This window comes from Aspergillus mulundensis, assembly GCF_003369625.1.
Source record: "Aspergillus mulundensis strain DSM 5745 chromosome Unknown scaffold_5, whole genome shotgun sequence".
Classification (NCBI taxonomy): domain Eukaryota; kingdom Fungi; phylum Ascomycota; class Eurotiomycetes; order Eurotiales; family Aspergillaceae; genus Aspergillus; species Aspergillus mulundensis.
The window spans coordinates 2,097,284-2,168,093 of record NW_020797893.1 but is presented as its reverse complement, the minus strand read 5'-3'; the positions used below and the strand labels follow the sequence as shown (position 1 = coordinate 2,168,093).

The 70,810-nt window shown below is 35.5% G+C and overlaps 17 protein-coding genes across 17 annotated transcripts; 6 read left to right on the top strand and 11 right to left on the bottom strand.

Annotated features, from left to right (window-relative positions):
- Positions 1-696: 696 nt before the first annotated feature.
- On the bottom strand, positions 697-1,770 carry DSM5745_05985 (uncharacterized protein; the record flags this gene model as incomplete). Its single annotated transcript, XM_026748001.1, has 3 exons — positions 697-1,001; positions 1,071-1,455; positions 1,510-1,770. 3 exons carry the CDS (start codon positions 1,768-1,770, stop codon positions 697-699), a joined length of 951 nt encoding a protein of 316 aa, XP_026603833.1.
- Positions 1,771-19,501: 17,731 nt separating this feature from the next.
- On the top strand, positions 19,502-21,324 carry DSM5745_05984 (uncharacterized protein; the record flags this gene model as incomplete). The annotated part of the gene is made up of 2 exons (XM_026748000.1): positions 19,502-20,461; positions 20,530-21,324. 2 exons carry the CDS (start codon positions 19,502-19,504, stop codon positions 21,322-21,324), a joined length of 1,755 nt encoding a protein of 584 aa, XP_026603832.1.
- Positions 21,325-22,307: 983 nt separating this feature from the next.
- DSM5745_05983 (fungal specific transcription factor domain-containing protein) lies at positions 22,308-23,912 on the bottom strand (the record flags this gene model as incomplete). Its single annotated transcript, XM_026747999.1, has 4 exons — positions 22,308-23,348; positions 23,440-23,537; positions 23,650-23,832; positions 23,897-23,912. 4 exons carry the CDS (start codon positions 23,910-23,912, stop codon positions 22,308-22,310), a joined length of 1,338 nt encoding a protein of 445 aa, XP_026603831.1.
- A 240-nt stretch (positions 23,913-24,152) lies between these two features.
- DSM5745_05982 (uncharacterized protein) lies at positions 24,153-25,079 on the top strand (the record flags this gene model as incomplete). Its single annotated transcript, XM_026747998.1, has 1 exon — positions 24,153-25,079. One exon carries the CDS (start codon positions 24,153-24,155, stop codon positions 25,077-25,079), a length of 927 nt encoding a protein of 308 aa, XP_026603830.1.
- A 115-nt stretch (positions 25,080-25,194) lies between these two features.
- Positions 25,195-26,349, bottom strand: DSM5745_05981 (uncharacterized protein; the record flags this gene model as incomplete). Its single annotated transcript, XM_026747997.1, has 1 exon — positions 25,195-26,349. One exon carries the CDS (start codon positions 26,347-26,349, stop codon positions 25,195-25,197), a length of 1,155 nt encoding a protein of 384 aa, XP_026603829.1.
- A 796-nt stretch (positions 26,350-27,145) lies between these two features.
- On the bottom strand, positions 27,146-28,546 carry DSM5745_05980 (Zn(II)2Cys6 transcription factor domain-containing protein; the record flags this gene model as incomplete). The annotated part of the gene is made up of 1 exon (XM_026747996.1): positions 27,146-28,546. One exon carries the CDS (start codon positions 28,544-28,546, stop codon positions 27,146-27,148), a length of 1,401 nt encoding a protein of 466 aa, XP_026603828.1.
- A 286-nt stretch (positions 28,547-28,832) lies between these two features.
- Positions 28,833-30,069, bottom strand: DSM5745_05979 (uncharacterized protein; the record flags this gene model as incomplete). The annotated part of the gene is made up of 2 exons (XM_026747995.1): positions 28,833-29,891; positions 29,962-30,069. The coding sequence occupies 2 exons, from the start codon at positions 30,067-30,069 to the stop codon at positions 28,833-28,835; spliced, it is 1,167 nt and encodes a 388-aa protein (XP_026603827.1).
- An 812-nt stretch (positions 30,070-30,881) lies between these two features.
- DSM5745_05978 (uncharacterized protein) lies at positions 30,882-31,481 on the bottom strand (the record flags this gene model as incomplete). Its single annotated transcript, XM_026747994.1, has 1 exon — positions 30,882-31,481. One exon carries the CDS (start codon positions 31,479-31,481, stop codon positions 30,882-30,884), a length of 600 nt encoding a protein of 199 aa, XP_026603826.1.
- Positions 31,482-32,499: 1,018 nt separating this feature from the next.
- Positions 32,500-33,246, bottom strand: DSM5745_05977 (uncharacterized protein; the record flags this gene model as incomplete). The annotated part of the gene is made up of 1 exon (XM_026747993.1): positions 32,500-33,246. One exon carries the CDS (start codon positions 33,244-33,246, stop codon positions 32,500-32,502), a length of 747 nt encoding a protein of 248 aa, XP_026603825.1.
- A 3,259-nt stretch (positions 33,247-36,505) lies between these two features.
- Positions 36,506-37,741, bottom strand: DSM5745_05976 (uncharacterized protein; the record flags this gene model as incomplete). The annotated part of the gene is made up of 1 exon (XM_026747992.1): positions 36,506-37,741. The coding sequence occupies one exon, from the start codon at positions 37,739-37,741 to the stop codon at positions 36,506-36,508; it is 1,236 nt and encodes a 411-aa protein (XP_026603824.1).
- Positions 37,742-38,158: 417 nt separating this feature from the next.
- On the top strand, positions 38,159-39,118 carry DSM5745_05975 (uncharacterized protein; the record flags this gene model as incomplete). Its single annotated transcript, XM_026747991.1, has 1 exon — positions 38,159-39,118. One exon carries the CDS (start codon positions 38,159-38,161, stop codon positions 39,116-39,118), a length of 960 nt encoding a protein of 319 aa, XP_026603823.1.
- A 1,514-nt stretch (positions 39,119-40,632) lies between these two features.
- DSM5745_05974 (uncharacterized protein) lies at positions 40,633-41,019 on the top strand (the record flags this gene model as incomplete). The annotated part of the gene is made up of 1 exon (XM_026747990.1): positions 40,633-41,019. One exon carries the CDS (start codon positions 40,633-40,635, stop codon positions 41,017-41,019), a length of 387 nt encoding a protein of 128 aa, XP_026603822.1.
- A 978-nt stretch (positions 41,020-41,997) lies between these two features.
- On the bottom strand, positions 41,998-42,876 carry DSM5745_05973 (CVNH domain-containing protein; the record flags this gene model as incomplete). Its single annotated transcript, XM_026747989.1, has 4 exons — positions 41,998-42,389; positions 42,454-42,560; positions 42,615-42,625; positions 42,682-42,876. The coding sequence occupies 4 exons, from the start codon at positions 42,874-42,876 to the stop codon at positions 41,998-42,000; spliced, it is 705 nt and encodes a 234-aa protein (XP_026603821.1).
- A 21,714-nt stretch (positions 42,877-64,590) lies between these two features.
- DSM5745_05972 (uncharacterized protein) lies at positions 64,591-65,970 on the bottom strand (the record flags this gene model as incomplete). The annotated part of the gene is made up of 1 exon (XM_026747988.1): positions 64,591-65,970. One exon carries the CDS (start codon positions 65,968-65,970, stop codon positions 64,591-64,593), a length of 1,380 nt encoding a protein of 459 aa, XP_026603820.1.
- A 966-nt stretch (positions 65,971-66,936) lies between these two features.
- On the bottom strand, positions 66,937-67,770 carry DSM5745_05971 (uncharacterized protein; the record flags this gene model as incomplete). The annotated part of the gene is made up of 1 exon (XM_026747987.1): positions 66,937-67,770. The coding sequence occupies one exon, from the start codon at positions 67,768-67,770 to the stop codon at positions 66,937-66,939; it is 834 nt and encodes a 277-aa protein (XP_026603819.1).
- A 966-nt stretch (positions 67,771-68,736) lies between these two features.
- Positions 68,737-69,119, top strand: DSM5745_05970 (CVNH domain-containing protein; the record flags this gene model as incomplete). The annotated part of the gene is made up of 2 exons (XM_026747986.1): positions 68,737-68,869; positions 68,923-69,119. 2 exons carry the CDS (start codon positions 68,737-68,739, stop codon positions 69,117-69,119), a joined length of 330 nt encoding a protein of 109 aa, XP_026603818.1.
- A 640-nt stretch (positions 69,120-69,759) lies between these two features.
- On the top strand, positions 69,760-70,326 carry DSM5745_05969 (uncharacterized protein; the record flags this gene model as incomplete). The annotated part of the gene is made up of 1 exon (XM_026747985.1): positions 69,760-70,326. One exon carries the CDS (start codon positions 69,760-69,762, stop codon positions 70,324-70,326), a length of 567 nt encoding a protein of 188 aa, XP_026603817.1.
- Between the last annotated feature and the right edge of the window lie 484 nt (positions 70,327-70,810).

Genomic DNA, 70,810 nt, shown 5'->3' with positions numbered 1-70,810 from the left:
ATATTATAAAACTAAATATATATATTTAAAAATAAGATATATTAATTTAAATATAGTATTAGTACCATATTTTATCTTAATATAATATTATAATAATATTTATAATTAATATAATATTAGGGCTATACTAGCACTATACTAAAAACACCCCCTCCGCCGGCACGGGTGTTCCATTTTTGGGGTTGCTTCTCTAACTAAGTAATGTCTACATGAAGATCAGTTGGTTTGGGATCTTGGGCATAGATTAGCAGGTCTCTTGAATACAATCGTTGATCAATGGTATCGCATCAGTTGGACATAAAGTTACCCCGGCTGGTAGAGTAGATAGGCGCGTCGTAGTATTCTCCATGTGAGTATGATTTGTTATACCAGCTGAAGATATTTTCTCATACAGTGTATTAAGCTCCAGATGGCCTCTTCATGATAGTCTGTGGTTTTTGGCCTGTCTAGAATCCAAACTACACCCATGAACCATACCCCGTTTGCCAGGTCCAATGATTCTCAAGCGCAAGTTAGGCGCCTTCGCACAGCGCAAAGCCACCCGCACGCTACCCTAAATACCGGTAGAGCTGCGTAGGATTAGGTGGTAACTTGCCATCTGTATAGGACAAGCTTTGAACAAGTATCCCGAGATAAGGCTCTTGATTGCAGCAGCAAGGCCTCAACCAGTATTATTGAGTGGTTTAGGACATCACATCATTCCCTCCTCGATCCATTCTGTTTCCGCTGAACTAGCCCAACCAACCCCTCATCCCTCCTCCTCTCAACACCCGCCAAATCAACACCACCGACCCACCCATTAACCCTCTGCTTAACGGCATCAACGCTATCCTTATCCTCAAAGTCAAACCCCTGCGCCTCCATATCATAGACCCAGCCCTTAAGCGCCGGCCCCAAGTGATCCATGAAATGCCCGAAGTCCCCGCCTCCGCCCAGCGTATTCGTCATGATGGGCCCGGTCAATGCCCAGCGGAGCCCGAGGCCGGATGTCATTGTTTTGTCTGCGGTTGTCAGTTCACTCTCCCTGCAGATACGGGACGTAGAGGACTGGAGAGAAGGGATGTACGCACCAAGGTCCTGCGCTGAAACAACCCCCCGCCCAATAAGACTATACGCCTCCGCACACAGCGCGGCCTGTAAACGATTCGCTATGAACCCCGGCGTCTCCTGGCGGACGATGATGGGGTCTTTGTCTAGACTCTTGTAGAAGGCGTATGCGGCGTCTACGTATTCGTCGCTGGTGCCGGGGTGCGGGACAACCTCGACGAGCGGGACTAGGTGCGGTGGGTTGAATGGGTGGCCAATGAGGATCCGGCCTGGGTTATTCGTGCACTCGGTTATGAAAGTTGATGAGGGGAGGCCTGAGGATGAGGAGAGGATCGGGATGTGCGGGGGGGTTAGAGCGTCGAGGCGTGCGATGAGGGGCCGTTTGATGTCGAGGCGTTCGGGGCCGTTCTGGACTCGTCAGTCAGGGCATGTTCCTAGCAAATGCATTTCAAAAACTGATACCTCTTGTATCAAGTCCACACTTGGTAGGTACGGATCGATATCCGCGACGAATGTTACGTTCTCCAAGCAGTTCACCGCTGTGAGTGTTGATCGCGGTACGGTCGGGCATGTCTTCTGCAGATACTCGTGGAGTTTGCGCTCGGCGTCTGGGGCCGGGTCTGTCACGATCACCTTGTGTCCTTTGGTGAGGAAGAGTGCTGTCCAGCTGGATCCGATGACGCCGGTGCCGATTACGGCGATTGTTTTGCTGGGTGTGGCCATTGTAAGTTGAGTATGAAGGTGAGTCAATGATGGGTTCTCGTTTATGGCGTCTACGATATATTTAAGGGGGCTCACAGCAGTGGGACCATAGGTTATCCCACGCCTTGGTGATATATGAGAGCCAGACAATGAGCACCTACGTAAACCTGGACCTCGGGAGGACGACTACCTGTCGGTCGGAACAGCCAGCAATATACCCATTTTGGCAGTGCATACCTCGGAAGCGGATGCCTGATGGAGCCCTAAACACCATCCCGCGGCATCCCGGCAGCTCGGCCTTAGCCCGGTAAGCTCTCGGGATAATCTGTGGACCAATAGATCTACATGATTTAGACCCGGCTTGTCGGACAAGAGGTGGAGATCCCTTGGATCTCCGCGGCAAACTTAGTCGGACAACTCTAACTAACCTCCAAAAATAAAAAAAAAATTAACCTCTAACTTTAGCTAGATCTCACGGCCTAATTAGGAAATAAAATATAAAAAAAAAGGATAAATATAGCTTAAATTTTTTTATATCTAGTTATTAAACTTTTATATCCCTATTTATTTTAAATTTTAAAAAATTTTATATTTTATTTACCCCTTAATTTTTATTTTAATTTTATATAACTAATTCCTACCTAAGGTATTTATAACTTTAAAAATTATAAGCCCGGCTTATATTTTACTTTTTTAAATATTATTTATATAATTATTTTTAAAGCTATTTATTACCTAAATTTAAACTTTTAAAGTTTTTTTTATTTACTATATAATATGCTATAAAAAACCTTTAATTTTTACTTATAAATACCTAGTTTAATATTATTACCTTAAATAGCTTTAATACATGGCGCTTATAATATTAAATTACTAAATTAATAGCTATAAGCCTTATAATATAAAATTATATTAATTTTTTAATTAATAATAAAAACTTATTACCTATTTTTATTAGCCCAAGGCTAATTCTTAAAAATTACTACTTTAATATTTTTAAAAAAGGTAAACTTTAAATAAGTTATTTAATAGCTAATAAACAAGGCAGATTTTATATTATTATAAAAAAATATTTTACTTAAAAAAAAATATAAAGCTTTACTAGGTATAATAATAGCTTATATAACCTTAATTATATCTAGCTCTTACTAATAATTTTTATATAGTTAAAAATATTCACGTGTAATGCTTTAACTTTTTATAAAGTATTATATATAATTTAATATTACCTATTAAATAAAAATTAAGGTAAAATAAAAAAAGGTAGTTATTTACTAAGGCCTTTTTACTAAAAAGTAAATTAATAATTAATATAATTACTAGGTTAGTATATTTACTAAAGCTAGAAAGTTTAATATTTTTACTAGTAATTAAGATATTAATATACTTTAAAACTTTATATACACCACTATAATTATTAATAAAAAATTTAGTTAAAGGCTTTACATGGCCATTTTCTTTAAAAAAAAAGAACTTTACTAATATTATTAAAAAGTTTAGAGTATTTTATATGCTTTAGGCTGTTTATACTATATATAATAAATTTAAATAATAATTAATAAATAGCACCTTTGCCACGCTTAAAAAAAAATAACTTAATAAATAAAAAAAATAAAAATACTAAAAATAATAAGAAATCCAAGAAAAATAGTAAAAATAAAAAAAATAAATTAAAGTTAACATGCCTGGTATATAACTACTTATATTTTATTATTTTTTACTAGTATCTTAACGCTAAAAAAGCTTTAAAAAATTAGGAGCCTTAAAAAAAAACTTTACAAAAAGTAAAAAAAATATATAGGATTTAACTATTAAAAAAAAAGTACTAAGTGCTTTTAAAAAATTTAGATTTAATATTATAATATTTAAAATTAAGGCTAAAAAAAATAATTTTAAAAACCTAAAAAAAGTTATAATAATAATTACCTATTTACTATTTAATAGCTTATAATATAGCCTATATAAAAGTATTATTATTAACTTTAGATTTTTTATACATGTTACTAATAACCTTATTAAAATAATTAATATTTATAACGCCTTTAAAAATAATATTATTTTTATTAATAATATTATTAATAAAATTAAAAAGTTTAGTATACTCCGTGTTTCTTACAAGAAACTAAATAGCTTAAAAAGGCTTTTAAAGCTTAAGAATTACGCCTATGTTCCTGGCTTTTATACTATTATTATATTTTTTAATAAAGCTATATTAGTAAATTTATATTTTAATAGCTATAAAAGGACTTTTAAAAACTTAAAAAAAATAAACTTTTATATACTTAAATAATATTATAAATTATACACACTTTACTATAAGAAATTTAATATTAATAATAATAAAGAGATTAAGGCCTTTTACACTATAATAAAAATAAAAATTTAATATTTTATAACTTTAAAAATATTATTAAAAAGCCTAAAAATTTAGTATAAGTATATAAGCTATTTTAATATTAACATAGTATTTAAACTCTTAATATTTATAACTAGTATATAAATTAATCTAGTACCTTAGCTTTTTAATAAAAAGTAAAAAAAAAAACTACTTTACGCGCCATGTAAACTCTTATAATTTTTTAAGTAAATATTATAAATTAAATTAACTAAAGTAACCCAACCCTTTAAAAAAATTTATTTTAATATTTTTATTTTTAAAGTATCTTAAAATAATATAAAATATACCTTTTATTTTTTAAATAATACTACCTAAATAAGGTAAATAATATTACATGCTAAAAAAAATAATTACTAGCGTGTTATTTAATTACTTAATACTTATGCCTTTAGGTAATTTAGCCTTTATATTTAGTTTTTTTATATAAATAATAAAATATTGTAGCTCTTAAATAACTTTAAATTTATTAAAAAATAATAAGGTTTAGCCTTTAAAATTATTATTTTTAATACACCTAAATAAAACAGCGCAAGTAAGTAATTAAAAAAAATTATTTTATAAAAAGTTAAAGCATTTTTATTAGTTACTAATATACCTTAAAATTTTATATTTAAAGTTATAAAAGTATTTATTTATATATTAAATTACATGCTTATAAAAAATAAAAAAAATAAATAGTTTATACCACTTTAAAAGTTTTAAGCGCTAATAGGTAATACTTGCCTAGTAAATATAATTAATATTTTTAAGTTTAGATTACTTGCCTACTAGCAACTAAAAATCCCTAACTTTTATAAAATAAAGTTAAAAGCTGCTATTAAATATTTTTATAAATATAAAAAAGCCTATAATATTTAAAAAATTTAAAACCCTTGTGCTAAAGCCACATAATATTTAATTATTTAAGTAAAAAATATAGTATTTAATAAGGTAATGTAGTGGGGTTGCACCCCAATATTGATTCCTGTAGTACTTATAGCCTTACTACCTGCCTCCTGTACCTAGTTTATTATTTACCTTAATAAATATATTTTTTTTTATTATTATTCCTACCTATACTACGTACTGTTTAGTCCTAGGTTCCCGCTATTATTTAGTTTTTTTAGCTTTTATACTTTAGTATTATTTTTTTATATATTAATAACTAACACAGGGCATGTTTTTTTAATATTATAAAGGTAAAAAGGGCGCCCGCTAAACCCCTAAATTAAAAGTTTTTAATATTAATAGCTATACCTTAGTAACTTAAGCACCTAAAATTATTAAAAAAAGGGGTAAAAAATTATTAAGGCCTAAAGGTTAAAAAAAATTAAATAGTAAGTATAAATTAAATTTAATAAATAAGGCAGGTAGGCCGCGCACGAAGCACCCTGGTAATTTTTAGGGAAATAATAAATTAAAAAATCCTAAGAAATGCTAATTACCTAATAAATATAATAAATTAAATAATAAAATTAATAAATTTAGTATAAATATAGCTAATAAATTTAAAGTAAAGCTTCTAGGGGCTTACCTAGGTAGTTATACTAGGTACTTAATAATAAAGTAAAAATATTTTATAAGTTTTTTTTTATAATTATAAAGTTTTATTTTTTACTAAGTATTTACAAACCTAGCCCTTTAAAAAACTATTTAAAACCTTTAATATATATAAGCTTACTACCTACTTATTAACTTTTACTATTAAGTAAAAATATCCCACGCATTTAAATTTTTAAGTAAAAAAAATAGTAAAAATACTAAGTAAATACCCATGCCTATACTTAAAAATTTTAATAATATATTTTTTATGGCTAAAGGTAAGCTTAGTAATATTATTAATAAAATTTATATACCCTTTAATAACTCCCGCGGTAGCAATACCAGCACCTTTAAAAATATAAAAGGTATAATAAAAAAAAAGTATTACCTTTTATTAATTACCCTTATATTAATTCCCGGTACTTTAGGTATACTTATATTTAATAATAAAAATATAACTAGGTTTTTAAAAATATATAAGTAAGCCTGCAAAAACTAAAATATTTATAATAAATTAAAAAAAGTTACTTAAGTAGCAGGCTACTATAGTTATAATATTTTAAATATTATTAAAAACCTAAAAGGGTACGCTAAATAAAATTAAAAGGTTTTAAAAACTATTATATTAAATAAATACTAGTGCCTTAACTAGTATTAAATTAAGTAATTATACTAGTATTTTAAAAAATTTAAAAGCTAGCTATATATATAAACTAATAATTTTTATAGCTATATTATAAAATATAATATAATTTTAGCTTAAGTTATATAAATTAATAAATTAAATAACTATATTTAATATATTTAGTTAACTTAAGGCCTCCCAAGCAACCTAGCCTAATAAGTTTTTAAAAAATTTAGGTTAAAAATAAGAAGCTACCACTAGCTTAAGTATAAGGTAATTAAAAAGTATATATTAAATATCCTGGCAGCAAAAAAACTATACCTTAAGGTTAGTAAAAAGGTTATTATGTTCCTAAAAAAAAAAAGCTAAAAAAAAGGTTATATTTTAAATACTTTTAAATATATAACTAGTATTTTAGTAGTTAAAAAACCCCTGGTTTTATTTAATAAAACTATAAGCTAGTAAAAAAGGTACTTAAGTTTTATATAAAATAATTTTTAAAAAATTATAAAAGCTATTAAAATATTATAGCTAAACCTTAAAACTATAATAACCTAGTAGGCATAGCAGCCTCCCTACCCTTTAAATATATAGTAAGTACCGCCCCCCTAAGTATTTATATACTAAACTATTATATATATTCCCCCCTAAACTAAAGCTGCCCTTTAGTAATACCCGCCTTAATAATATTTATTTTAATAGTACCTGCCCTAGTAGTACCCGCCTTAATAATACTAAAAATAATAATATTTATTTAATAATATATTAGTACTTTTAGTTTAAGCACCCTTGCTTTATAATAATTATTACTATTATAGGACCTTAAAATACCGCGTAGGTACTTATATTATATAAATAATAAATATAGTAAATAAAATATATTATAAAAACCTAAATACTAATAAACTATATATTAGCAAGGTAAAAAATAAAAAACCTAAAATTAAAGGCTAGCTAAAAATATTAATAGTAAAGCGCGTGTTAAAAGCTATTAAAAACTAGTTAAAGTTAAAGTTTTTAAAAGTAAATATTAATATTATTAAAGCTTTAATTATTAAGCTTGCAGACATTAAAAACCTAGGAAAAAATATTAAAAATAGTAAAAACTTTAATTATAAGTTTAATAATTTAATTAAGGTATAACTATAGTTATTTATGGCTAATAAATAAATTAAAAAATATAAAGCTACTAATAATAAGTACCTTATTATTTAATTAACAAGATTTAGCTAGCACGTGAATAAAATAATTAAGAAGTTTAAGTTTTTAAAAAACGCGGAAAAATAGCCCCGGGTAAAAAAGGTAATAAAAGTTATAAAAGTTAAAATATAAAAAAARAAAAAAAAAAAAAAAAACCTTAGGTTATTATTTAATCCTAGCCTGTAACTAAAAATAAGCTAGTAACTAAGCTAAAAAAAAATATTAATAAACTTTATACTTAACCGCGTACTTTAGTAACCTATAACTAATATTATAATTAATAACTTTTTTAGGGTATTTAAACGCCTGTATTTTATATTTTTTTATTAACTTTTTATAAATTTAAGCCCTTTTATTATTATTACCTAGATCCCCTAAGTAACCCTAAAAAATATAGCTACTATAAACCTGTGGTTAGGACCTAAGTTAATTAATAATATGCCTTTTTAACCCGTGTAAGCAGCTTTTATAAATATTATTATAAAAGGCTTAAGGTCTAAGCTTTTACCTAGCAAGAAAAATTTTTATATATTCCTAAGTATTAAAATCCTAATTAAAATAAAAAAATAATTTATAAAGGCGCTCCTAGACACCAGCGCGGAACTTAATATTATTAGTAAATAATTATATAAAAAAATTAACTTACTTTATAGGCTAAAGCCGCGGGTAAAAGTAATAGTTATAAATTAAGCTAAAAAAAACTATATAAAAATTATAAAAAACCTCTTGGTAATTATTAAGAACCTTATATACCTAAGTATTAATTATTTTATACTAAATAACTTAAAAAAGGAATTTATCTTAGAAAGGCCTTTTTAATACTAAGCTTTATTTATAATAAATACTAAGAAAAATAGTAACATAAAGTATATAATTTATTTTATTAGTTAGGACTAACTTTTAAAAATTTATGTACCTTAAAAGCTATTACTAGCTAGGTATAAAAGGAATATTTAGCCTAGGTAAAATTTAAAAAACTAAGTAAGAATTATAATATTAGGCGGTTGCTTGCTATAAAAATTAAATTAATAATATTAAAAACCCCGGGGCAATTAATAAATAAGGTTTTTAATAAGGTAGTTAAATACCTAAGCCACGCCCAAGCACCTAAAAAATTAAAAATTAAAATAATTTTATATTTAATTAAATATAAAATTACTAGGTAAGTTAAATATTACCTAAACCCCCCCTAGCTGCCTAAAAACCTAAAAGTTAAGTTAATTTTACGCCCGGGGATTTTGTGTTTAAATAAATATAAAATTATTAAACTAATTACAGGCTATAAATTTATAATTATTAAGTTTATACCTAACCTACTTAATACATGCAAAGCGCCCGCTAATAAAATTACCTAAAAATTATTAAAATGCTTAAGTAAGCCCTTAAAATATATTTAATAAATAAAGTATAAAGCTAGGAAAATGCGCGGCACCTAGCCTTTAAATATAACTTAGCTAGTAACCCTATTTAAAAAAAAAGTTAATAAAATATAACTAGTAAATAGCGCAAAAGGGGGCAATATACTAAAAAATATAAAAAATTAATAAAAACTTTATTTTAAATAGTACTATCCCTTTTACTAGGCGCCCGAAGTAAGTACTAAGTTTAAGTTTTATTTTTAATTATAAATTACCTAATTCCCGCGGGGAACCTAACTAACACTTAAAAAAGCTATAAAATTAAAGGTTAAAAACTAGTTAATAGTATAAAAAAAGAAAATACTACTAGACATGCTATATTAAAAAGAAGGAGCGTTAAAATAAAAAACTAAAAATATTAGCCACGTGTAATTAAAAGTAGCGCCCTTATAATAACTATAAATAATAAAATATTAAGCATGGTAAGTGCCCTTAATTAAAATCCTAAAAGCAGCTTAAAAAATAGTGGTTAAAATATTTAAAAAGCGCCTAAAGGCTAGAATATTTAAGCACTCCTAGGGCCCTTATAAAAACCTATACTTTTTAATTATTAAAAAAACGCCCGGCACTTATTAATTAATAATTAATATTACTAAGCTTAATAAGGTTACTATATAAAATATAAACCTCCTGCTAAATACTAATAAATTTTTTAATAAGTTTACTGGCATGGCCATGGCATCCCTTATTAATTAAATATTTAGGTATAACTAGATTACCCTAGACCCTAGGGATAGGGATAAAACTACTATTTATATTATAATAAATCTTTTTTAATAAATAATTATTATATAAAAAGCTATAAATTTAGTTGCCTAGTTTATTAGGGTTAAAAAAAATTTTTAAAAAAATTAATACTATTAATAATAAGGATATCCTTAAATAATATTAGTGTAAAAAAACCTAAAATTAAGTATAATAATAAAAAAGCTTTGCTAAAAATCTAATAATATATATTAAAGCACTTAATAAATTTAAATTACATGCTTTACCTAGTAAAGCTTGCTGGCGCTATAATTTTAATAAAAAAATTATAGTTTTATATAAAGGGGCTTAAGATTATAAGATAGGTATATAATTATAATAAAAGGTATTTTAAAATAATAAAAGTAATTAAGGTTTTTTACTAGCCCAAGCCTTAAAATATTAAATAAGTTTATAAATTCGCGGGGCTAATAGTAGGGTTTAAAATAATTATTAATTACTACGCCCAGGAAGCTAAATCACTATACTTATTATTTTATAAAAATACCTGCTAGTAATAAAAAAAAAAATAAAAAAATACCTTTATTTACCTATAAAAAATTATTATAATATTTCCATGCGTGCTACCTATTAACTATATTATTACCTTACTAATAATTATCTTAGTAATAAACGCGAGCCTAAATAAATAGGGGGCTTATATTATATAAAAAAAAAATAAAAAATAACACGCGGTAAGATATAACTCTAGCATATAAAATAATATAAAAAAGTAATATAATACTAAAAAAAAATATTAAGGCCTTATAATAACTTTTAAAAAGCTTAGGTTTTAGCTATATAAAGTATATTTTTTTTTTGGAAACTAATGCTAATACCTTAGTAGGCTAGTTAAATAAGTTAGTATTTAATTTACCAGGCGTGTTAATAGTAAGTTAGTTAACCTAAATTTAAATATTTAACTTTATTATAAAGCACGTACTAGGTAGTAAAAATATAATTATAAATACCTTATTACGCAGGCCTATTATAAAAAAAAATATAGTATAAAAAAACACTAAAATTAATATTAATAAATAAGTAAAAGTAAAACTAAAAGTAGTTAAGGTATAAATATAACTAACTAGGGCAAGGGCCTTTAGTAAATTTATAAAAACCTTAAAAAATTATAACCCGCTGCTAAAAAAAAATAAAAATAAACCTAACCTAAAAATAAATATATTTTTAAAAGGTTATTATTTAGTAAGGTATTATAAGATTACCTGGTACCTAGTAACTTTATTAAAATTACTAAAAATAAGCTAGTTAAATTATTATAAGCTTTAAGCTATTATTATTATTTATATTTTATATAAAGGCTACCTATTTTAAAAAGGCTTTAAAGGCCAGCTAGTCTAATAAGTAGTTAATAATATAAAAAAATATTATATAATTTTTAAGGTAATATATAAGAAATTAGGGCATAAGGATTGCAAAGGCACTTATAATTACTTATTTTTTAGGTACTAGTGGTTAGGTAGCTATATAAATATAATAGTTTTAATAAGGAAATACCTTACCTGCTAAGCTAGGAATCCCTAGTAAAAGTATAAAAAACTTTATTTTATTACCGCGCTGCTTTTTTTTAATATATTTAATATTAATATTATTTATATACCCTTTAATACTAATTTTAGGTATATAATACTAGGGACTTACCTATTATTAAAATAATTTAAAGGTAAATTATTAATTATTATAAATATACCTGCTATTGCAAAGTTCCTGTTTAAATATATTATTTATAAATTTAAAGTATCCTGCTAAATAGTCCTAAATAAAAAACTAAAAATAAAAAAAAAATTATTAATATACTTTTATAAAAGTATAAGGTTAAGCAAGCTAATATTTTACCATGGTACCTAAAAGTAAACACTATTATTAAATATATAAACCAAGTTATTAAGAATGTTATTAGCAAGCTTACTAATAGTATTAAAAAAGGTTAAACTTAATACTTTTACTTAATACTATAATTTATTTAATTAATAACTTGTAGAACCACCGGGATAACTTTTATTTAAATATTTATAAATTAAAAGGTAGTTTTTTTAATTAAACTTAAAGTACCTATATAAGTAACCCTATTTTAAAAAAATATCCGCACCTAAGAAAACCTAATTATAATAAAAACCTAGTAAATTAAAAAAAAATAAAAATATAAAAAAAGTAATTTTATAACTAAAATATATTTAAAAAAAAAAATAAAAATATTTAAAATAATAATCATGTTATTAGGCGCATACTACTAAAAAAAATAATTATATACTTTTATAAAATAGCAGGCGGGAGCAAGATTTAAAAATAATAGTTAAATAATAATTTTAATAATTAGGACCTTACTAAATTAAAAAAGTGCATGTTAATATTAAAGCTTATTAACTAAGTAAACTTAATAGCACGCGCATGGCCCACATGGTAAATAGTAATAGGTTAAAGCTATTTTACCTAAATAAAAACTTTACTAGTAGCACCGTGAAACCCAGGAAATAAGGTAAGAATTTAAAAATAAAAAAATAAAAAATAAAAAAAAACTAAAATATAAAAAACTAAGTAAATATAGTAGTAAAATAAAAAGCTAGTTAGGTACTAAATAAATAAAATTTAATAATTATTATACCGCCGCCACCGGCCAAGATAAGTTAAAAAGTTATTAAGTAAAAAATTAAAAAGTTACTAAGTAAAAAGTTAAAAAGTTACTAAGTAAAAAGTTAAGAAGTTATTAAGTAAAAAGTTACTAAGTAAATTTTTTTTATATTTTACTATTAGTTAGTTTTTTTTATATTACCTTTTATTAGTTAATTTTTTTTATATTACCCCCCTATTAATTAAAATTAATTTTTTTATATTTTACTTATTATTACCTAGACCCACTTTACCTATTATAACTTAGTATTTTTTAAAAATTTATATTTTTTATTTTTTTTAACTTTTATTATTTAATTTTATGTTTCCCCTAGCTTATAATATTATTTTTACCTACTATTTTTTATTATTATACACTGCTTTTTTTATTAATTACCTACTTATTTAAATTATTACTACCCATGTAGGGGTGCTAGGTATTATAATTATAGTTTTATTATTTTTTTTTTAATTTTAACCTTTTTAAAAAAAGTAAGAAAGTAATAACCGCCCAACGCGAGCGCCTAAAAAAAGAAAAAATAAAAGCCTTTTAACTTAGTAAAAATACTAGCACTAAGCATACTAAAACTTGTTAATTTTATAGCTGCCAAGCGCTTAAAAGCTAGGATATTTAAGAATTAAATAATAATTATAATAATAAAAATACCTTTTTACGCATGTAAATAAGCCTATTAATTAAGGCTACTTAGCACTGCCCCTTTTAATTATTAGGTTTTTACTAGCCCTAGTAGCGCGCCCTAACCCCGTGTTTATTAAATATTTTAAAATAAACTTAAATAATTATAGGTGCTATTTTTTTTATAAAGTAATAATTAATTAAAATTAGCCTAGTAACCTACGCTAGCATAAAAAAAGCTATTTAAGTTATTAAAAACGTGCTGCCTAATATATAGTACAAGTAATAAAAAAAGTTATTTATAATGCTATTTATTATAAAAAATAATTTAAAAAATATTATTATAAAACTTTAAAAACATGTTTTAAAGGCCAAGGCGTGAAAAGTAACTAACTTTATAATTATTAATAAAAATAAGTTTTAGAATATAGCTAAAAAAGCCATTAAAAATATAAAAAAGTAGCATGTTAAAATAAAAAAAATATAAAATACCTTTATTTTTAAGTATTATAATAATAAAAATTAAATAAATATTATTATAAATATTTTTAAGCACATACACTTATAATTATTAGCTAAAAGGGTTTAAAAAATATTTAATAGCTTAAGTTTAAATACTAAATAGCAAGCTATTTAAAATAATATTAATAACACCGTGGTAAATTGCGTGGGTAATAAAAAATAAAAAAAAATATATAATATTAATTATTATACCTAAAAATATTAATTATACCCCAGGCATGCCCTCCCAGCCTAGCTATAATAATTATTACCTAAAAAAATTAGGATTAATTATAAAAAATAATAAACTTATTTGTGCCCGGGACTTTATAAATAATAAGGTTAAAAAAAATTAGTTAATAACTTCTCGCGCGCCTGCCTATATATTAAATTTAGTTAAAACTTTTTGTGCCTTAAATTAGCTATTAATTTAATTATTATTTTAATTTAGCCTTACCTTATTATTTAATTATAACTTAATTACCTAAAGCTAGGCTAGATTACATGCCTTAGGTTTTTTATAGCTAGCTAAAACTAGACCCGCGGGACGTACCGCTACTTATAATATTATTTTTTAAAAAATACTTAATAAGTTTAAAAGCTATGTTTTAACTTACTTTTAATATACTAGTAATATTATATTCCTTAATTTACTAGCCCTAGGAGCCCGCTACTAAAAATAAATAAATATAATTAATTAAGGGTTGGCCTATAGTACCATAGTTTTATATATATTAATAAGTATAAACTAAATATTTATTACTAGTATTTCGTGTTTACCTAAATATAAAATAATTAATTAATTAAAAAGATTACTACCGCGCGCCGCTAGCCACTAAGTAATAAAAATAATTATATAAAAGGTATTATAAGATAGCGCGATTAACCTAGTATAAAAAGTTATTAAAAACTTATACCTACCTAAGTTTATAAAAGCATTAGCCTTGCCTACTAAAAGTAAAAATATTTATTATTATATATAAGTATTAACCGCTGTTAATTCTGTAATTAAAACTAGTAAAAAGTAAAGTGTTATTTTATAAGCACGCACCTTATAATAAATTTATAAAAAAACTATATTAATATTAAAAAAAAAGCGCTAGTATATATATTACCTTTATATAAAATAACTAAAAAAAAAATTAATATAAAAAGTAACTTACTAAATAAAATACTGCGCCCTTATATTAAATTTATTTTAAAAAATTATTTAAACCTAGGTAATATTATAGCAAGCAAGGCTTACTTTATATAATTTTAATAAAAAGTTTAACCTTCGCGCCTAAAAAACACGCTAGGTATTTATTAATATTATTATAAATATTCCTGGCTCCCTAAGTTACTTTTATATTTTAATATTATAAAAATTACCCGCGGCACTTTTTTTAGTAAATTATAAAAAAAAAATTATAAAGGTTTATTTAATAACTAAGGTTTTATTAATATTAATAGTTTTTTTAATTATTTAGCTAAAAAACTTGGAGATCTAGCGCCTAAAAAATATAAACTAAATACCTAATTTTTAAACCTTACCTAAAAAAAAATAAATATTTATTTTTATTACCTGCGCAAGTACCAAGGGGCGCTAAATTATAGCTAGCTATAAAATACTTATTATATTATTATTTAATAATTTATGCGCCAGGACTTATTTTATTAAGCCTAGTATATTATATTAAGGCCTAATTATAAATACTAACTAATTTTATATTTATATTATATAAAGTATGCCTAGCAAAAAAATTACACCTACTTTTAATATATAAATATTAATATTAACCAAGTGTTTTAAAATAAATAAAAAGTAAATATTATTTAGAAATTATTATTACTAAATATAAAAAATAATAATAATTGCACCAAGGTCTTGCTAGGTATATATTAAAAAAATAAGGTAAAGGCATAGCTAGCATAAGTAAAGGCGCGAGATAATATTAATAACCTTTTTAATTTAATTAACCATGTGAAAAATAAAAAGTAAATTAAAAATAATATTAAATATTTTTATATAAATTAAAAAAGAACTTTTATTTATAATTTATTATTTAAATTATGTACTTGCTAGTGCCGCATAAATTTATTAAACTAACTATAAAAATAAGATATATAATACTACCCTAGTATATTACCATGTTAACTAACTATTAAATACTTAAAATAATAAAAAAAGGTACCTAAAAAAATTAATTATTATATATTATAACCTTATGCCTGGCCCTACCTTTTTATTTAGTTTTTTAAATTATTACTTAAAAATTTTATAATTATTTATCTTAATTATTTAACTTTAAGGGCTAGGGGCTATTAGCAATACCTTAATAAAATATTATAAATAAAATTTAGCTAAGGTAGTTAATAAAATAAAGCTAGTATATAGCCTAAATATATTTATTAAGCGTAATTTTTTTAAGTTTTAAAAAAAAAGGCTATTTTTATTATTATAAATATATATATATAGTTTTAAAAGCTAAAATAAAAGTATTTTAGTAACTTAGGCTATAATTATTATAAAATAATATTACCTTTTACCCTGGTTCCCGCCCACGTGGCCATGGCTATTAAAAAAATATTAAATAAAGCTAAGTTATTTATTAATTATTATTAATGCTTCTTGCCCTGGTAAAGCTAACAAGCTTTAAATTATATTTATTAAACTACCTAGTTATTACCCGTACATAATATTAACAAAAAAAAAAAAAGGAAAAAGTAAAAAAAAAGCCTAGTAAAAACTAGCTAAGTAAAATATAGCTAGTTATTATACTTTAAAATATTATTTTAAAAAAAAATAAAAAATATAAATAAAAAAAAATCTTACCTATTAGTAAGTTTTAACCCCCCCCTAAAAAAATATAATAGGGTTGCACCTTAATATTAATTTTTATAATACTTATAGCCTTATTACCTGCCTTTTATACCTAGTTTATTATTTACCTTAATAAATATATATTTTTTTTATTATTATTCCTACCTATATTATGTACTGTCTAGTCCTAGGTTCCTGCCACTGTTTGGTTCCTTTAGCTCCCATGCTCTAGCACTGCCCCTCCACAGTAAGAACTTATAATAAGAATAACCTAATTTACATAGCTGGTTTAAGATATACTATTCCAGCATATATTAATAAAAAAAAAAGAAACTAGTTAATATACCATTTTTTATTAGTTTTAAAAATAATTTTCCTAAACTTAATAATTAAAATAAGCCTACTCCCAAGCCTAATAATGTAAAAATAAGTAAAAATAAAAAGGTTAAAAATAATAAATTTTATGCTAAAATTAATACTTAAAATAAAGCTATTTTTAACTTACCTAGTAATTTAATATTATATAATAATAAAAACCTTATAATTTTACTTATTTTTATTACTAGCCCAAGCTTAGTAAGTACTATAGCTAATAAAAGCTTTTAAACCTATAATAACTATAAAACTATTTTAATAATACCTAACTAGGTAGTAAAAAGCAAGAAAAATAAGAAAATTTTTAATTTTAAAAATAATAGCGCTAAAGGGCTCCTATAACTAGAAAATAATATAAATAAAAATAATAATAAAAAAAAATGTTAACACCGCTTTCCCCTGTTAAATCTAACCTAAAATTATATAAAACTAATATAAAAAAAAGGGAATAAAATCCTAATCCCAGACTTTTAACTATATAGGTTAAATTAAATAAAAAGGCCTAATATAACCGCCTATACTAAAAGTAAGATTTAAAAAATTTTATAAATAAAAACCGCCTAAAATAAAGGCCTTTTTTTAAAGTTTTTTATATTAAACTTTTTTACTAGCTAGCAAAAAACTTTATTAAATATTATATTTTTTTTACTTAGTAATTTTTAAGCCTCCTAGACTATTATAAGAGGCACTAAGTAAAGTTATTTACTAAAATTAATTTTAAAAAAAACTAAAAAATTAGGCAAAACTTATAAAGTATTTATATAAAAACTAGTTTATAAAAGCTACTAAAGTTAAATTTAGTACTCTTAAAAAACTCCATACCTTTAAAATTATTTTTATACTAAAAGGTAAAATTATTATACTACTTATATAAATATTTAAATATAAATTTAATATTACTAGCTATTTAAATAAATTTAAAGCACGCCTTTATACTAAAAAAAATTTTTAACCTAGTAACTATGCTAATATTATAGTAGTAACTTTTATTACCTAATTATTTTAACTTATAATAGCGCTTGTTGCTTATTTTAACCTTAATATTATTTAATTAAATATAATTAACACCTTTATTTAAAGCTTTATAAATAAAAAAGTATATATTAAAATACTACCCGGCCCCTAGCGCATTAAAGGCAGAGTATTTAAATTAAATTAACCCTTATATAGCCTTAAATAATTACCATGCATTTAATAAAAAAAAATATTTTTAATACTTTTTAAATATAGCTTTAAGCTAGTACTAAAAAAGCCTTACCTTTTTATTATAAAGTATCTTATGGTTATTTTTTTTATTAATAATATACTTATTATAAGCAAGAGATTAGCTAAAGCTAAAAAAAAGGCCGCTAACTTTATTAAATATATAAAATATATATATAAATTATAAAATTTTAGCAAAGCAAAGTGGTTCTTAAATATTAAAATTATTTATAATTATTATAATTAAAAAATTTAATTATTTTAAGATTTTTATATTAATAATTTACAGGCTAAATATAACCTCATGGTATTAAGTAAAATATTAAAAATATTTTTACTTACTAAAAAATTAATACCTGCGCCTTTAAATTATATATTTATAAAGTAAAATATTTTTTTATACTAATAACTTATTAGCTTATTTTTTTATTTTATTATAATAACATGCCTTAACACCTTTAAAGCGGCTAGTAAGCTTGCTTAGCATATAATATACCTTATTAAAACTTATATTAAGGTAGCTAAGTATATTATTTAATATTTTATTATTATAAAGGACCTAGGAATTAAATACTTAGCTAATATTAAAAAAATTATTATTATAATATTTAATACTTTTTTTAGTAATAATCTTAACTAACATAGCTTTAATAAATAGCTTATAAAGTTATTTAAAGGTTTAATTAACTAAAACACTTATAAATAAAAAATAGTTACTATTTTTATTATTAAAGCTAAATTACTTATTATTACTAAAAAAGTAAAAAACCTTATATAATAAAAAAAACTTTTTAATATTATAAAATTTAATTTAAAGGTTAAATTACACCTTTTTTATAATAATACCTAAATTATATAATTACTTAACTTAAATAATCCTATATTTATTATATAACTTTAATATATTAATATTTATTATTACTGGCTTCGCGAGAAGTATTAAAATAAAAAAATTAAAATTAATTAAATAAAAATAAAAAATTAATTAATAAATAGCCTTATTAAACTTTTTAATAACCTATGCTATAAGATATTTATTTACTAACTTAGCCTTATTAAAATTAAAGCTATTTTTAATACCTAGTATTAATACTTTTATTTTTTTAAGTACTAGGGGGTATATTAAATAAAAGGTAAAAATCCCTTGGATTTTTATAGTAAACTTAGTTAAATAACTTTAATTAACCTTTAAAAATAAAAAAAAATTAACCTTTAACTTTGGCTGGATCTCACGGCCTAATTAAAAAATAAAATATAAAAAAAAAAATAAATATAACTTAAATTTTTTTATATCTAGCTATTAAACTCTCACATCCTTATTTATCTTAAATCCTAAGAAATTTTATATTTTATTTACCCCTTAATTCTTATCCCAATCTTACATAACCAATTCCTGCCTGAGGCATCCGTAACTCCGAAACGGCTGTATCGCCAATTACCATTTCCGGCAATCCCGTCGCATTCCGTGGCTTCGGCTTGCCGGGTTCCGACCTCGGGACGGCGCCGTTTGAGAAAAGTGGGCTGTTGACGTAGATCAACGGGGCTTCTGCCTCATGTAAGCCTTGAAACAGTGGGAGTTGATGGGGGCATCCCGAGGTACCGAAACCGATATAAGAACTTACATTTGTCGACCCGCGAAGTCACTGCAATCCAATCCAAGATACCTGCACCCATTCCATCCATACAGAACAACACAACCACAATGCCACACTCAACCATCCCCTCCGACGAAATCTACGGCCCAGGCACCTACATCGACAAGACCTTCCTCCCAGCCCCGCAAGATGCCCGGCGAATCTTCGAGTACATCGCGGACAGAACGCCAGGGTTCACAACGGACGCATCCCTCCGCGACACCGTAACCTTCAGCGGCTCCCCACACCCCGTGATCCCCGGCCCAACAAAAGCGCCCCTGATCGCCGCAGCCCTGCACGCAATGTGCGGCGTCGTCGCCCACGAGATCATCCAGGACCGCGACGGCACACCCGCCTCGTCCCAGACCGTGTCCATAAACACCGACCACGCGGCCATCTGGCTCGGCAGCATCTTCGCGGCGTCCCTGAAACGAAAAGGCGAGGAGGGAAAAGACATGAGCGCCCTCGTGCGCACCCGCGAAATCGCATCGCTCTACCCCACCAACTCAGAGGGTGAGTTCATGGCCACCCCCATGCGCCAGCGCACGACGGCGCTGTATAAAACCGCCACACCAGGCGTCTGGTACCAGCTGCACGGATCGCTGGACGCCCCGCCCGTTCTGAGGGCTTTGGGCTGCGACCCCGAGTACCCGGCCAAATCGTCGGAGGAGGCATACGAGTACATCGCGCGGCGGGTGGAGCAATGGAGCGCGGACGAGCTGGAGATGCTGAATGTCAAGAACGGCTTCTGCGGGAGTATCTGTTTTACGCCGCGGGGGTGGAACGAGACGCTTATGGGGCGGCGGCTTGCGGAGCATCCGCTGGTCGGGTATACGCTGCAGAAGCACGCTGTTCCGACGCCGGCGGTACCTTGGGTACAGGGTGCACGTAAGGATAGACGGCCGCTGGCCGGTATCAAGGTCGTTGAGCTGGTGCGCATTATCGCGGGCCCGGTGATTGGGAGTACGCTTGCGGCGTTTGGGGCGGATGTGATCCGGGTGAATTGTAGTCGGTTGGTGGATCTGAACGTATGCACCCTTTTCTCTACCTACCTAGGTACCTACTCCTGATTCTGATTGTTTACTAACGGGGACAGATCCTCCAACTCACTCTCAACGCCGGCAAACGCACAATCGACCTCGATCTGACCGTTGAATCCGACCGCGCCACGCTCCGCTCCCTGATTTCCGACGCAGACGTCTTCGTCCAGGGCTTCCGGCCCAACGCCATCGCGCGCAAGGGCTTCGGCGTCAACGACCTCCTTGAGATTGCGGGCGCCCGAGGCAAGGGCATCGTCTACGTCGAGGAGAACTGCTACGGTCCTGACGGTCCGTACCACGAACGGCCGGGGTGGCAGCAGATCGGTGACGCTGCGTCTGGATCATCGTATGTCATGGGTCGGAGTCTTGGATTCACGGATGGGACGAGCGTTCTGCCTCCTCTGCCTATTTCAGACATGAGCACTGGTCTTGTTGGGGCCTTGGGCACGTTATTGGCACTCCGTGACCGGGCTAGACATGGTGGGAGTTATCGCGTTACGAGCTCGCTGGTCAAGGCGGATGTTATCGCTCTCGAGCCTGAGATTGGCCTTTACAGCCCCGAGGTGGTGAAGGAGAGCAACGAGATCTTCAAGTGGGGACATATTGGACCCGAGCAGTTCGTTACGGAGATTCTGCTGGTTGTCATGGATGGGTGGAAGAGGGTGTTCCCGCAGTATTTCGCGGGTGGGGAGGAGAGTCTGCTGACTTCGTTTGAGAGCGGAGAGGGACCATGGGTGGATTTGAGCATTCTAAAGCCCGTTGTCAAGCTGGGCGATGAGAAGGTTACGCCCAGGTGGTTGACGCCGTCGGTGCCTAATTGCTTCCATGATAAGGGGATTCACTGGGCTTGAATGAGGGAGGAAGCTTTAGTATATACTGTCAGTTAGTTTCATACATTGTAGATAGGTAGGCTTCGAACCGAGATTCAATGATATCCATTAAGCCACGTCTGAACGCCCCATCCCTCTGGGCTGGTTTCACCATCCAGGAGCGCAAAAAACGTTGGCCAGTCGTTCCAGTCAAACACGTAGTTGTCGACCCAGTCAAGGTTTCCTGAATGCGGAGTGTCCTGCGTGCTCAAATGTGTATCGCCAGCAACCGCAGGGATATTGGCATAATGTCCTGTTCCCTGTGTGTCCCCTGGAATAGGAATCGGTCGGGTAACGTCCGCTCCAAGCCCACGCGCATCAATATTTTCATTGATCAGTTTGAGCACCGAGCTGACTCTGGAAGCCAGGAATGTATGTGACGCATACTCCTTCAGGATACCGTGAGCCATTTGTAAGAGGCCATGCAAACGGTTTGGGGAAAAGTGGTCTAAGATTTGCCGGGACGTTTTGGCGGCGAGTAAGGTAGTGACGGACATGTACACATCTTTGAGGATTCATTCCGGTGAGCCTTCATATAGCCGGGATCGCTGACGTATGGTAGTGAGACTTACATGAAACAATATACCAGTTCGACGGGAGAATATAGGCTTGCTTCTGCTGCGGTAGATTCCTAGCAATAAACTCTATCATGTCCCCGGCTGCCTTGATGCAGCTCAATTGGCAATGGAGAATCAGATGGGGCATCAGCTGGTCGTCCGTGTATAATCCGGCGCTCGGCGGATTATCTGTCCGTTGTTGGTGGTTTTGTAGAAGGAAGGGCCTGAAGAGGAGGAGACGAACGGACAAAAATCTCGAAGGTGTCAGCGATTATCCCATACTCTCATTGGCAGGTACTCACCGAGCGCGTAAGATGTTTGCTTCACGCGTTATATGCTTCGACGGCGTCGGATCTTGCGTGTCTGATGGCATTTGGAACAACGGATGAAGGCTCGCGACCCAGGCGTTCAACTCGGACTCGATCCTGAACAGACTGGCAAGTCTATCAATGAAGGAACAGTTGGATTGAGGCCGCTGGTGTCGCTTGAGATATAGAATGCTTCAAGCACCTCGCCAATGATATAATGCAGCCGACAGAACGACATATAGAAGTTCACCTTCGAGGGCAGTATTTCATTCTCTCCAGCAAGTGTCATGGAATTCAGGCCTTCCTTCGCGAGAGATTGCGGTACCTTGAGCGCACAACCAAAGGTCATCGCGCAGATCCTGTCCATGATAACGCACCCGTTCCAGACTTGGTGTGCTAGGTCTCGCTCGCGCGGATCAAGAATGGCCTTGGTGATCACAGGAAGATGCAGTCCCAGTTCTTGGGCGATATGGATTGCTGTTGCAATACTCCGAAAGCATCTTTCAGGCATCTTCTCATGCTGAAGATACACCGCGGTAAGTAACAGGATTTGGATGGTCTCAAAGTTGTATATATCCATCACCACATACGCCATCAGTTCCTGGGCTCTTTCAAAAAAGACGCCCGAGGACTGGTAGCGTGAGAGAGGAGAGTCGCCTTGAGAAGCAACGCATGAAGTGGCGAACATGAGATTCAGGAGGCAGTGCAATGCCCTCTCGTCCATGCAGAGCTCTCCGTCTGTTGACCATAATGTTTCATATGCGCTTTCGATAGAAAGGCGATCGAGCCACGGGTAAGCGCTGTCAACGAAGTCCCAGTATAGGTTTAACAGATGGTCGGCCACCTTCCTTGGTGGAATCGCAAACTGGACGTCGGATGGCTCTTGCCTTGTTCGTTTCCGCATCCGCGGCAGCTCCTTGAGAGGCTTTGGATAGACCAGATTTGTCTTCGATTTGGCTTTCTGCCCACTCATATCTCCGGCTTCGTCCAAAATGGTTGCTCCGCTGGAGGCGCCGAAGAGGCCCCCACGGGGTAGTCGCTCCGCATCCTCATCTTCACCTTCGGAGACCTGGATTTGCGCCCCCGTACTGTACCGCGACTTATCCGTGCTAATACTAGCCGTTGGGTGCGTTTGAGTAGACTGTAAGCTATTAGGTCTGGCAGTGAATTAGCGTCATCATGGGGCCAGATGAATTCGATCTATTGTGGGCTTCTTTAGTTGAGATACGTACCGCGGGGCACATTCGACAAGCGGGGGGACGCTTCAGCCTCACGGTACCGTAAACGCAAGCTTGGACGCCTGATTTCCTTATCGCGCAAGGGCCGCAAACTGAAGTAGACCAGTATCAACATCATGCTTTCAACTTCGAATTCTTCTCTTCCTTACCCGGCCTAACACCATCACATTTCGTCTTCCTGGCTTTGCAGACGTTACACTGTACAGGCAACGCCGATCTTGGCACGCTTTGGTCTGGGCTGTCGGGATGCTTCCTGCGGGGGCGTCTTCTCGGCGGGGAATGAGAACATCATCGTGGTGTGAGGCGTGAGGTCGGAAAGGAGCAGAATTTCTGCATTGAGTTCCGTTCCGACGGTAAGGGTTGCCGTGGCTCCGACCTCGGAAGACCCTGTTTAACAGTTCAACTTAGTCTTTAGGGCCGTTAGGCCCGTTCTGGACTCGGGATCCCGAACCTGCGTACGGAGACATTCTTCCAGGCCGTGTTTCCGCCGACATGTGAATACCTAGGTACGGTAAAGATGATGCATAATGGAGCTCAGTTGATCATCCGGTTAGATAATGCCGACTGCGAGAGTGATCCCCTACACAGTGTGCAACGTATTTAAAAGCCTGGTTCCTGTCCACGGGTCTACGCTGTACTTCCCAACATATCTATTTGATAATATAACATCACAATCCAAGTCTATCCATCTCGATCCCATTTACATCATGACGCAACCTTCATCCATAACCTCAGGCCACCTCTATTTCCTGGATATCGGCATCTCAACCCCCGAGTTCAACGGGCGCATCCTAACCTGCAAGCCCGATGGCTCCGGTCTCCGCGAGCTGGTAACAAACATCGAAACGATGCCGGATGGAATCGCCGTCGACAAACCCAACGGCCACATATACTGGACGAACATGGGCATCCCATCCGCCGACGACGGGTCCATCCAGCGCTGTGATCTGTCCGGAGCCAACATCGTGACGATTGTACCCAATGGCATCACGCACACACCCAAGCAATTGACCGTCGCACCGCAATCGAAAAAGTTATACTGGTCTGACCGCGAGGGCACGAGAGTCATGCGGGCAAACATGGACGGGAGCGAGGTCGAGGTACTGTACCGGCCTGACACGGCAGACGCCGGAAATCCCTATGAACATTGGTGCGTTGGGATCGCAGTTGACGAGGAGTCCGGGCACATCTACTGGTCGCAGAAAGGCCCGTCCAAGGGCAACAAAGGACGGATATTCCGCATGACTGTTGACCTGCAAGCTGGAGAGACAGTCGAGAACAGAAAGATCGAGTGTCTTCTCGACACTCTTCCGGAACCCATCGACCTGGAGCTGGATACCTCTTCGAGAAAGTTATACTGGACAGACCGTGGAGATCAACCGTATGGAAACTCGGTCAATGTTTTTGATCTTGACACCTTAAAGGAAACACCTGCAGCCCAACGGAAGCCCGATGTCCTTGTCCGCAAACTCCATGAAGGGATTGGGATTGCTCTGGACCCCAAGAACAACCGCATGTTCTTCGGTGATCTGGGAGGCTCGTTGTACAGCGCCAATTTGGATGGCAGCTGCAAGCATGTTATATTCCCTGATATTGGGGGCGCGGTTACGGGTGTTGCTTATGTGGAAGAATAGTCATAGGGATAAGTCAAATTACAATATAGATATATTAATTATAAATGATAGAGAAAAAGTTCAAAACAACCTGAAGGAAAAGAAGATAGTGCACTGGAAGCCCAAAAAACAAAATTCAGTCAAGCAAGCAAACATCAAACCACTCCTCCTCCTCACAATCGGGATCCTCCCTCTTGACAAGACAAACCTTCTCATCCTTCGCAACCCCAACAACCCGCCCAACACCACATAAAAGCGCCCGATCACTCTCCTCTGTGAGCAAAAACCCCCAGCTCTCCTCTCCGATTTCAGGGGGTGTCTCATACACTGTCCTCGCGAACATCCGCAGATCAGGCAGACTCACTTTCTGGAACCCGGCGAGGTCATGCTTATCAATCGGCTCAACAAGAACAAGCGTATCGAAGAAAAGAATCTCCGTGACCTCCCCAAAAGCCGTATACAGGCTTTCGGCGCTGGGTCTCTTGGTGACTAGACCTCCCGCGAACTCGCCGACTTCCGCGCCCCAGCAAGATTTTGGGGGTGGGGTGGGTGGACGATGAGCAGTAGGGCTGTCGGAGCTGCAGGTGGTCTCGGGAGTGTACTGCGCGTCATTGCCTGCGGCATGGGCATGGCTACGGATATCAGGCGTATCACAATTGCCGTCAACCCTAACGATCTGGACGTTTGGTCCTCGCTTCCCAGAGCCGGGGCCTTCAGAACCCGAGGTCATCAAGTTAGTCTTCAGGGCCTCCCATTCACCCATCACGCTCTCCGTCTCGAAGATCTCACCAAGAACGCTGACATCATCCGCATCACCATCCTCATCGAGATCCTCATTCTCATCCCCAAGAAGCCATCGATACTCCACCAAGCCCTCCTGCTCATCCTCATCCGCGTCACCCGCCAAATCCTCCGCGATCTGCGCAGCGGCATTCGCGTTCTCCGCGGCCTGCACTGCTTCAGTTACAGCGGCCTCAATCCCGACCTGGCACGTCGCTAGGATTCTAGCGGCGTCGTCGGGGCCGAGTGTGCCGGTGGTGGTGCTCATGGTTACGTCCATGGCGAGCGCGAGGTATTGCAGGGCGCTGGTGTAGAATGCTGCGGCGTTGGAGGCGGCGAGGGCGGCTGTTGAGCAGGCGGCGGCGGCCTGTTCGTATTTTGCTTTGGCTGTGGCTTGGGTTTGGGCTTGGGCTTTGGGGTAGGGATTGGTGTTCTGGGTGCTGGGCCCTGATGCTTGTGTGGACGTGCTCATGGTAGAGCGGGCTGAGTGGAATGAGTTCGTAGATGACATGTTGGGGATGTTAGTCTGCTTGTAAAGAGGTTAGCTGGTAGGGCTCGGTCTGGATCGTAAGGAATGGGACTATCCTATACTTCCACAACCGAATATGAAAGTGAGCTGGACGATACAATAAGGACAAAAACAGATGGCAATAGTAGGACTTTATAACTACCCTTTGCTCTTTGATCTCGTACACTCCTTGTCAATTGTTGCACAAGGACCTGTTTATCACTTCTCCCTCCCATGTCAAGGCTCTTTGTCCCCTCTTGTGCACGGACAAAGGCATGAAAGAAGCCGGCAGCGGACAGCTGAATCCCGCTTTCAGATGCCTCTGAGCGTCGGGTCTTTCGTTTGGGTGGGCACTATGGAACAGTTAGGAGAAAGAACAGATAGAGGCTTGAGCATGAAAAGTCGCCCTTCCGATGCGAACCAGCATTAAGCATCGTTATATCCTCCCACCGTCTCGTTGATGCGTTCTTCAACAAGATATTCTTCAGATCAGCTACCGTGAATGTCGGAGTCAATTGATAGTCTTGTGGATTTCATTCCTTGTTCTTGAGGTAGGGCTACAGTACCCAGGCACAGCACAGATCAAGCAGAACTAGCTGGAGCCTGGTTTCCGTTTCTATCCGAAGCCATGGATAAGGTCATCTACTTGGCCGCAATACAAGTGCTATGGTAGTCGGAGCTGGGCCCCTTTGGGAAGAATAACCACTCGCTCGTTCGCTCGCACCTGGCGCAACTACGAATATTAGGGTAGCGTCAACAACACAGCCCTGGAGAACAGCAGACCAGGGCAGTCCCGACATCACGATATCGGCGGCGGAACATAAATCCCCGCCTGGAACAACATCCTAAGCCGTCCATCCCCATCCTCCCCACCAGTCCTCGGCCGCGGAATATCCCCTACCCTGCGCCTCACCCAAGCCAAGCAATCACCCCACCCTCGCGCCTCCAGCTCATTCTCCGTCCCAGTCCGAGTACCTACCCCCGGACCCAGTCCTACTCCCAGCCCAGGTAAACCCCCCAAGACCTCCCCCACAAGCACGCGTCCCGAATTCCTCGCCCACCACCGATGCTCCTGGCCGTCCAACTCGCCCAGCAGAATCCCCCAGTACGCAAGCACAAGCATCGCCAAGCGTTCGCGGCGCCGTAAACTCTCAACGAAGCCCACATCCACCGCCGCAAGCCACGCCAGCACGGGCGCCGGATCCGGCGAGCACGCGAACTTCATGAAGCAGTGGCGGAGGTGCGCGATGACGTCGGGGTTCACGCTTCCACGTCCAGCACCACCCCCGTCATTTGGATGCTGGAGTGTGGCGTTTAAATCCGCGAGCTTCTCCAGCGCACCGTCCGTATCGGGGTCAAGTTTCGTGACGCAGTCTTTCCGCCAGAACTCGCCCTTGCTGAAGAGCCCGAGATTAATCCAGGCCTGGCGCTTGCCGAAATAGAAGATTTTTTTTACGCCCTGTAGGAGCTCGAAGACGGTGAGGATGTTGTCTGTGACGCTCATGCTTAGTCCACTGCGCGCCTGGGGCTGTGCTTGGGGCTGCGCCTGCGTATCCCGATTCTCGCGCTGCAGTTCCCGCGCCGCCGTGACCTGCGGCAGGGCGAGACTGATCGCCGTGGTAACGACAGACTGCGCGAGAGCGGCATCGCAGTTTTCAGGCGTTAGATTGCCTATGGCGATTCGGAAGGGTTCGAGGCTGAGACTGTGGTATTCGAGGCCGGCGTCGATGTATGCCAGCGCGGCATCCGGGGGTTCGCGCGTTGTGGCGATCTGGAGGGATGCCAGGGCTAGGATGCCGTGCATGAGGTAGCGGTGTTTCAGAGCGAGCCTGGGAACAAGGACCTGCCAGGTCCGGATCTCGTTCTCGTTGACGCAGAGGCTCTGGTATGTTTCTGCGGTGAACTGGTGCATGAGTTCGAGCTCGTCGACGCTGGGTTTGAGAGGGGGGATTGGCGTTGTTAATGCCGGTAATGATTGATTGCTGCTGGTATAGCTTGTGCTTGATGGTGTACTTGCGCGGCGCCCACCTGCATCCCCCATTAAAGAAGCCGGCAGGACCCGCGAGTAGATGCAGTTGTCCAGCCGGCGGAGGACGCAATTCGTGCAGGGCGGGCCTATCTCATCGCATTTGACGCGACGGCGGCGACAATTATCGCAGCCATACCTTGATTTGGTGTGAGTCTTGCGGGGCCTGAGCATTGTCCGTGCTTGACATTTCTGGAGAGGCCGCAGCGAAAGGGGGGGCTGGTCTTACAGGAAGAAGAGGCGGGCTTACAGGAAGAAGAGGCTGGACCGTTGGAAGGATCTGCAGGCAGCACACAAATGACGTCACTGCATTCAGGCACCGGTTGGGGCCATCGCAACCGAGCGAGTTATTTAAGAGCTTAACAATATTCTGTTAATTCAGGGTAAAGCTGACAACCGTGCGACCTAGGGATGGCTTATTACAACAGGGGTTGATAATCCGTCTTATCCTTCAGGAGGTCTAAGGAAGTCGCTGAACAAACTTCACCTCCACACTTCCATATCCACTGACCTGCTTCCCATCAAATTGTCCTTCGACAGTCACAAATCCGACATAGGTTGTGCCGCCGCTGCCAGGATCCACAAGTTCCTGGTCACCAAGCACGCTGCTGATTGTCAGCAATCCACGGCCTTCAATGCCCAAGTCCCAGCGCTGCGGATAAGAAAGTCCCGTAAGAGGAGATGTCCAGATTGCGCTGGGATCAGAGCTGGGCTCGAATCTGTCGACGGGAATGATTGCAAGGGCGCTCTCGTTGCGATCGCGTTGTCGAACATGGATGCTGCGCGAGAAGAAGGGCGGATTGACGCTATCCAGCAGGTACGACACCAGGGCCAAGTTGAGCTCCTTGTCATCGTGATCACCGTCGCGTTCGGCCTTGTCATCGACGAACAAGTTGAACCAGGTTATGTTGCCCTCTTGAAGACCCATATGGCCCCAGAGGTGGTCGTACCAGGTAAGCGATGCAGACGGGTCAATGATCGCGACGGCAGCGTCTCCGGTAGTCTCATTGGTAGGGGCTGAAGCATTCTCAACAGGGAAAGGAAGGGTGATGTTGCCGGATGTTTGAGCGGCTGGCAGTGCCCATCCATACATGGGCTTGTCGACATACATCCACGCACCAGAACCGCCGTAGTAGAGTGCACGCGAGGTCGGGTGGATTGTCAGATTGACCGAAGCGTTCTCTGCGTCGCCTTGGACAGTCATGCCCAGTCCATTCGTCGAGAGATCTGAGATTTTGTATCGAGGTCCGGCGAAACTGAGACCGATAATGTCGGAGTTGGCAAAGGAGGTGGTTATGCTCGAATGCGAGACGCGGTTCAGAGTCGCAAGGTCGAGGAGAGAGAAGCCATAGCCCGCAAGCTGGTCCTGCGTGGAGACAACCACTCCTGTGGCGAGAAAGTATTGCGATCCGGTGGTGGTAGTCAGGAACGAGGAGGTCCAGTAGCCGGCGACGGGGCTCTCGGGGGTGGGGAGCAGCGTTTGGGGTGCGGGAATGTCGAACAAGACCGGCAGTCGAGGCTTGCCATCTATCAGTTCATGCACAGGACGTGAACCCGTCAATTGTGGGCGATGAGATGCGGCGACTTACGTCTGTTATGACCTGGTCATCGTCTGGTGCGAAGAGATACCCCGAGCACTGAGAGAAGTAGTTGAGGGCGGGAATAGCCCAGAGGGCTACGTTGAGTTTCGAAAACATATTGGATGCACACTAAGATGCAATTAAACCAAGGAGGGTGAAGTTGGAAAACTGGGAAATGTGGAAGATTGCCTAGAGGTAGCCAGCGTGTGGCATAACGGGTGCGCCTTCCTCAACAGCCCAAAGTCAGCGACAGGAAACCACGGGACATTTAGTCATTTCAAGCCGACTGCGGACAAATCGGTCCTTCCTTGTAGACTGGTATGCGAAGTTATACAGATATGCTGTTGAGATGCTGGATTCCCTTGGTGAGTGGGCACCACCAACTACCATAGTCAGAGCACATTGGCGCTCGACAATAATTTGGTGAAAGGACATAAAGCCATCTAACCCACGGTGTGTTAATAATGCAAAGCTTGAACAAATACATAACTAATAACCTTACCTGATGTCAAGGGATTCCAATGGCGAAGGAATGATTTGAGAGGATGAGTGAGCAATTATATATTTTTGACCAAAGGGTAGAATGTCAAGGCCCGTTGACCTGAGCGTTTTGTTGACAAACCAACCCTGACCTACAATAATCATAAAAAGGCATGTCAGTTGATCCTAGGAAGTGAATGGTACTACTACCCTGTTCAGATCCATGCTAGAGAGTCAAGTAAGGACCCTCCTCTTTTGTTTACTCCGCTGTATGTAACTCAGTATACCTACACTCGAAGCCTTTACGTAAAATCTACTCAAAATAAAACCCAATCAAAAACGCCTTGTATTAACGCCAAACTCCTAACAAAAGAAAATCACAAAAGAAAAGTGTTACCAAAGGTAAAAGACAAGCTTACGCCCGACGGTCCGGTGCAGGTGCCGGAAGCTCACTGGAGAAGCGGCACCGGATGCGGCCGCACCCCCTCACCCCCGGCCCTCTCAACAGCACAAACAACAACGTTGTCCAAAACCGCAACAACGCGCCCCTTCCCGTACTGCAGGAACGAGGAGCCATTGCCCCAGACGCCCTCCGCCAGATCGCCAAGGTTCACCTGCGCACCCTCAAACCCAGCCCTCTCCGCACGATAAACGAGCTCATCGAACGTGAGCGGCGAAAACCCACTGCCACTGGCACAGTCGCACTCGGCGTCCTGCGGCTCGGGCGGGGTGCGCCCTGCCTTGCGCGCCGCAACGAGCTCATCGAGGTCGATTTCCTTGATGGCGACGGGGACGACGAGGACGACGCGCGGGAGGATAGGGCTCACGTATCGCACGGTGCCGTGTTCGGGGAAGACGATGCCGCCCTGGGAGGTCTCGGCGAGGCCCTGGGTGCAGGATCCGATGGCTGGGAGGGGGCCGGAGGCGTCCTGGAAGATCCAGGTTGCGCGGCCGGACGAGGCGGAGCGGGACATGGCTGGGGGAGTTGTGAGTTGGGTGGTTGGGGTGGAGACGGAGGTGGAGGTGCAGTTGGACTTGTGGGAAGACATGGTGGATAATTTGATGATGTTTGAATTGGTTGTGGATGGATGGGAGAGATTGGTGAGGTATTGAGGACGTATTTATGTCTTTAGATGGGATCGATGATTTGTTGGATATTGTGAGTGCTCGTTGTTGGTTGTTTGTCAAGGAGACGAGTGTCTTTGGCATGCGATCTAAGAAAGAAATAGTGTCTTTCATCTTTGGAAAGCAGAACAAGGTATTGATGATTTTTTTGTGAGGAGGCCTGACAGGAGTTGTAGGATTGAAGGAGGGGATTATGAGCGCTCATTGTTGTTCATTTCTTAAAGCAACAAGTGTTTTTGACGTGCAGCGTGAGCAAGAAATGTCGTCTTTTATCTTCACAATAGAGGACGATTGGATTGTTGATTCTTTCATTCGCAGACCTGGAAGACATTATCCTGGCCCTTCGATCGAACATTGAGACTTTAGCAAATAGGCACTTCCTTATAGACTGCATGGCATCTGTTCATTCTTGATTTGGGCGGCTTTGTGGACGTCCATTCCTTGTTCGAACGAGGCTATGTCCAGAAGTCCGCCAGTATCTCATTTTCCATGCGAGATGCATCCTCTCGGCATACTCTACGATGAAAATCCACGTACTGGGCTGCTCTACGGTTTATTCAACAGGAGGTCCGGAGTGACTTACGTTATAGTGATAAGGTGAATCTCTAGAAACATATTGAACATTGTTGTATTGGGATGAAGGAACTCTAAATGGATCTAAGCCAAGCCCAAGAATACACCAAGACATGCGAGTATAGATCCAACCTCAGACGTGAGTCTCAACATCGCACAAAAGACAAAGACAAAGGGAATGGGCGAAGGGGTATCTGGCGAACTAACGATTCTAGACAAGACATAAGCCATGATTCAAATGGTCGCTATTCGTAAACGCATAATTCGCCAATACTCCGTAGGTCATGCAGGTAAACAAATATCGCGCGCCTAGCCTTCACTCAACATTAGAAACACCCAGCATAGAAGAAAAGAAAAGAAAAGACCAACCTAACGAAACCTCAAGTCAGGCCTCAAAGTCGGATTCGGATCCGCGCCAACAAACCCACTGGACGGCAACGCATCAGGCTCCAGCATGGTGTTCAACTGGGCCAAAACCACGTCGCGAAAAACCTGCGTCACAATCCCAAACCCAAACTTCAGGCTCCCATCTGGCGCAAGCCAAAGCCCATGACCATGCCCATCAACCCGCACACTCGCACGCGTCTCCTCGGTTGGAACCGCACGCTCGAGCTCGGTAAGATCGGCAAAACGAAGCTGGTAGAACATGCGCGCGGCCAGACCAGAAGGGTGTCCATCGGGTCTCACGAAGATCGCGAACGGGAACTCGAGGATGGCTGCGATGGAGCCCTGCGCGGGGCGGATGAAGCCGTCGGGGCCGACGTGGATGCCGTGGCCGTGCTCGAAGAGGCCGGGGAAGGGGGAGAGGGTGCGCACTTGGTGGTAGATGCGGCGGCGGTGGGCGGCTTCGGCGGCTTGCAGGGCTTGCGCGGAGGAGGAGTAGTATTGGGTGGAGGCGCCGTTGATGTTCACGACATTGGTGCTTTGGTAGGCAATGTGGAAATTGTTGGTTATGTGGACGTTACCACCTGCAGGAGGGGCGATGTTGAGGGTCAGTGAGTTGCCGTCGCCGACGACGACGTCGCGCAGGTTGAAGGGCCAGATGGCATCCGCAAAGTGACTGGGCGTCTCGGGGCTTTCCTGGGTATAGACGGCGAGGGGCATGTAAACGGCCATCGCGAGGGAAGAAACGAAAATTTGAAGGGTCCGAAGAGTTCTGAGGAGGAAGGAACGATCGAGTCTGGAGCTGCCTTCGGAGTTTGGACTCAGTTGCGGGAGTTGATAGTTGGAAGAAGAAGGTACCTAAGATCGCTCTGCGAAGGTGTCTGGGTCGATCTCAGAACTGGGCGGCAGAAGTCCTTTGAATAAGGCAAAGCCTTCATTCACTTGAGGATTTTCCTGGTGTTGTGTTTGTCACCCTCACAGGTAAGGCCAAATGTAGGTGGATAATTTCGGCTCTGTGTGTTGTGAGGGCGGCAAAGGTCTTTTGCCACTGCAGAAAAGATTCTTGAGGATATGGGAAGAAGACAATTGGTTGTTTTGGTAGAGCTACATGGAGTTTGATATCTGCACTTTTCTGACCATGCCACTCCCGGTGACATGCAGACCCGGGTTAACACAAACATCAACAAATGGGCTAGCCAGCTTTAGAAGATACTGCAAATCAACACATCTCTCAACAGCAAGAACATCAAGTACCGTCCCGAGGTCATCTGGATCTTCATCTGGCCACTGTCTCCCGGCGACAGCTGCACCTGGAACTCTCGCCAGCACACCTCACAAGCTCATCTTCTGTGCGCCGCCAACCGTCTCGCTCTTTGCGATTGCCACCTTTTCTTGATAATCTGTGTCTGTCTAGCTTTCGCTTTCCCCAGTAGCGATCCAAGTCTCGTTGTCTTTGTTGAGGGGCGTTGACGGCGAAAAAAATCGACTTCCACTACAACCCCAAGCTGGAAGGCACATTACCACCGGTATGGATAGATAGGGCAAAGTCTAGCTGACAGGCTTACATCAGAGTTCTTCCCATTGACCATCTGCTACTAACCTCGATCGCTCGACGCAGAAAGACAATATAGGCAATCGGCATTCATGCGAAATCTCATCATCGGATCCGCCAACCACACTGCCGATCATCCTTCCTTCTCCTACCTTATCCCGGCCCTCTCCTCTTTAGAAAAAAAAGCATCAGCTCTGCAATCAATTACGAGACTTCGAGCGGCGTCGTCCTCCCACTCCGTGCCCCTCTTCCGGAATCCCGTCTCGATCTGGAGCGATCGGTCCTGGTCCGTCTGGCAGTTTTAGATCGGTCTGCTTGGGACTCTCTCGCGCTGTCGGTTGGTTTGTACCTCTTCGTGGGCGCTTTGGCTGCTGTTGCTGTTTCTTTGGGTTTGCTTGACGTTGCACGACTGGATTCTCCTGTGCTCGAGTGTCCTCCGCTCGAAAGCCCTCTGCTCAAATGTGCTCTTTTGGAACTTCTTCTCCTTGAACGTCTTCTGCTCAATCTCCCACTGCTTGACGTTGCCCCGCTCGGCCCTTTACCGCTCGACATCCCACCGTTAGACATTTCTTTGCCTAAGGTTGGCGTTACTGTGCTCAATGTTCTGGTGCTCTGTGGTCCCCTACTCATCATTCTCTTTCTATACCTCCTTGTCCGAGTACCGGCTGATCGTATCTTCTCTTTCACAGACTTCGCAAGGCCCTTTCTACCAAAGCAAGCAAGGCAGTTAGAAGCGCAATCACTCAGCTTGCAGGGCAGGAATACAGCACTTACAACATCTCGAAAATACCCATTTTGCCACAAGTTTCGACCGGTATGGGATCTCCTCAGCACACCATTCACGATAGAAACACGCCAAAGCTTCGACCGAAAGAAGGGCTTTTCGCTGTCGCTATGTCAAGGGGACTTGGTTCTTGAATATGGTTTTGGTGTTAGAAGCTTCTCTTGCGTGCGCTGGTAGGGCGGGAAAGAACGTTGAAAATTCCGTGCCGTACTGGTAGAATAAATGGCTGGATGGATGGCTGGATAGTAGAAAGGGAGCTTTACTGATAATATCTAGCATTGAGGGACATTCCATCCTCTTCCAGCCTGCTCCACCCTTGTTTGACGTCTTCTTGTATCCTTTCATCGCGGCGCTGGTTAGGTTCGTGTTTGCAAGCTGTCAAGCGGAATAAATCAGTAGTTCTTCTTCACCTTATTATCCGCAGGTATTCTTCCTCTACCCAGCTACCCAACATGTCACTGTTAAGCCCCAGCTAAACAAATTACATGTTTCATTTAACGCCGCATTAAGTTCTCCTGTCTTGCTCTACGCCTGCGTAATACTTGAGTCACAGAGTGATTTCTCCTTTCATCCCAGCAGCCGTTGGCTATCCATGCACCTCCCATCGCAGCACGAACTATGCTACCACGGCAGATATCGCGCAAGTAGAATCATTATTCTGGGAGTTAGTTGAATCCTGAGCGTGTTTGTTCTGAGTCCTGACGGCGCATTATCCAGTCGGGTGCAGCGCACGCAGCCCTAAAAGCTGCGATTTCGGCCAATCGGATCGCAGCTTCGGAAGGGTCCGAGTGGAAGCTCCATGCAGCGACCACTCCATCGCTCCGAGTAACACAGACGCAGACAATTCTATAGAAACAGTTAGACAAGAGCTCTACCAGTGCCTTTTAAGTGTATATTCTTTTTTATTCATGGGTCCTAAATCATAAAGTTATTATCTGTCGCTGCTGAGGTCTCATGAGCTGAGGTAGCGGTACTTCAAACTCCCGCAACCACTCCCAACAATTCCTTGGATGCTGGGAAACAATGTGAGTTGGATAAAGGTTCGACCCTTTAAGAGATGTTTGTGAATATATGAATACTTGAGATACAGGGCTCCCGAGCGCCGGTTTGCAACCACACCTTTGTCAGTCAAGGTTGGTCTTGAAAATAAACTAGATTGCGGTGGACTAAGGAGTAAGAACCTGCTTAGAAAGCTTTAGTAGTCCTGCCTATTTGCAGACGAAGAAAAGCTCCTTTTCAAAAGCATGGTAGGACGAGATCCTGGACGCGGCTTACTCAGTAATGGTACCCTAGGACTCGAAAACCATTACAAAGCTAGGGGGTGCGATTTTTGTGCTGTACTATGGAAGGTGATAGAAGGAAGACCATGGATTGTAGTTGAGAACATTGCTAACGTAAAGAAGTGGTCGATCATGTAGGTAATGAGATAAGAGCTGAGATTGCCTGAAGAATTCATGCAAACTCCTTTAGGACAGTGCCCAATGCCACATGCAGATACAAAGGGGTTTGACAGCAAGATACCAATCATCCTGTACATTCAGAGTCAAATGCTTGAGGTGACCCTGCACCAAGGTAAAGTGCGGAAGACAAAGAAAAACAAAGGAAAGAAGACAGCGAAAGTCGCAAGACAAGCATGCAACAATATTTGATGAACCCTAACAATCCATCAAAGCCCAAAGCAACGGATTACCAGGGCGCCCAGAACGAAGCCGAGCCGGAACAACCGGATCATAATCCTTGATCTTCTCAACCGGGCCAACGAAGATCATCTGGCTGAGCTCTTCGAGATGGAACTCGATGTGCCAGGCCATTCCCACACAAGGAGGTGCCAATTTCAAGTCCTCAACGCCCAGATCACAGAACGGACAGGTATTCTTCGCCAGAAAGGCTGCTGGGGATCTCTGCTCGCCCTCCGCGTCCCGGTGAGGGTCCTCCTGCTTGCTTCCGTGTCGGCTCACGATGTGGTTCAACCACCCCTGGCGGCTGGACCAACGGCGCAGCGGCGTGTCGCAGTCGGCGAATATGCACACGTACGGCTGGATGTCAGTGTACAGGTGCTCGTTCCAGGCGAACCTGTCGCGGACGGTCACGGTCGTCAGGCAGTAGGGGCAGTCGAACGTGATGGGGCCGTTCGGGGGGAGGTCCTTGGCTCGGGTGGGACGTGGAAGGCAGCCGGCGGGTGTTGGGCGGGTTGCGGGGCGGACGCCGTCCCGAGCGCGCTCGTGGCGGAGGGTCAGGGTGATGCGGCGCTCGGAGATATTGGCTGCGACGCGCTGGACGAGTTCGAGTGTGGCGTGCGGTAGCTTCGTTATCAGACGGTGTTTGTCCAGGGCGGCGAGGTACTTGGTGAGTGCCTCGTCGCGGGGGGACTTTGTGATGCCTTCGGTGAAGGTGAAGAGTTCCTCGAGCAGGGTGATGAGGGTGGAGATGTGCCCGCGGACGAGGAGGCAGTAGTCTTCGGCCAGGACTGTACCTGGTCGTGATGGGGCGGGGATGCCATGGGCTCCGGTGTTTGCTAGGCTGATTGGGGTGGAAATACCCACGATGGAGATGGTGCTGTTAACGAAGTAGTCCATCAATTTCATAGTTCTGAAAATTGGCTGCGTCTTATGGGACGGCGAGGACATGCGGAGGAGGTTGTTCAGGAGGCCCTGGAGGCGTTCGTCTGAGGGGATGCTGCGAACCCAGGCTTCGAAGCGGGAGTGTTCGACCTTCCACAGGGAGACGACTGACTCCTCGAAGTAAGCGGGGAGCTTTGAGACGAGGGCATTGAACTTGGTTTGGCAGGTCTCTGCTTGCTCGCGAAGAAGCTCGGCGGTGATGTTGTTTGGGGATTCCTCAGCCAAATGGGCCAGTGCCGTCTGGCCGATCCACAGGGACTCCTGGGCCATGATTACGGATAGCTTGGTAGATGGGACGAATGCAATGGAGAGAGACGTGGTTGTTTGAATGAATGAAGAGAGGGTTCAGAGAAGTGTTAGTGGTGGGAATGGTAGAAATAGGCAGAGGTCCCAAAGGGGTTAGCGTGCTGTGCAGCCCTGGAGTCCTGGAGTTGTTGACGGCATTCACAATTCACTGGACTCTGGACTCCTGCTAGTATCAAGATTCACTGCCTTCTATCATTCACTCTCTTCTCCTCTTCTTCTCTTCTTCGTACTCAGTATATAGCCATGTCTCCCCCTCGTGAGGCGAAACTTGAATTGCTCACAACCTCCCATCCATTCCCCTGACCAGTTCACCAACCAACAAACCATAATTATCCCATCACTACCACCAACTATTCATTATCCAGCAGCTCAACCAGCAGTATGGAGTCCACAAACGATCCCCGCCTCGCCAAGAACCACAAACAGACAGGAATCTTCGTGGACGAGCTCGAAGGGCTTTTCGCCGACATCCACCAGGTAAAGGAAACCATCTTCGACGCGGAAGAAGGTCCGAATGGCGTCCCTAGCGAAGTCAAAGCGGCCTGGAGAGCCGGGTTTCAAGACATCGAGGACATCAACATCGCCGCTGCACGAGCACGAAACGACTCGCTCAGGCCACTCTATAAGCGGGTCGTGGTCCAGGCACTGAGAAGTATGGCTGCTGCAGTTGAGGAGGCCGTGGCCAAGGACAAGCAGCTCTCAAGCGTCATGCAGAAAGTTTGCAACGACCTCGAGCGTATTCAATCCGATGTTATCACTCGAGACGCCGAGCTTACGCGCCTCAGGGAAGAGAAGCGAAAGATCGAGGCTGCTTTGACAACTGAACGCCTGACCAATCCAGCTGAGACGCATTGCTTTGATACCAAAGTATGTCGGCACAATGTGGGATCGATCGCAGAGGGCGTCTTCATCGACAAGGGAAGAGTCTTCATGTGCGGTGGTGAGGTTGGTCAAATCCGAGAGACGGTGCACATCCCCCGCTTCTACATCGTCGAGCCGTCGAGTAGATCTAGACCCGCGGTCTGGCTGGACTTCAAGAGAGCGCAGCGAAACTTCGATCCTCATTCGCCCACTAACAAGCCCGGAGATATGGTCTGGGGATTTTCTGAGATGATAAACGACCAGGCCTTTTATGGATATGGTCTGCTTGGACGAGTCGAGGAGAACATGAATATCCATTGGATCGTGCAGATCAGCGAAGCCAAAAAGAAGAGTTTGGGTTATGACATCAAGGATGAGGAGGCGGATGATTCCCTAACAAACGAACACATCGAGGACCCGGAAGAGGAAGTCAGTGCCTCAATTAGTTCGGAGCCAGACTGGGACTCTGACTGGGAATGAGGATCTCCTTGCTTTTGCTGCTGAAATCGGTCCATTTGTATTTCATTTGGCGGTAACATGTCTGTCGCGAGGAGCTTTCCCATAGCAGGACGATTCATGTCATATCGGGATATCAAGTCGAGATGAGAGAGGTGCTGGTGTCTGGTGAGCTGTGACAAAGTCAGATTGCTCCTGATGTACTTAACGCAGTACAATCAAAGTTCATTATCTCTTCCATTGCCCCATCAACTGTAGTGTTTGCGTAGATTATAAACCCTACTGGTCGAATACCGAGTGCCATTGAGCTGCTTCCAAAAAGCTCGCTTATAGAGGCAGGAGGCAAGATACGCGCGCGTAGCCCAGTAGTCTCAATACTCAAGAGTTGCTGTCATAGGGGCAGTCGCGTGAATTCGAGGTCTGGGGAAGGCGCGAATGGACATCGATTGATTTTCGTGGGCGGCTGTCTTGAGGCTTAATCCACAATGCATCCAACTCCACGCAAGATGTAAATAGGCTCACTGGACATCATTACTCAATGCTTACAAAGCTTTTGAGACCATGGTTCAGCCTTCTCTTCTTTACCTACCGAGGTCGGCTCTCTAGGTCCCGCGCACTTGACCGGAACCACCTCGGCTGCACAATCCTCGACGGGCAGCTACAAGCTTCATGGATCCATAATGCTCTCGGTACGGAGTCACTATCATGGGACTACGGAATCAAGAGATTTGCTCCTGCGCCAAGCTGTCACCCTAAAAGAATCGCTTTCTCCATCCTACCCCCGACCACAGGACCAGTAAGTCATCGAATACCATAATCAGTCTTCTCACTACATTCACGTTCTTCTCTATCCCGAAATATTGATAACTACTCTGATCTCTTAGACTTTCCGATGACTAGATAGTTTCGCCCACCTTAGACTACCTCGAACCCCGGATCCGCCACGCACACTTGAGGTTGCAATCCCACCAGCAAACGAAGTCAAGATCTCAAGGAGAGCGATTCAGAGGAAAGCAGCCAAAGCCAGTAAGCTAACAGCTCAGAATCAGGGTCGGGATGAACGATTGAACCTCGACTGGTGTTTGGCTTTAGGAACGTGGCGTTTCGACATTTATAGAACCATGGATGGAAGCCTTGTCACAAAGGGAGCCAAGTTCGAACGGAAAGGGCAGCCCTCTGCAGTCGACATTTCTTTCATCATGATTCAGGGTCGACCAATTGAATGGAGCACCTTACTCGAGCTAAAGGAACCAAGACATCGTCAAAGAGCGCCGCGCTTCGCCCTGGGCGAGGGAAGTGGCTGCATGTGCTCTCCCAAGGTCTCCAGGAACACCACGATTATTTTTGGAGACGCCGGCATGTGTTATCAGAGGATAAAGAATCCAAAATGAACATATCTTCCTTCATAACCCCCGAACACATCTCAAGCCCTCTTCCCACCCCTCTCTCGCAGCTAACCATTCTCAAGCCTGCTCCCTTTGCCTCCCGCGCGCAAAACACCAACCTACCACCCCTAACAATCCAAACCCTCCATCAAAATGGCCTACTACGACATCCTCGCCGCGCAAAAAGCCAAAGCCCCGCCCATCGGCACCGAGGACGCCTCCGGCGTGACCCCAACGGACGACGGCTCCCTGATCGTAACGATCGGCGAAGTGCAGGGCTACATCTCGTTCCCGCGCATCGTCTTCGTCTCGCCCGATTCGCGCAACCCCATCCAGACGTTCCGCACAATCACGCTCAAGGACTTCAAGACCTACGCTGAGAACATCGACGCGTACCACTTTGCGCCTCGGGGGGGACAGCAGGAGGTCTTTGGATTTCATGTTATGCAGGAGAGACCGGGGGATGAGTCGAGGTTGCTTTATGGGCAGGGGACTGTTACGGGTGTTGTGGAGGGGGTGAAGATTGCGCTTGTTGAGTAGGGTTGTAGGATGGGGTATTGGGATGATGAAGGAGGGGGCTTGGAGTTTTTGGAGCTCGAGTTTTATCTTTGGTTTTGCCATTGGGCTTTGAGGCAGGTAGAGGTGTTCGGTGGTAATTGTGAGCCTTGGCTTTGGTCTGAGGGGCGTCGAGGACCGTCTTTGTTGGATTCCTTTGATAATTTATTATGTCTGCTATATGGAGAGACGAACATCCATCCATTGGATGTTCCAGGGATGAGTGAATCGCGCATTCTCCCTCGTTTGCAGAAAAACGGCCTTTCGGACAATCGATCTGATTTCGCGAGTCAATACCTAATTAATAGAAATCATGTGTCGTTATCGCTGACGATGGGAATAATGAAGACGTCCGACCAGGCGTAAGGTCTCAACGAGGGCCTAATCGATTGGAAGCCGGCGTACGACGACAGCAATGAATCTAACAGAGAACCTGATCTGCCTGTCCATTGCTAGTCGAACGACAAAGCTATCTTTTGCTATCCCTTAGCAAAGCCTCCCGAAGGCTTTGGAGTGAACTTGAATCTGAATTTGCAACATTAAGCAAATTTTATTTGAACACTCATTCTGGCGTACCATGGAGCGGCATCTTTTCTTTGTCTCTGGACCATGGCGGGAAGAAGTGTTATGGAAGTCGGTAACAAGACTATGTCGACTACCAGTAGGCTCGTAATGGATTGAGCTGGAGGGTGGGTGATCTTCAGTATCACAATCAACAGACTAAATACATTTGTCTCAAAGTAGGGATATTTGATGTATAAACCACGTTGCAATCCAAACCGTAGAACGAAGAATGAGGTTTTTATTGCCGTAAATGGACATTTAGACACAGTGCTGGTGCTTGACCTGACAAGTACTCCGATTATTAATATCTCGCTTGCAAGACATACCACAGGTCACTCAAACCATGCACGTACTTCGCAAAATAGACGCGACTGAAGCCCCATCAGCCATCGACATCGTCTACCAATCCGCATTCCACAACGGCGTAATCGACCAAGCCACAGCCTCCGTCTCAAACCCAACACACGTTCCATCGTTACTCTCAGTAAAGATCCCCACAACCTCACTCGTGCACTCCAGGTCCGAGTAAAGTTTAACCTCATACCCCTGGTTACTGGCCGTTTCACCAGAGAGATACGAGACCGAGACGCCGAGGTTGATGTACGAGCAGTCGGTCGGGCTGTTCAGGGAGACAGTGGCGGCCTTTGAGTCGCAGGTTGAGTCGAGGGTGGAGAGGGCGAGGGTGGCTGAGAAGTCGGTTGGAACGGGGGTGGAGGAGTTGGACGGGATAGTCGTGATTGCGCCGGTTTGGTTGGAGAGGAGGTGGCCGGAGTAGTTTGCGATGTGTTCCTCTGTGGGTTGTTAGTTGAGCTGGTGGAAATGATACCATACCGTATGGGTAGAGGTAAAGCGTACCGAGATCAATGGACGCGTCTTGTCCGCGGCCAGAGGAGTTCTGGCAGGTGCAGGAGAAGGTTGAGCCCGAGAGGGTGCAGTCCGAGCATGATTGGTAGTATTTGCCGCTGTAAACATATGTTAGGGCGTTGGTGATTTTCTGTCGTCAAGAGTGTACTTACTCCTCGGTCCACTACGAAGATGTTAGTTAATAAATTGTCATGGAATATCCGTGATAAACTGACTCACCTCAAGATTGCCATTCGAGTTAGCCAGCTTGTAGGGCAGGAAGACACTGCTCGTGATATCGTCGCCGGCGTCGTCAGGGCAGGTACCGATCAGCCAGTTGCTGGTGACGGAAACATCAGTGCACTCGGAGGTGAAGCCCGCGGCGACGGCAGCCGCAGCACCTGTAAGAGCGAGAGCAATTGAAGAGCGAACCATTTTGGTGAGCTTTGTTGATGGTGAGCTGAGGTGTCTGTTGGTAGGAGGTCAATTGCTCCTTTTATAGCACAGGACAGACTGAGTCGATACCACATTCAAGATTGCAACTGTCCGAACTCCGAAAAGCTAATGCAAGAGCTGAAAAGATAATGACTCGGAATGCAGGAACCAACAATGAACTGTATTGATGATTCGTTGACGCAAAACGGCCCCCTACGCTATCCGGGTCCGCGACGGAGCTGCCCCATACCGGAATTCTTCAGCCAGGCCAGGCGCAGGCTCCGAGCTTGCTTATAGGTTCAAGCCATATGAAGCAAGCATTTCACCTACAAGTCTGGATTCCTGCACGTATTCCGATCCCTTGCATCGTGGAGCTTTATTTGTATCCATGCCGGTTCCGGGGGGTCCCAACCAACAGCAATTTAACGGGGATCGAACGGGTTATTGTTAGCCTAATATTAGTAAAAAATTAAACATATTTTATAATTAAATTAAAGTAATATTAAAATAGCTATATAATATTTAATATTAACTAATATTAAAACGCAAGGTAATATTAGTTAATTATAATATTTAGTATAGCTAAATAATATTAATAAAAAATAATATTAAGCTAGTAAGTAATATTAGCTAGGCATAGTGTTAACTTAGCTAGGTAGTATTATTTAAATAAATTATTAAACTATATAATTAATATTATTTAAATAGGATGCTAAATAAAAATAGTTAATATTAACTAAATAAAATATTATAGGCGGTATATAATATTAGCTAAAGTAAATATTAAAAGTAGCAGGCAGTATTCCAAGCCTATAATTAATATTAAAATAATTAGGCAATATTAGCTTAATAAAATATTAAATTTTTATTTAACTATTAAAAGTGGCCTTTAAGCATTAGCCAGCCATTAGATTTTAGCTTACCTGTTAAATTTTTACTTAGCTATTAAAGGTGGCCTTTAAGCGTTAGCCAGCTATTAAATTCTGGCTTACCTGTTAAATTTTAGCTTACCTATTAAATTTTTACTTAGTTATTAAAAGTGGCCTTTGAGTGTTAGCCGGCCGTTAGATTTTAGCTTACTTATTAAATTTTAGCTTACCTATTAAATTTTTACTTAACTATTAAAAGTGGCCTCCAAGCGTTAGCCAGCTATTAAATTTTAGCTTACTTATTAAATTTTAATTTAGCTATTAAAAGTGGCCTCCAAGTATTAGCCAGCTATTAAAAAAAATATTTTTAGTATTAGCTTTATAAATGCCCGGGCTGGCACTATTACCCTATATATTAATAATTATTACTTATTTAGGTGTATTAATAATGGCACAGGCTTTATAAAGCTACTAATATTATAATTATAATATTTATATACTATATTTATTTAACTAATTACAGGCCTTTTATATAAAAATAGTGCCTAATTTTTATCCGCGCTAAAAATAGTAATATAAAATATAATAAACTTACTTAAATTAATTTATAAAAACTTATAAGTAGCGGTAGCTTTGCTAGTTAATTAATATAAAAGCTTTATTTTAAGTTATTTTTTATTTTAAGTATTTAAGTAACTAGGTACCTAGGTAGTAAATTAACCTAATAAAATAAAAAATAGTTTAACCTTGCAGGTAAAAGCTAAAGGTAGCAGGGATTTATATATAAGTATATTTACTATAAATAAGGTTTACTATAAAAAAAAAATGCAACTTTTAATAATAAATAATACTTTAATTTAATTTATAATTAAGTTATTAACTAAAAGCTTTTATATTTATAAATAATATATAAATTATAATAATAATAAGGTAATAAGGGCGCCCCGCCCGTGGGCGTAAATATAGACTTACCTATTTAACTAATATATTATAAATAGCTTTAGAGGTTATATAGGCTACGTGTATATTTATAACCTATTAATATTAGTAGCTTAGGTTATAAAAGTTACTAAAATTAATTATTTAAACTCCAGGTGGTATTTTTAAATAGGCCCCTAATATAAATAGCTAGTATAAACACAGGCAGGGAACTTAAGTTATACTTTAGGATTTTTATTAAAAATACTAATAATATTACCTGCTTTAAGGGATTATTAGCTTTAATTTTAATATTTTTTATATATTTATATTATTAGCCCTAGTATATTATTAATCCCCGGAATATTACTAGGGTTATTAGCTATTAAATTAAAGTTTTAAATAATACTAGGATTTAAGCCTAGCTATAATAAATTAATAAATATTTTATATAGCCTAGGTATTTAGTATATAATTAATAATAATTCTAGCTATAGCATGTATAAATCTAGTAATTTATTAAATAATATTAGTATTAATTTTAACCATAAAAAAAAAGTAGTGTTTCTTGGCAGCTAAGGTGCTAATTTAAGGTTAATACTATTTTTAATTATTAAGGCTTTTATTAACCACTTTTATATATAGCTTATATATTAGTTAAATATTAGCTAAATATTAACTAAACATATAATAGTAATTTATTATAAACATATAATAATTATATTTTAAAATTATATTAATAAAAAACTATTAACAGGGAACTAGTATAACTTTATAATTTTTAGTTAAAGTTTATAATTTTTAGCTAAATACTAATTCCTGTGGCAAAAGTCTAGTTATTTAAAGTAAATTAAAGGGGTGTAAATATACCTAAATAATAAAAAAAAAGATATAATTTAGAATTTATTAAAGTTAAGCCTATAAAAGTTAAAAATTAAATTATAAAAGTATAGTTTTTAGCTAGATATTTCCTAAAATTAGGTATTTATAAATAACGCGTGTTATAAATAAGTTATTATGTTAAAAAGCTAAAAAATAATAAATATACTAATTAGCTTAATATTTTTTAAAAAAAWTTTATGTTTATAAAAAATTAAGCAAATGTAACTATAGCAAAATTCTAAACTTAATAATAAATAAAGTTTAAAGTAATAGATTATTTTATAAATCTATATTTAGTTAGTAAATGTCCCTAATTTTAATTTATAAAAAATAAATAAACTATTTTAATAACATCTTATAACTATAAAATATAATAGTAATATTTATATAGTATAGAACTATATAGTCTAGCCTTATTAATATATAGCTATTATTTAATAGTATAAAAAAGCATAAATAGCTTAGTAAAGGGGCTAGTTATAGCAGGGTAAGGTAGTATTATAAAATAATTAGTTAAAGAGCTAGCAAGTTAATTATTATTAAAATATATAAATAGCAAGTACTATTAGTAGTTACTAGTAAATAAAAAAAAAGGTTAAGCTTACCATGCTTTTATATGCTATTATTTTTATTATAACTTTTTATAAACCTAGTATTTAAGGAGCAAGCTTGTTAAGGCTTTTTAAACTTTGCTAATCTTGTTTATTTTTACTACTATGTTTATGCCGCCTATTACTAAAAATAGGTACCTAAATATAGTTTTATTATACTTTAATATATTTATAGTTTTAATAAAAAGCCAGAAAGCTAAATAAGTATTTAGCTAAGTTATATTACTTTTAGCTTTAAAAAAAAGGTATATATACTAATTTATTAGGCTAAAATTAAATAGCAAAGTTTTTATATAAGGGCATATTAAAAAAAAAACCTAGTAAAAAATACTTTTTAAATACCATAATAATTAATATAATTTATAAAAAAGAATATTAAAAAAACTAAAAAAAATACTAAATTTTTTAATATATAATATACCTGTATAAGTTTTTAGCTTTTAATATAATAGCTAAAAAGTAAAAAAAAGAAAAAAAAGCTAAAAAAAAACTTTTTTTATATATTAAAAATTAAATATATTAAGCTATTAAAAAATATTAATATTATTATAGTGTTTAAAAAATAAAAAAAAATAAGTTAGTATTATAGGATAAAAAAAAAGATAAACCATGCCTGCTTTAATAAAATTTTTAAAAAATAAACTAGGATACGTGAGAATAATAAAAAAACTTGCTTAATATAATTATTTAAAAAAACTATTTTTAAAAATGCTATTATTTATATAACAGCTACTATATAAACTATAACACCTTTAAAAATATTTTAAAAGATAAAGGGGGTACCCTTATAAACCTTAAAAAATAATATTTTTTAAAAAGTTTTAAAAATTTAAAAATTACTAAGTTAAGCCGGGTTAGATAGTAGTTATATATTTATAATTTAATTTATACCTTATTTTTTAAAAGCCCTAAACTAGCCTAGATAAAGGTTAGATAGTTTACTAAAGTATAACTAAAGGTAACCTATTATAATTTATAATAAGTTATTATTTTACCTCCTACTTAAGCTATTTATAAAAAAAAATCTATATTTAAAAAATAAAAACCTTAAAATAGTAATAGCTAATAACCTACTTAAAAAAAATCTATATTTTATATATAATAAAAAACTAGGTTAATAAGGCTGTTAATATTTAGTTTAAAACCTAAAGGTATTTTTAATATTAGTATTATAAAGTGCCTTTTAGCCTTAATATTTAAAAGCCTAATAATTTATTTATTTATAATATTCTTTATAAAAATTAAAAGGTATAAAATAGTATTATTACTTATTTTATTATTAACTATTAAGCTTATAAAAAAAAAGACCTGTTATTAACTATTTATTAATTAATAAAAAAAAATTCTTTTAATATATACAAAGCTATTGCAAGACTAAATAAAATTATTTTTATAAAAAATAACATATTTTTTTAACCCTTTTAAAGCTAGTTAGCTTATTAAATAATTTAAAAATAATAGCATAAGTTAGAACCTAAGCTTGCTAATTAAGTAGTAATATATAAAAAAAATAAAGGTAAATAAATTAAGGTTAAGTAGGTAAAAGCCAGGATTTAAATAAAAAAAAAGTTAAAAAGTTATAAATATACCTAGTATTAAAGCTAATTTTAGTATACTATTAAATTAGCTTTTATTTAAGCTTAGTTATATATAGCTATAAATAATTTATTAAATAGGTATCTTGTATACCAGCCTGGAACTAATAAGTAATTTTTAATTATTATACCTTTAATATAACTTTATAAATTACCTTAATATTTTTTTATTTTAGCAGGACCCGCAGCGAAACAGCTTTATAATATATAATATTAATTATTTTTTTTTTTATTAATTTTAGTTTTAAACTTTAATTAACTTATAATAAAAAGCTTTTAAAAAAATATAGGGCAGTGCTTTGCCATAATTTATAGCTTATTTAAAAAAATATTATATTTAAAAAGGTTTTTATTAATTACTATTTTTAAATTAATTTAAAAAAACTAATTAATAAGTAGAGATCTTATAACCTTATAATAATTTTAAAATTATATAAAATATTTAAAAAGGCTAAAAAAAATAAAATTAATATTTAACCTTGTTTGCAAGTTATATACTTATTAAAAAGTAAAAAATTTTAGCTAGTGTTATAGTAGCTTAGCTAGTTTATAATTTAGGTAAATATAAAATTATTATTTAGGTATTAAAAAATATTAAATAATTAAAATAAAAATAAAGTAAGACTAGGGTGGTATTTTTAAAAAAAAATAGTAATTATAAATAACTTATATATATTTACTTTTTTTAACAAAGGTTAAGTTATTATTAGGAATTACTATTTTTTAAGCCTAAGCAGGAAAATAAAGCCTTATATATATATTTAATTATACTTAAAAATTCTTAATACTATTACCTTTTTTTATTTTAATAAACTTAAATAAAAATATAAATATTATGCTAGCTACTAGTAAGCACTCTTAAAATAATATTAAGTATTATAAGCTATTTTTATAATATTATACTAGTCTAGTATTATTAATAATAATAATAATAGCTTTAATAAGGTTTTACAGGCTACTTTTTATTTATATAATAATTTTTTATAATTACTTTTAATTATTTTTATTAATTACACGCTAAACTATAATTATATTATTTTTTACTATAGTAGCATAAATATTTATAATAATATTTTTAAGTTATTTAAAAGGGTAGTTAATATTTAAAGCCTTACTTAAACCCTTAAAAAAGGGAGTCTTAATCTAATCTTTTATTAAATAATACTAAAATAAAATAGGTATTATAATTAACAGGCGCGCATGCTTTTAAATATTATAACTTTTAAAATAAGTAATTAAAAACTATAAACATGCCTAGCTAGGTATAAAAAAAAAGGTTTAAAGCACTATAAAAAATTTTAATAACTTAATTAAAAATAAAATATATTTAATAAAAAGCTTGTAGGCAAGCTTTAATATTTTTTTTAATTTAAAATAAATAGGATTAATTAAAAAATAATTAATAAGATTTATAGTAAAAGTAATTATAAATAAAGGTATTAAGTTTAAAAAAAGTTTATATTTTTTATATATTTTTTTTTACCTAAATAAGTAGTAACTAACTTCTCTCCTATTACTTTTAAAGTTAATAGTAATAGCGTTTTATATTAACTATATTATAGTTAAGTTTAGCGTGTTTATATTTAAATACCAGGCACTATTAATATTCTTAGGTTATTATAAAAGCCTTAATACTAGTATTTTTATTTTATTAAAAAAAGTTTTTAAAAAATAAAAAACTAACTATTATTAGTATAACTATTTTCCTATAAATTTATACCTTAATACCTTAATTTAGTGCTCCAAGGCTATATTAAAAAGCTTTTATAATATTAATATAATTACTATTATAGGAACCAAGGGTTATAAAATAAATATTTTTTAATAACACGTGCTTATTACTAGGTAGACCAGCAGGAATTAAATAAATACCTATTATATTATTATAAATAACTTAATATAGGCCAAACCTATTAATAAAAAAAAAAATAGCACTAATATATATTTTTAATTATAAATTATATTAATAAGGTACTAATACCTATATACTTTTAATTTTAATTTCCTGCTAATTAAAAATAAAAGGCGCAGTAGCCGCAGGAAATCTTTATTCTTGCTAAAAATATAATAAATAACATATTTTATATTATTAAATTTACTATTAAAAAAGCTATAGTTAAGGTAAATATTAGGCTCCTAACCTAGTACCTAAACTTTAAATAAATATATATTATAATCCTCGTGCAAAATTAGTTTAATAACCTTAAAAGTAAACTTTTTATAAAAATTAAGTAGTAAGGGTTTTGCTTAATTATAGGTAAAAAGCTACTATATAATAATTTTAATTATTCCTAGTAAATAAGCCTATAAAGTAAAGTTATATTTAATAAAGTAAACTTATGCCATATATTTAATAAAATAAGATTAATTTTTACATTAGTAGTAAATAATATTAAAAAAAAAAATAAAAAATAAGTTATTATAATAAGCAAACTTGCCTAATATAATATAAATAAATAATACCTATTTTAAAAAATGCTATATTTTACTTAGTTAATTAATAAAATAAGCCAGTCCCTAGTAAAAATTCTTTATATATATTAAGTTATTAATAAAAAATATTAATAATATAATAAAATTAAGAAAGTACATGTATACTATATGTATGCGGGCTAATTTTTGTTTAATAGCTAATAATATTAATATTTATATATTTACTATAGGAATATAAACACACCACACTAGAATAATATAAATTTATAATTTAGTATTTTACTTTAGTATAGCTAATAATTTAAAAAGCAGCTTAATAAATTATAGGCTTATTAAAACATGTAAAACCTTTAAAAGTGCTTTATATTATATATATAAAATATTAAATTACATGTAAAATAATACTAAAAAAAAATAAAATAAGTTTATGCGCGTAGTGATTTTAGGTTATATTATAATTTTAAACTTATTTTTTTTTATTAGTATAAAAAAGCGCGAAGGGGGAAGTATTAAGAAGGGTTTAGGTTAGGTATTAAAAGTTTTAATAAGGTTTTTTATAATTTTATTAGGGGCAGGAAAAAAGGGTAAAAAAGCTTTAAAAAGCTTTAGCTTAAACTCCGCATGGCTAAAAAAAAATTATATATTTTTATACTTTAGTTTAGCTTATATAGGCTTATTATTATAACTATTAAAAAAAAAGCTTAAAATAGCTTTATTAATTTTATATTTAAGGTTAATTATATTTTAAAATAATTAAAAAATTAATATTACCTATATTCTTAAATATTAGGTGCCACATACTACTATATATAAATATTATACTTTAATAAAAGGTTAGGACTTATTTATATTAGCTAGTGCTTAAGCTATATATTTTAGGTTATTTATAACTATAGCTTTTTTTATTAAAAGGGTTATTTTATATGCCTTACTATTTATATTTATATAGTTAAGGAAATATTATATATTTAACCTAAAAATTTTAAAAAGCTAAAAATTTGGCCTTTTAAAGCGTGACATAATATAGGCTTATAATAAAAAATAGCAGGAATTAAAAAAGTAATTATATTTTATTAGCATAAGGGCTTAATATTATATTTAAGCTTGGGGTAAATAATAAAAAAAAAAGGTATAAAATACTTTAAATATTATAATATATAAAAAATTAAACATATAGTTTTTATATAAAAAATACTTATAAATATAACTAGGTAGCAATTAGCCTGGTGTTTTTTTATTAATAATAAAAATAATATTAAAAACAGGGTTAGATAAATTAAAAATAGGTTTAAATAAGTATTAAACTAAGTAAATAAATAAGGGTTATATTAGCTAAAAATTTTAAGAGGCCTTAAAACTATTTTTAAAATTACTAAAGCCCGTGTTATAATATTTATAATAATAAATAAAATAAATAATAGTTTAATTAAGCAAGGACCTTTTATTAGCTAAAGCTTAAATTATTTTAAACTAGGTTTAAACTTACCTATAATTCTTATTTTATTTTTTAAAAGTTTAATAATTTATAACCCTTATTAACACCACTCTCCCCGCTAGCAGGTAATTTTTTTTTTTTTTATAAACTAAAAAACTTTTATTAATTTTTTTACTTTCTTTTTAAAATAGTGCTTGGTTAATTATAAAAAAGCAAAGTAGCTAAAAAAAAAAGTATTTTTAGTATTAAACCTAGTGCAGGTATTTAAAAGTTTACTTTTAATTTAATATATATTTATACCTTTTAGCTTTAGCCCTAGCCTTAATTACTATATTTTATTTAAACTTTTACTAATATTAGCTATTAATAAAAAAAAAAAAAAAAAAAATTATTAGGCTTTTTTAGCTATATATAAACCTTTAGTTAATAAGCCTAAAACTAGATTATTATTAATTATATAATTAAATAACTTTATAACTCCTACCTTTTTAAGCCTAGTAAAAACTTAAACTTTCCCTAAGTAACTTATTATTATTTTTAAGTAACTTAATATTACTTTTAAGTAGCTTGCTATTACTTTTAAGTAATTTAATATTATTTTTAAGTAGCTTAATATTACTTTTAAGCAGCCTATTATTACCCTTAAGTAGCTTAATACTATTTTTAAGTAGCCTAATACCCCCTTAAAAAGTATAAAAAATAAAAATAATTATGCTAATAAAGTTACTAAGTTTAAAAATAAGATAAGCCCTTATTTTTTAAAACTTAATAAATAACTCCGCTAAAAATATTTATTAATATTTTAAAAAAATAGTCTTGGAGCCCTTATTAAAATTAAGTTTAAATATTTTAATAATAATAAGGTTTTAGGTAATTTTTAATTATTATATAATAAGTATTTAAATTATTTCTGCTTATAAAAGCATAAGACACTTAAAAAGTTTAAGGTATATATTCTTATATATATTTTAATTAGCTATTAATTTATTATTTTTTTTATAGGCTTTAGTTAAAATAAAAAAGGCAAAGGTAGCTATAAAGTAAAAGTATATGCTTAATTTTACCTTTATTAATATTAATATTTAAAGGTACTTCTTACTTACCTTTAATAATAAAAAGTTTTATTTTATCTTTTTTTAGGCTAAGCTAGTTATAATATTTAAAAATTATAATAATTTAGGCAAGTAATATTTTAAAAGTATAATTATTTATTTCTATTTTTTTATTATATATTATTTAATTATTTTAAGCTATTTTTAGTAACTATACCGCCTATATTTATAAATAAAATACTTTTTACTTTTAATAAAAGCGTGACCAAGCCGCAGTGTATTAAAAAAAAATTAATAATATATAAAACTTAACTTATTAGCACAAGCAGTTTAATATAATTAATAAAAATTATTTTAGTAAAAAAAGGGCTTATTTTTTTAGTAAATAGTTTTTTAAATATAAAAAAAAGCTTTTTTTAAATAAATTATTTTTTTTTAATACTTGTTCCCTGGTTACTCCTTAAAAATTTAAAACCTAAGTTTAGTAAGTTAGTTTTTTTATTTTTTAACTTTTATATTTTGCTTTTTACTTTTTACTTTTTAAATAATCTTTAAGGGTTATAATAATAGTATTATATTAATAATTTTAATAGTTTAGCTTTTATATAATTTTAGTATTTACTTTATTTATTTTTTACTTTACTAAAAGTATTAGCACTAACGGCCTTGCTAATCTTTTATTTTATATAATAATATATTTAGCAGCCACTTTTACCTTTAATTATATATAAGTATAAATATTAAATATTTAGTTTAATTATAAAGCTACTATAAACTAATCTTAAATTTATATAAAGTTATTTTTAAGTCTATTATAAGTTTTTATAATTATATTAAAATTATTACCTAAAATAATTAATATTTACTTATAAGTGCCTTTATCTTAAAATAGTAGTAACTTATAATATTACTTTTTATATATATTTAGTATAACTATATTACTAAAAATTAAGAAATATTATTAAAATTTATATTTAAATAACTTGTGTTTTACTTATAACTTTTATATAATTATTATTTATTTATATAGCTTTAAGCTTTGCTTACTAATTACTTTAAAATACTTTTATATTTTAAAAAATAAATAAAAGTGTTTAGCTAATAAAAATATAGTTATTTTAAAAAATGCTTTTTTACTAACTTTTATTATATAACTTTTTACCACCTATAATATATTCTTAATTTTTATCTTATTTTTTATAACCTTATGCGCAAGAACTTCTTATAGCTATTAAGCTAAATTTTAAATATTAAAATATTTTAACTTTTATTTATATTTTTACTTTTTAAATTAGTTAGTTATATTAATAAAACACCGCCGCTAGTAACACCTAATTTTATATTAATTAAAAAAAACAAGGCTTTTATTAATACCAAGCTGCTTAAAACTAAATTAATTAATAATATAAAAACACCTTTTAATGCAAGATTTAGTATAGCTTTTATTTTTAATAGCTATTTTTTTTTTTAATTACTACAAGTCTTGTTTTATAAAGCCTTTTTTTAGCTTGTTATAGGCATCTAGCCAGCATTAAAATTAAATAATAAGTTAGCTTAACTTAACTAGCTAGTAAAATAATAAAACTATATATAATAGCTAACTAGTAGTTATTTTTATAATTATTTTTATTTTTATCCTGTTACTACTAGTTGCAACCAGCACCTGGCCTATTTAAAAAATATTTTATAAAGTATATTATATATTTTTTTATAAATTTATTAAGCTAAATAATTTAATTCCTATTTTAGTAACTATCCCCCGCCAGGATGCGCCTGCCTTAATATTTATAAGATAATAAAGTATTTAATAATTCCTGCTTTTTTATACACTTAAGTATCTTAACTAGCATATTTAAAACTAAATTAATACTTATTATTCTCCTGCTAATTTTAATTATATTAAAAATAATATAGGCGTGCGCAATATAATAAATATATTAAATTTTTATAGGTATACTATAATTATTCCTCCCCTTTATTAATAAATAATATTAGATATTACATGTATAAAAATATAATATAATAATATATTTATTTAGTTTTTTTTACGTGATTAGTATATCTAGGCATTATAAATAAAAAAAAGTTATGGCTAAAGCTATTTTAGGAGAGTTTATAGTATTTATTTATAATTTTTTAATTATAACCTATTTTATAAATAAATTATAAATAGCTTAAATTACAATACTAAAAATACCTTATATTAAATTATTTTTTCTAAACTTATAAAATAAAAGGAGTTATAGTATTAAGCATGTTAATTACTATAAGTAATGTCCATAATAGCTGGGGGTCTCCAGACTTATAGTAATAAATTAGATATTTATATTACTAATAATAATTAAAATTAAAAATAACTATAAACTAGGGTGCTTGGCTCCTATTCTTTACCTATATATTTATAAAAACCCTTTTAAGGCTAGTATTTTTATATTTATTTATTTTTATATACCTTTAAATAATATCTTTATTAGCCCTGCCCTAGCTTGCCAAGGCTAGGGTAATTATCCCCGCCTAAGGTATTAATATTAATTTTACTATAAATAATTTATTACTTAACTATACTACCGCCCACCAGCCCGCCCGGCGGGGTTTAGTATAAAATACCTTTTTACTTAATATTAAAACTTTAAAATTATTTTTATATATAAAACACTAAAAAACGCAAGGTACGTATTAATTTTTTATAATATAAAGGTATACTTAAATACTATTAAATATATTAAAATTATGTAGTTACTAACTTATTTTTTTTTTAAAATATTTAAATATTTTTTATAATCTTTTTTTGTAACTTTAATCTCCCTACATAACTTTATAAAATTATAATTAAATAAACTATTTACTTATTACTTTATTAAGCCTAAAGTAGCAAGTATTTTTTTTACCTTATTATTCCGCGTTATTAACAAAATTAATTAAAATATAATTAGTAATAAATATATAATTTACAAGCACTTTATTAAAATTACTTAGGCTATAAATAATAATAATTATAATAGTGGTTAGCAGCTTTTAAATATATTAAACTTGTTTAATTACCTTATTTATAATCTTAATATAAGAATTAAGTATTATTTTTAGTAAATATATACCTAAAAATTATAATCTTATTAACTTTAGCATAGCTATATAAAAAAAACATGCTTTTACTACGCGGTTATAAGGCAGGGGGTTTATTAATAAAAAATAAAATTTATATATAGCTATTAAATTATAACTAGCTAAATAATTACTTATTAATTAGCTATTATAAGTTTACTAATATAATAAGCCTTTATAGTAATTTAAAAAAAAGCTATTTATATTTTAAGTATAAAAATATTACTTTTATTAGTAATTTACACTTAGTTACCTAAAGTTATAATTTCTAGCTAATATTATGGTCCTTACCATAATTTATTTTTATATTATTTAGCTACTAAAACTTATTACAGCTTTAATACTATAGCACTAATACTTTTTATTAAATAAAAGTATTATAAATATTAAGTTAAAATAAAAACTTATATAATAAGCTACTTTAAATTATATAAATATTATAAGGTTTATTATATAAGGTATAAAAAACTATACCTATAAATAATAAGTAAGTTTAATAAGTTACCTAGTTTTTGCTAGTAACTACTTTAAATACTAAAGTTTTAATATAACTTTTATATACTTTATATATTAAGTACTTTTATTATATTCTTAATTTATATTTAAAGTTACTTTTAAACTTTAAAAGTATAGTAAGTACCTTATACCAGGCATACTTGCATGTAGTTACTATACTTATACTTTATAATTTTATTACTAAGCATGTTAAAATAAAACTAGGAAAGCTCTTAGTATTTTATATTAGGTAAAAATAATATTACCTTTTTATTTAAATAATAAATTTATTTAGCTACTAAAACTTATTATACTAAGGTAAGTATTTTTTAGTACTTTTTAAAAGTTACTTAATACTAACCTAAAAAATTAAAAAGCTATTTATAATACTAGTAATACTATAAATAATAAAAATACCTACTTATCTTTATATAACACCTTTATATACCATGCTAAAACTAAAGCTTCTCCCCTTTAAATAATTTTAACCTACCTTTATATAGCACCTTTACACGCCGCGCTAAAAATTAATATTAAGTAATAATAAAAAATACTTAAATTAATTTAATAGCGCTTAGGCGCATTAAGCAGTTTTAATTAAAATATTATAATACCTATTACTAAATTACTTACTAGTATAATAATAATATTTAAAGTTTTTTAAATATTATAAAGTGTTAATAAAAGTATTTAAATTTTTTTTTATTTTTAAAAGCTTAAATTATTTATAAAAACCCTAGTTAGCTTTAGCTTTTAAATACTATTTTAATTTTTATTTAATTTTTTAATATTAGTTTAATTAATAGCTTTTTTTATATAGTATTTACCTAGTAAAAGGCCTTTTTAGCTTTACTAAGCATGGTTTATATATATTAAGTTAAATTAAAGTACTATATAGTATATTAATTTATATTAAAAAATAATATATAATAACTACCTAGGTAGCTTAATAATAAAATATATAAAAAACTTTTATTTTTTACAGGCTACTAGTTTAATCCTAATTTTAGGCTATTTTAGTAATAATTATAAAAAGCCTTTTTTATTCCTATTACCAAAACCTCTTTTTTTTATTTTAAAATTATAATTTGCTAAGGTATAGTAATTTTACCAGGAATAACTTACTATATTTTTACTATTTACTTAATATAAATACTACCCGCGGCCTTAACACCGTGGCGCCTGCCTGGTATTTCCTGCCTTTTTACTTAAATAAATAAAACACTACCAAAAATTTGCACGAATTATATTAACCTACTTTTTATTATATAGTAAAAGTATATATTTAAGATTTAGGAATATATTAAAATATATAATTACTAATTTTATTTATTATAAACTATTAAATATTTTTTATAGCCTTTAGTTTAATATATACTACTTTATAAATTTACCAGGCATGCCTTAATAAAGGCTAATTTTTTATAATCTATTTTTTACCTAGGCACTATTAGCTTACTAGGTAAGGTATACTTATTTATACCGCACTTATTTATATAACTTATAATTATTTAATTAAAAAGTAAAAAAAATATAATTTTAATATATTATAAAATTAAGTTATAAAGCCAGGATAGGGGTTATTTAATCCCTTTTTATTTTATTATTTTATGTTATTAATAAAATTAATATTACTTATAAAGTATACTTTAAGTAATAATAGCAGCGGTAGTAGTAGCAAAAATAGTAATAATTAATACTTTTTAATTATTTTAAAGCTACTTAACAGCCTTATTTACAAGCTTGGTATAAAAATTATTAAACTTATAGTTAGTTTTTTAATATTAAAATCTTTAGTTAATACTATAATTTAAAAGGACTTTTTAGCCTATATATTAAATTTAATTACTTTAAGCTTATTTAGCTACTAAAACTTATTATAACTTTAATATTATAATACTATTACTTTCCCCTGGGATAAATCCTATACTTAATATTAAATAGCTTTAAAAAGTTAGTTTAAATAAAACTAAAACCCATGCACGGGCCCCGGCCTTAATATAGTATAATAACTTTAGGTTATAGCTATATTTACTAACTTTTAACTAACTTAATAAGTTTATAATTATAATAATAGCTTTATTTTATTACTAATATTTTATTTTTTTTAGATAATATATTATTTATATAACTAATATCTTTTTTTATATTCTTTTATATAAGTAATAATAAATAACCTAAAATAAAGTTAGACTATAAATCTTTTAAAAATACACCTAATTTAAATATAAAAACAAGAAATATAATAAAAATAATAAAAAAAAAATATATTTAAGTTTATTTTAAAGACATGGTACCTATAATTAAGGGCTAAACTACTAGTATTATAGCTAAATTATTAAAAAATATAATTAATTTTACCATACTTATAAATATTTTAATATAATTTTTTTTAAGCTTAAATTAAGCTAAAAAAAATCTTTATTTTTTTAATATAACACGCTCCTAGAATTAGGCCAGGATCTTATTTTTTATTTAAAATAAATATTTTTTAAATTTATAATAATTTTTATAATAATTTAATTACCGCTAGTATCTAAATAACTCCCTATCTTTATTTTTTTTTTTTTTTTCTTATTTTTTCCTTTCTTTCTTTTTATTTTTTTCTTATTTTTTTCTTATTTCTCACCCCCTCTCTCTTTTTCTTTTTTATTTTTTTCTTATCTTTTTCTCTTTTTATCTCTCCGTCTTTCCCTTTTTTTTATCTCTTTGTTTCTTTATCTCTTTGTCTTTTTCTTTCTTTCTCTTTCCCTCTCTCCCTCTTTCCCTCTCTTTTTTTTTTCCTCTTTCCCTTTTTCCCTCTCTCCCTCTCTCCCTTTCTTCCTCTTTTCCTTTCTTCCTTTCTTCCTCTTTTTCTCTTTCCCTCTCTCCCTCTTTCCCTTTTTCCCTCTCTTTCTCTTTCTTTCTTATCTCTTATCTCTTACTCTCTTACTTTTTCCCTTTTTTTTTATCTCTTTTTTATATCTTTTTTTTTCCCTCTCCCTCTCTTTCTTTTTCTTTTTTTTTCTTTTTTTTTTTTTTTTTTTTTTTTTTTTTTTTTTTTTTTTTTATTTTTTTTTATACTTAGCGCCTTGGCTAGCAGTAATTTTTTAACTAAAACTTAAAAATTATAATATTTTATAATAGTAAGTATAACTATTTTTAATACTTATATATATTTACTTATATTAATACTTTATTATATAATTTAAATAACACCTAAATATTTTTAAGTTTTTGCAGGATCTTTTAGTTACTAAAAACTTTAAAAAAACTATTTTTTTTTTAAAAAAATAATAACTATTTTTAATAATTACTAGTGCTATAATAATAATATAAATTACTTTAAAATTTTTTACTAGTGGTTTAGTAACTTAGCATACTATTATTAATTTTTTAAGTTTTTTAATTTAGTCCTGTTCTTAGCTTTATCCTTGCCTTAATAATATTAATAATATTATTTTAATAATTAAGACTTATTATTAAGCAAAAATTTAAGTTCCTTACCTGCAGTTTTTTTTTATAGCCTTTTTTAATTAACTAGCCTTGCCTGGCTAGGTAATCCCTAGCGCTAGTATTATTATATTTTTTTAGGAGCTAGCATTACCAAAAACAAACTTATATAAAGTAAGATTATAAAAAAACTACAAGGTGTTTACTAACTCTTGCATAGCATGTATATAAATAAAAAATCTTAATAAAAAATAATTTATTATTTTTTACATACCCGCGGAAATTAAAACCAAGATCTTATTTTTAATTAATAAGTTAAATAACTATATTATTAAGGTCTTGGATGTGCTTTACTAGGTAATTTTAAAAATATAATTATATAAATTACCCTTTAGTACGTAATTATAAGTTAATATAAGAAATAGCTTTTAAAAATAAGTAGTGGTGTATAATAAGCATTCCCTTAATAATTAAATATAATACATGTAGTAAAATATAAAAAGTACACAAATAATATAAAAATATTAGGTTAACCTAGCTAGTCTTATATAAACCACTAGGACTATTAGGCTATTTAAGGCAAGTATTTTAAATACTAGTATATTTTTTAGTGTAAAGCTTGTGGGGGCATAATTCCTAAAAACCATGTAAAATTATTTTTTAAACCTAAATCCTAGTCCTTAAAATAATAATACCGCCCGCGTGCTAACAAAAATACTACTTATAGGGGTATAATTTTTAAAAATTATGTAAAATTATTTCTTGGACCTAAATCCTAGTTCCTGGAATAATAATACTACCCGCGTGCTAATAAAAATATAGCTTATAAAAGTATAATTTTTAAAAACTATATAAAATTATTTTTTAAACCTAAATCCTAGTTCCTAGAATAGCCTAGTGCTATATAATAATACTTATTAGCTATTTATACTAGATTTTATTATACTAAAAGTACTATAAAATATGCAATTTCTTAGATATTATATCCTACCTTTATTATAACTTAAGCATATTAAAATTTATATTTTATGCCTGCTTAAGTTTCTTAAGGTACTTATACTAATTATTTAAAAAAATAAGCAGGAGATTAATAAAATATATTTTAAAAAGCTTTTTAATAAGACCTTAAAGTTATTATTTAAGGTAAACTTTAATAAGCTAGTAATAATAATAATACGCTAGTTTAAAATATTAGCTATATAACTAAAATATTATATTATATTTATTATAAAAGTCCTGGACTTATAAAAAAGCACGAAACATAAAGGTAGTAACTACTTAAATTTAATTTTAATTTTAAAAAAAAATATTAACCGGCGCGGTCTATTTATTTTATAGTAAAAAAGCTTGTTATTATTACCTAAATAAGTTAAGCAGTTTAAATAAAAAAAGCTTATAAAAAAGCATAAAATATAAAGGCAGTAGCTACTTAAATTTAATCTTAATTTTAAAAAAAAATATTAACTAGCGCGGTCTACCTATTTTAAAGTAAAAAAGCTTATTAATTTAATCTTAATCTTAAAAAAAAACATTAACCCTTTTAGGTAAAAAAAAATAAAATAAGTAAGAAAAGCCTGGCCACGGCCTATATTTACCAGGAAAAATTAAAATAACACCTGTAAGTTAATATTATAAAGCCTAAGCTAATAATTAAAAATATTATAAAAAAACCTAATAACACCCGTGGGTTAATATTACAAAGCCCAAGCTAATAATTAAAAATATTATAAAAAAACTAAAATAATACCCATGGATTAATATTATAAAGCCTATACTAGTTATTAAAAATATCGCGAAAAAACCTAGCAAGCCAAAAGATAAGATTATAAAGCCTAAGCTAATTATTAAAAATATTATAAAAAAACTAAAGTAATACCCGTGGGTTAATATTATAAAACCCACGCTAGTTATTAAAAATATTGCGGAAAAACTTAGTAATACTTATAGGTTAATATTATAAAGCCCACACTAGTTATTAAAAATATTATAAAAAAACCTAGCAAGCTAGAAAATAAGATTATAAAGCCTAAGCTAATTATTAAAAATATTATAAAAAAACCTAGTAACACCCGTGGGTTATTATTATAAAGCCTATGTTAATTATTAAAAATATTATAAAAAAACCTAGCAAGCTAAAAAATAAGCCCTTAAACTATTTTATAAAATAAAAAAAAAATTTAAATTTAAAGGCACTATAATACTATATTTATAAATATATTAAGCTAAAGTAAAAACTTATAAAATTATACTTTTACTTTAAACCTAGTTTATATTTACTTAATTATTTTTTATTAAACCTTTTTAAATTAAACTTTGCACTAGGCCACCTGCCTTTTTTATTACCTTATTTTTATAGCATAATAACCTTATTATAAGTATTTAGCCTAAAAAATTTATTATTATTATTTACTTTTTACAAGCAGGTGCTTATCCCTAGCTATAATTTATAACTAAAGTTTTATATACTTATACCTGGCTTTAACCTGGCTTTACTATATATATTTACTTTTAATAAATAATAAATATAGCCTAAGCCCTTTTAAGTATTTTAAGGTCCCCTTTAATATTATTTTAGCTAATACTTTTTTATTATTTAATATAAGTTTTTATAATATTAACTATTACCCGGGCGCTTTACTACTTATTTTAAAGTATATTATTATTTTAATACTATAAATATAATTTAACACTTATTTAATAAAAACTATTTTATTAATAATATAAAACTAAAACTAAAATAAAAATATAATACTACTTTAATACTATAAATATAATTTAACGCTAATTTAATAAAAAATATATTATTTATAATATAAAATTAATACTTAAGCTAAAACTAATAATATTTTAATATTATAAATATAATTTAATACTAATTTAACAAAAAATATATTATTTATAATATAAAACTAATATTAAACTAAAATAATACTAGGCTTAGTAATAACGTCCGCCTAAAGGTAATATTAATTTTTTTAACTAATATTTCCCTGCTAAACTAACAGCCTACTAGTAACTATATTACTTATAATTAATAATTACCCAACGCCTTAATATTAAATAACTATTACCTAATTATTATTTAATAAAATTTTGTTATATAACAGTTAAATCGCCGTTGGCCGGGACCCCCCGGAACCGGTATGGATGGAGGACGGCCGTGTCGCTTAGGGTTAATTCCGAACACCCCGAGCGACATACTACAGAATTACGAGCTCACGAATCACACCTGCAGCGGCTATATAACGGGTCCTTGCTCCGATCGAATGAATATCCTACTCCTCGGAAGCGCAACCTAAATCGTCTAGTTCTCTTCCTGCAGAATTATGCCAACCCCATCTAGCATCCGTGGCCGCGTCATGTCGGATTAAGGCGTAGGCTAGCGGTTGCTTAGGGCTCTTGGCTTTTTTACAAAGAATCTCATAATCAGTTTTCGAACCCACCGGCCCCAGTGTACACTCGCAAGGGCTAGCTTGATCTGATCTAATCTCTCATCTGATGAAACTGCTGTTCATATGGCAGTATTCAAATGTTGAGCACGAGAACATATCTCTTATTGACAGCATTGGCGGGACTTGCCGCTGTTGGTCATTACGGTATGCTACATGTCAAATATTATTGACTCCTTGAGTGCCTACCGATCCATGGCTATACGATTACAGCGTGACTCCCAGTCTTTGGCCAGCTATGTTTGGATGTGGACTTATAGGCGGACCGCTAAGGTCCTCTCCCTCTTCCCGCTACACCCGATCAGCGCCCAAAAAAGGGTTTCGCCTCGAAGCAAAAACATACAACAGCTGGGATTCGCATGTGGTCACCCACCATACTACTAACAAGCCGGCGTGTGGTTTAAGTACGGCTGAGCGGACGGGAAGCCCTGTTCTCCACACCCTATGGTCGTATGTGCTGGATCCTAGTACTATACCGGCCTGAGTTGGAAGCGATTACAAGTAAATCAAAGACAAGCAGCAGGAAATAGATACGTTAAAACTGAGCTGCTCGGCCACGGGAATTTCGCGATAGGGACCCCGAAGCAGGGCACCCTCGGTATCAAATTTCGTGATCCCTTGTCATTCACAGCATGGTAGGTGGTCCATACAAACTAATGGATGGCAATTCGCAATTCTATCGGTAATGATTGTATACCAGGCGAACAGCTGACCCAATTCAAAAATGAGTTCTTCAGGATCCATCTCCTCAAGCTTCCGTTCACATCAATCCATCCCCTCCCGCAAAATCATCTGCAAAAGCCCGGAGGTTTTGCCCTGGACGAATCCGGTCCGTAGAATGGGTACTGGTACTGGTTTGACTACCCCTTGCCAAGCGTAGCAAAACTCATCGGGTCATTCGAGTGTCCTCTCCAAATCAACCATGATATCATGGACTTGGCTTCTCTTGTTCTGGGCGCTCAGGCCCGGAGAGCCCCCGGCGTCGGGGTATATGGATAAATGACCTCGATAAAGCATGGATCACTGTTGTATTCTGTAGAAAGTTGATTACTTAGGTTTATCAAGTTTATCCCTTGACTAAGAACAAAGATAGTTCAAAGCTTGTGGAAATAGTACATAATATAAATACTGTGTGTTGCTTTTAGAGAAGAGGGTACTCGATTCAATGATCTTCTAAAAATACGGCAACAAGGCAAGATAATATATTAGACAGCGATAAGCTAAGTAGGTGCTCGTAGGAGGCTGAGACTTTAAGATTACCTAGGGATTTAATGCACTTAGCACGACCATTAATAATTCTCTGGCTAGCAATAATCCGATATGTATTCTACTTCCAGTCATCCGATAGACCAACTGTGGCAATTTGCAAGAGCCAAGTCCGCACGAACGCCTTATGTATAGAACAACCATGATAGCCATAGCCCGATATCAAATATCTCGACTAAGACCAGTCCACCGTGGCGTCAACGGAGTCAATGTCGACGAGCGCGTCGAACAGTCGGATCTGCCCGGACAGAACGAGATGCTGAAGCCAAGCAAGACCGTGCTGTGCAAGAGGGTGTTGCTCGAGTCCGTCCACAACTTCTCGGCTGAGTTGGCGAGCCCACTCCCCCTCCTCGAAGCTCTGGGGCGGCGGTACCGGCATCCACCGTAACCCAGAGCCAGCGGTCACCTCCCTCAGCAGGCGCTCGCACTCGGGGCAAGCCGCCCAGGGGCCTCCCTTGTACTCGTAGGAGCCGTAACGCACGGCCGTGAAGCTCATATACACCACGCCTCCCATCGCGTACGCCGCCGACCGCGGATGAGTCCGCCCCTCGCGCAGCATCGCCTCAAGGTAGACATGGAACGGGTCCGGCACGCCCAGCCCGTAGATCGCAGAGACGCCGTTCTCGTGGTTCTTGGCCGCAGCGTCGCACCGCCAGTCTAGCAGGTCGTGCATCGCGATCGCGACCTTGGGCCCGATCAGCCCTTCGCCCAGTGATCCGTGGCCGTAGTGATAGCCTGTTAGCCCCGTGCCCCCGCCACTGACCGCTCGCCAGGACATCGCCGCTCTCACGGTCGCCCCTGAGTGACTGCCCCTGCGGTCCCCCGCTGCTTGCAGGGTGCTGCCGTCCAGCAGCACGGTCTGGCCGCCGGGGCCCAGCAGAAATGCCGCGCCGACGGCAATGGCTACCATGCGGTGCCGCACCTCGCGCTCTGGCTCCGTGAATGCGTGGTAGTCGTCGCAGATGCTTAGGTGGCAGATGGTCCCGGCTTGGAGGGCTTGCTTGGGGGGCAGCCAGGCGGAAAGGGCGATGGAGCAGGGTAGGGTGCCTGTCTCGTAGCATCCGATCGCGAGAGGGCTGGTGGCGGGGTAGAAGGCGCTGCTGATTATCTGCATGGGGATGTGCCGCAGGAAATTGGCTTTCTTGTTGACGTGGGCGATGGATGTCGAGTCACCGTGGTAGTGGTCGGCGACGATCGCCTCGCAACCTCGTCGAGCAGCGTCGATGATCTCCGGTCCAAACTCGTGCATCAATTGCTTAAAGATGGCCGATGTGGATTTGATCCACTCGGCTTTGGCACGTCGAGAGGTGTCTTCTGGTGCCTCGATCACAGTGCGGCAGTAGTTGATTACATCCTGCTCGAGATCCGTTCGTAATCTTGCTCGTTCTGTTGGTTCCGAGGTGAGTTCCAGCAGACCAGACTGTAATAAACGGTGGTATTGAGGATCAAGATCATTCTCGACATGCTCTTCCACGGCACAGCTTGATTGACCTTTCAATTCTTCCCCTTTGGACGTTCCCGGGCCCTGCAACACTGGGGGGTTCACTGTGGGCATTATCACCTCTGACGCTTGCTGTCAATGGGAGATGATAGTACGTCCAGTCAAAGATAAAGCGAAAGAATAGAAACCAAGTTGAAGTTCTTCAGGTGTCATCAGAACATATAGACGCTGTGTTCTGTCTACATGGATTGGTCCGACGGGCGGTGACGTAACAACAGGATAGAGTTGCCTGTGGATGCCTCTTGAAAACTCAATGTTGGAGGTGCCCAAAGATAATGGACCGTCTGTGAAAATGAAGGGGTGCTCCCCTGTCAAGCTACTCCATCACTCTGCTGGTCGGGGTTGTAGTCCGTACGCTACATCTAAGAAAGACAGGGGGCTTACCATACACATAGTGGACAACCCAAAGAATGATGCCTACACGGTCTTGTATCGAGTACCTACCTAGCCATGCAGCCAGGTAGGACAAGCGGTGGCGGACAGATGAAACCAATTTCAGCATTTCCAATCCCAGTCCAAAGTCTTGTCATTTCAGCTGTTGATTCTCTGCGTGAGTGAACTTCGAGAATAAGGAAACACACTCTTTCCCTCCACAGGGATCCATAAACCCACTGATGGTGGTCTACTTAATTCGGCACACATGAGGGTCTGGGCAGGCATGGGAAGGCAAAGACTTGGCGAGTCTATCATAACCCGCACGAAAGGTGTCTTCGAGAAGGCCGGCGATTTGTATTGCCAGAGTGCTTCAATTACGGCTTCACCATGTAGGCTGAGCGCCCTCCATGAGATGTAGTAGATTCATCATCTCAACCTTTTTCAGAATGCATAGCGAACTTGGGTACCCTTTGCAAAGGTCAGATGCGTCTTTGCTTTTCTATACCTCAATAACACACATCAGAATATACAGGAAATTGTCTGAATAGAAAAAGCTTATACTTGTTGCTATCATCATGCAGAAATATTGAGTTCCAATTTGGTAAGTACATGCACGAAGAAAACACTTTTTCGTCCACTGCCTGCTTATACTGAAAAGTCCACAATACGCAACGGCACACCGCGTGCCCCCCGTCCCTGCCGCACCCCCAATTCCTTCCCAGAGAACTGATAGAAGGCCTTCGTGCTATCGATATCCGACGCCTGCAGCCGTGGAGGAAACTCATACCCCATGACGGACGTCGGATTCCTCGGCCCAACCTGCACAGACTTCGCGCTCCGCTCGCGCTCCGGCGCAAACTCATGGCGCAGCCCAAGGACATGTCCCAGCTCATGCAAGAAGATATTCCTCAGATACTGCACGGTCCCCGGCCGGAACGCCGCCGGGTAGACGTTCAGAGTCTGCAGGTCCACGTCGCTGGGGAAGAACGCCTCCGCCAGCACGCCCTCGCTCCGCTGCTCCGCGAAGCTGAGGACAAAGGCCGCGTCGTCGATCTTCTCGACCCACGCGAAGTGGATGCCGAGGTCGAGGGCGTTCCATTCGTTCGCTGCTTCGTTTAGCTTGGTTGCTGCTAGCACGGCGAGCTCTGGCTTTGGATAGCCGTGTGCCAGGGCGGCGAAGTTCACGGTTGTGTTTGCTTTCCAGCGGGGGATTTTGTCGCCGAGCCCGACTTGGAGGGAGGCGATGCTGGTGTTGTTTGCGAAGGCTGCGGGTGGGGGCTTTTGCGTGATGCAGGGGTAGCTTTCTAGCTTTGATCCGGTGGAGCCGGATTCAGTCGGTAGTGAGGGTTGCTGGGATTTTGCGGCCTCGGGGTTGAGCGTTTTGAGTGCGTCGGGGGACACATTGTCTTTGAGGTCGTGGATGAGGTTGGCACGGGAGGGCTTGATAGTAGATCGCAGGGCATGAGGCACATGAGGCATGATGAATGGTTTTGGGGGACCAAGTGAGGTTCCGCACCAGTTTGGGGTGTTAGGGTTCAGCTTAGTATAGAAGGAGTTAATGATTAGTACAAAAGCACTCGCAGCACTGCAGTATAGTAGACCCTACTTATACCCTAAAGACCTTTACTCATGTATATGCTCGCTGCGTACAACCTAAGGTCGCTGGGGCTCGCAGTTCGCGCCGTATGAGCACGCCACATGCGTGATAGACTTTCTACGATGGCCTGGTGATCAATATTCCAATATACTGGCGTCACAGAATCCAGTTCAATTGCCGAGGGACAAACTACTATACCCGCGGATTTGTCAATTGGAGGTACGTAACCAGATCTATCACCCAACATATGACCATCTGGACTGTTGACGCGAAACAATCACGCCACATGTGCAATGGACAGTTTTTGGATGGTCGAGTTAATCGATACTTGAATATACCAGGGTCACAGGATCAAGTTTAGTAGCTGAGAACAAACTAATACGCCCAAGGTGAAACCTGGCACCCGACATATGACTATCTGGACTGTTGACGACATACAGAGCACCAAGAAAATCGCTGCGGGGATCCAGTGAGGAATCGAGGTCATCAGAAAGCTTTTCCACAATGGATCTACTCGACTCTGATAATGCCTCGTGGGTAGTTGATCCGAACCAAAGTCTGGGGTTATACGAGTGGGCTAGACCATGTGGTGACATGTGCATCCCATTTCCGCAAACGGCCACTCTTCTCAATTCTCATGGTCCAATTGGCCATAAGTACAAATCCTCGAAAGTCTATCCATGAACCAGGCTCCCAAACGTCCATGGCCTTGTGAAAACAACCTCGTGACTGGCGTACCCCAACTCCTCTATAAATCTGCGGTGCCTCTCCAACCGTTCGTAGTCATTAACCGACAACAAGAATCTCAAGTTTAACAATCAACCACACCTCTCTTGAATCAGCTCATCATGGACGCAACCCGAAACCTTCACATCGAGACCCAACCTCGCGACACTTACCTCGTCGGCGACTGCGAGGACCAACGTGGCGGCTGGCACCACAGTCGTCTCCGGCTGGACTCCTGCCTCGGCGATAATGAAGGTTTGTTGGCACTCCGCAATACAAGGCGTTGTAACGCGTACTGATTGTACTAGGCCGCTTCGAATGGGGAGGAAATGAGTTCACCGAGCACGCGACCAATATCAGATTCAATCCTGAAGAAGGTGCCAGCCGGGTTCCGGTGCTGCGAGCTGACCTTCGCGACTCGTCTGGTAAATACCAGCGTAACAAGGATGTGAATCTGGCGGAGAGGATTAATAATCGTGATGGCAACCTCGAGTTCCATTGGTAAGTGGTGGGAGCTTTGCATATTGATACCCGCATGAGTGTTAATGGCTTACTAGAATGATTCCCTTTGCCAATGGTCAGAAAAGTGCTACTGCCTGGGAGTTACATGTTTTCTGATATTTAGTATATGCTTCTTTGCTGTGGCCTGAATCTACCTTCCTGGGAATACCCACGAACAAAGAAACAATATGTCAATATGCGCGGAATGTTGATTAGTTCAATGTCAATCCTTTGTACCAAAACAACCTTAAATATTGCTAGAAGCACTCCGCGCAAAAGCTATCCGCGTATCTTAAGCTGTCAAACAGAGTAAATCTATGAGCCCACGAAGCCGCCTATCAACCCCTACCCAGTAACATTCCAAGTTGTTAAGAAAAGTGGACGGGCATTTGTCCCGGCTCATCACGTTCGTAAGGGTCTCTGGAACGCATAGACAAGCCACGAGCCTAGACCCGCAAGAATCTGGAGCTGGCCCATGATGAGTAAAATCGATTTCAAGCAGAAAGCCCGATTCAGAAGAGAGGAGCATGACGTGCCCGTCAAAGGTGTAAAATATATAAGTCATTCCCCAGGCATCTCAACATTGCCTAGAATAAGAAAACTCATATTGCCAAAGCCATCTGACCACGACATACATTTTCATCATGCCCGACTCCTCTAATTCGAAAAATGGCACTTCTCCCCCAAAACACGACATTTTCCGTGCAGCCACAAGTGCATTATACAAAAGGCTGAGGGTGAAGGAACGTCACAAGACCTCACATAACCATCTGTTCTCCATTGCTTTCAACACCCTCTCCATCCTCCAGCTGATCATCGGCGCTACAATCACAGGGCTAGGTCCCATATCCGACAACCACAGTGTGGCAGTCACTGTTCTAGGGGCAGTGAATACCGTTATTGCCGGCGTGCTTGCCCTCATGAAAGGGCGTGGGCTACCGCAGCGTCTGCGAAAGGATTTGGCCGAGATCAGGAAAGTGCTGAGCTATATTGACGAGGTTGACGTTGATTTGAGGTATGGAGAGGGCCAGAGGGCGGATGGGGATGGGAATGGGGATGTTACGGCTCTCATCAAGGAGGCTTTTGCCCGGTATCAAGTCATGCAGGAGGTTATTGATATGAATCAACCGGACTCTTATGTTAATGCACCACAGTTGGAGAGGAGCGGTCAACTTCGCAGGGACCATCCGGGTGACGAGGAAATGGCATGACGAGATGATTTATTGTGTACATTAGTGTATGCTTGTTTGCTTCGAGCACTCATACAAATGCTCCTTCGAAAAGTGGTCTTAATAGCCAGGATTCAATGGGATATTAGCTTTCAAATTCCTGCTGCTGTCTAGTTCTCAGATTGATGGTTAATAGTCATGCATGGAACAGATGTGATCCGGATCATGGATCAGATCTAGGGCTGCGTCTGATCCTCAAGGTCCCGAGATCTAGATTTTCTCCCGGGACACGGGGCGGGCGTGCGCCCGTATGCCGTCCATTGCCGTTTGCGGTAAATTTGGCTCTGGTAGCTCTTTGGTCGGGAGTCATACCACCCTTGCACATTCTTCGGAGTTGACTTGGATTGTACAGCACATGTCTGCTTTGCATCGCACTGACACTTGATACTCTAACTTATCTGTAAAATCATGGATCCTTTCTAGACCTGAGATCTACAAACGACCCAGCTGCCCGTTCCGTCCTTGG